The 72,089-nt window shown below is 44.3% G+C and overlaps 1 protein-coding gene across 12 annotated transcripts; it reads left to right on the top strand.

Annotated features, from left to right (window-relative positions):
- Positions 1 to 46,189: 46,189 nt before the first annotated feature.
- Positions 46,190 to 67,172, top strand: YPEL5 (yippee like 5). Of its 12 annotated transcripts, none has more exons than XM_065400470.1 (7): positions 46,190 to 46,274; positions 53,250 to 53,357; positions 53,487 to 53,645; positions 53,724 to 53,801; positions 61,152 to 61,336; positions 63,117 to 63,288; positions 65,108 to 67,172. In XM_065400470.1, the coding sequence occupies exons 6-7, from the start codon at positions 63,148 to 63,150 to the stop codon at positions 65,330 to 65,332; spliced, it is 366 nt and encodes a 121-aa protein (XP_065256542.1). In that variant the 5' UTR covers positions 46,190 to 46,274; positions 53,250 to 53,357; positions 53,487 to 53,645; positions 53,724 to 53,801; positions 61,152 to 61,336; positions 63,117 to 63,147; the 3' UTR covers positions 65,333 to 67,172. The 12 variants fall into 12 exon arrangements, with proteins under 12 accessions (XP_065256542.1, XP_065256536.1, XP_065256540.1 ...); XM_065400464.1 differs by having other exon boundaries at positions 53,480 to 53,645; XM_065400468.1 differs by lacking the exon at positions 61,152 to 61,336 and having other exon boundaries at positions 53,480 to 53,645; positions 53,724 to 53,796.
- Positions 67,173 to 72,089: the final 4,917 nt, after the last annotated feature.

The following is a 72,089-nucleotide window of genomic DNA, read 5'->3' as shown; positions in this document are numbered from 1 at the left end:
CCCCTTCGACTGCCAGTGCTGTTAGAAGCAGCAGTGGCTCAACTGTCTTCAATGTAAAAGGTAACTTCTGAAGATGTGAAAAAGGGAGAAAGTCCCATAAAAGCTCAAGTCGATACACTTCAACCATTACTCTTTAACCGTGGACAGTCAATAAAGACAAAGCGTGAAGCCACGGTTACCAATCATACTGTGGATTATTTAAAAGAATTTTAGGAGCCCAGATTTTCAAACTGGCCCAACTTTGCACCCCTGGTGAATGGTGTTTGTAATTTTATACCTGAAAAAAATTCATTAATAAACTTGGGCAGGCAACACTGTGCCCTCAAAGCTGGAGGTCTGGTTTGAAAATCAGGCCTTACAAATTTAATTTGCTTTTTCGCCATTTATCCCATTGGTTTACTTTGCCGGTAAATCCCTCATCATGGACAGGGAAACTGGGTGAGTTAGTTTTATCATCTATTTATGGTCAGTTTTAGTTTCTAGTTAGTTTCCCTTTGGGTGAAATTCATTCCTGTGCAGATGGCAGAACAAGGCCTGTGCACCAATTAAGATGTATTTACGCCTTATTTTGATGAGTTCAGTGGCACAGGCTGCCTACTGGCCATCGAGGGTGAATTTCACTCTAGAGATATAATCTAGAAAGAATAAAAAAGCTTCATAAAGCAAAATTGCCTTTTTCCTTAGCATATATGTGATGGGTTTATTTTTCCCTTGTCATCTATGATCTTGAACTATTTGCTTATAAGCTGTATAACTATTTGTATATAAGGTTTTCCAATAAACACATAAATGAACACCCAACAATCATCAAGCCATGAAATCTGTTTCTGTCAATTGGCAGAAGGGGTACACAGAGAGGGCTGACCTCCAAGAGTTGATGATCACATTATCCCTGGCTAAGAAAAACAATGAACCAACTTTATCTCTGTAACACCTCCCACCCCCCAAACAAATGGCATCACTATTCAAATGTGGGTAAATGTTTGTAGAACAATGTAGGAAAGCTGTCACTCCCTCCAAATATCCACAAGGTGGTGCTATGTAATAAAATTTAGGAGCAGAGGCTCTTACACAGCTTGAGGATAGTCAGCAAACCAGATCCAACCTTGCTTTTCAGTATCTATTGTATCCCTATGCCAAATAACTTAGTCGTACAAAAACTAATCCATCTTCTTTTTTTCTTCTGGGAGTCACTCCTCCAGCAGCCTGTAGCAATTCTGTCCACAGAATCTTAGGACTCAGAGTTGAAAAAGACTGTATTCCAGTCTCCTAGCCAATGAAAGATTGTTCCTTATTGAATGTCCCAAGCAATGGGGCTTCTACTACTTTCCTTAGGATAGGATCCCACAGTTTAATAGATCTCAGTCTCAGCCTGGAGTCATCCAACATCAGGATATTGCTAAATTATATTTGTCAGAGACAACTTTTATCTCTGGGACTTATAAAATACTTCCAAAAAGTGACTTTGTTTACTTTGGAATGGACTAGATTGCATCAAGTGGCAGGGATTTAATAAAATGTTTTTCTGTCAAGAATACCACTCCTGCCTGCCCTCCCACCCCACCCCAACTTCATATGCAGGATGAACACTGGGCTGTTATCAAAAGACTCAGGAATTAAGTCCATTTACACATTTCCAGCAAATGCACTTAATAAAGATTTATTTGCCGGGGATGCGGCCTTTTTCCTTGGTTAAACAGATGAATCAGTTCTCTGGCAGAGGTGTAGTGATGCTGGGGAGATCTGGAGTATCGCTCTGGCACCTGAAATCCAGGACAGTGGGTACTCCAGCACTTCAGAATTTCCCCCTCCCTGAGTTCCTCTCCAAAGCGTCTGTTGCTCAGTTGCCCTAGGAGATCCTGTGGGTCGGTGGGATCTGAGGAGCATCGGTGGTGGGCAACTAGGGCTAGAGGGGCTCAGCCCCTTCCCCAAATCTGAACCACCCCGCCACCCACACGCACAGCCCAGCTCGGATGGCAAAGCCCGCCTCTGGCCATGAAAGGCCAAGCTTCACACTGTGACTTTCCTGCTGCTGGGCAGTCAAGCGGCTATCTCTGAAAGCACATGTATACAGAGCAAAGAGGAGAGGGGAATTTTTGTGGGAGCCCCTACTTCAAATATTGGCTGGACATCACAGGTAACATTCCATTTTAATTTTCCCACTAGAACAGAGGCTATCAACTCACTTCACAATATAACACTCCACTGGCCCAGTCGTGAACTCCTTGTGTCACTGCACTCCACATTCTTCTCAGTAATATTATTATGATATGATTATGGCATAATTATGATGTATTTTATGCAAGATAAGTCATATGAGGTGTCATTGGAAAAGTTATGATGTACTGGATATGATTATCCTATTTGTCTGCATGTATCATTTTTGTATTTGAAGTTAAGAATACAGACTATACATCTATATTACAGATGTGTTTACACCTGGGGAACGCCCACTAGGCAAAAGGCTCTCAGTCTAGATTTATGTTGAAGGGCCATTAGAGAAAACAATAGGCCTTAGAAGAAGCTTATCTCCCACCTGGGGACCTTCCTGAGGACACTGCAGACAGCTGACTGCTGTAACACTACAGGGACATGTGACCAGGTCACCTGGTGCTGGGCTCCATCTTGGGATATCAGTGTTTTCCACTGACTGGCGTGGGAACCAAGCTTTGAAACAAATGGTTCCCATCATATGCAAAAGCTATTTAAGGCAGGGGAGTGACATCATCGATAGTCTTCACTGACTCCCCACCCAAAGAGACTCCTGGAAACCCTGAGGAACAAAGGCTGAACTGAGGGAAGTGCTGGACCTGAGGGATATTTAGCCTGTGAATGGAACACTTGGGGATTCCAAGCTGTAAACCAGTGCAGCTTGCCCTTTAAGAATCTGCAGCCTGCTTGTATTGTCAGTTACGGTGAAGATTTGCTATTCATAGCCGATCTATCTAGTATATTAAGCTTACTTTGCCTGTTTTGTTTATTTGCTAGGTAATCTGCTTTGATCTGTTTGCTCTCACTTATAATCACTTAAAATCTATCTTTTTGTAGTTAATACAATTATTTTATGTTTTAATCCAAACCAGTGTGCATTTGATTAAGAGGTCTGGGGGAAATCTCAGCTTGGTTACCACAAGTGTGCATGGTCCTTTTCACATTGAGGGAGAAGCGGACCGGGTGTTAAACCCATATACTGGCCAGATTTGACCAGGTAGGACGGTACTGCTCTGGGGTCCCAGGCTGGGAAGCTGGTGGTTAGAGAGCCTGCATGTAACTGCAGCTGGGTGTGTCCCTCCCTGTGTGAATGCTGGTGAAAGTGCAAGGTTGGAGGGCTTTGCAACTTGTCACAGCAGTACAGTGTGAGAGGAAGCCCATGCTGGTGGGTCAGAGGGCTCAGTGGTACCCCACTTCCAGGTGGGAACCTGTCACACTCCTTACTCTGGCAAATCCCTCACTGATATCAGTGAGAGTTTTGCTAGAATTTGGTTGCGGTGATGGTTGTGACCAGTCTCCAGAATCCTCCAATTCTCTTTAGGTTCTGTGCTCTATGGATCATGCTGCAGAATGTCTACTAAATGCCAGATCATCTGTGGGACCAGTGACTCCTAAATCATGCAAATATCTTGTGTCAACAAGACATTAACAACATTAGGTAAGGATGCATGCTGTACTCATAAAAGAAAATGCTGCTCAGCAGAGCAAGGAGTCAAAGCCATCAGATAGAATTAAAGCTCTTTTATTAGTTTAAGTTGTTCTTCTCAGGCAATGCAATCTGGGACACTATTCATAATTCTAATGACATTCATAGAATAATCCAATTGGAACACTTGATAGCACCTGAGCCATTGGCAGTTCCTGACCTTGTGGCCTGGAGAAACGCAGAAAAAAATTGTGTTAACCTATCCTTTGGATACAATGGGGTCAATTTGCAAATGTCGGTGTCTAAATTGTATCTGTTAATCAGAAACTTGCCAACAGGCAATTGCATGCACAAAACAGCTAAATAAGCATGCAAATGGATACTTATAGCCCCATTTATTACTAATTACTATCTGTTGATGGAGTGCCAGCAGTGTAGTAGGCAAGACAAACAGGAAGAAGAAAGTTCACTGCCTCAAGACTACAGCCTGCAGGCCTCATCCTGCAGGCTGTTCTGTGGAGGCAGAGCCCTGTGTCCATGCACAGCTCCAAGTGGCCTCCTGCAGGCTGTACACAGGTTTGGGGGTCCATTTCTGCAGAACAGCTTGCAGGATCAGGGCCTAGCTGGTCAACATTCTGATGAAGCATGGGGATCGGGTACAGCAGAGCGACAGAATGGTGGAGTCAGCCCTGGACTTTTTGCTTCCACCTTTTTGTTGGGATTTTGTTTCGCATTCTTCGTCATCTCTTTTTATGAAGTCGTGTCTGAGAGAAATATACGGGGTTATCAACCCAGTGGGAAAAGCCTCTTTAAGGAGGGACTCAAAGGAGGAGAGCAAGTGGAGGCATGTCAAATGAGGGGAGTTCAGGCATAGCAGGGCCAGGCAGAAAGAGCCAAGACCGGAGTGTTGACAAGGACAAAAGGGGGATCCATTTTCCTGGCTCAGCACTTTGATCTCCTTCCTTGCATCCCTCTACTGGCTCCCCTTTTCCACAGCATCACTTTTAAGTCCCTTTCTGGCCTACCTTTACGCAACCTCTCCTATGCTATCAAGACATTATTATCAGCATACGTGCAATGAGCCCAGCCATTTGATGGTGTTGTCATCAGCCAGGTGGTGAGCCAGTAGTCCGCCATCAAAATAAGTCAGTGGGCACTGGTCAAGGATGTGCAACACTCTGAAATTGACTGCAGCTGCACCGTGGGTCATTAGAAAAACCCCATTTAAAGAGACTGGCTGCACAGCTGCCCTGTCCTGTTTGATACCGGTTCAGAGGTGACCATAGGTGCCTTGGTAGATCAAAACTTGGTGGACAGATGGTTGGTCAGTGACGAGCGAGTGATTAACGACTGTCATCGCTGAGCACTCATTGTGCCAAGCAGATTCCACCATCATGTCCTGTGGTGGCATAAATGACCATAAAGAGCATCTAAAAGGCAGGCAAGCTGCCGAGGGGGGGGGGGAGGGTATGAAGAGGTCTGCATACTAAGACAGGTCACTATTCTCATGGATCTTAGGCAATAGCATATGTTACCAAGTATTGGTAGACATGGCAATGGAGTAGCCGATAAAGTCCCAGTAACAATAGGCATTGCTTTGTTAAGCTCTACATCGACCAGCCTTGTGTGAGAGGACATGAATTCTTGTCTTTGCTCTGCAAATGATGCCAGGCTTCATTGCTCATTATTTACATTTACCAACCAGCAGCTTCATTTTTTCTCATGCTGCCCCTTACGCATGTAAGTAGCATCTCATAAACATCCGCAAAGTCATCTCATTGGCTGCCTTCAAATCCCTCTGCCACCATGCCTACAAACTTCAGTTAGGCCGCTGGTGTGCTGAGACCACTGCCTATCACGCTGACCAATATTCTCTTACTGTTTCCTAGTACACCCCGTCAGTCAGTCGGTATCCCTCTGTTGTCTCTTGTTTTATACTTAGACTGTAAACTCTTTGGGTCAAAGACCATCTTTCTGTGTTTGTACAGTGCCTAGCATAATGGGGACCTGGTCTATGACTGGGGCTTCCGGTCCACAATAGGGCTCCCAGCCACTACAGTAATACAAATAATAATGAAGGAGGGCAGTGAGACATGTGGCTTGGGTAGAGTGGAGAGGGGAAATGAGTTAAAAAGCTCTTGAATATTTGTTAGTATAATTTCAGTATTATTCTGTATGGAACAATTCTGCTTTGACCAAGGTGACCTACTAGATTCCCCTCCCCCCCCCCCATCTCTAATTGTATTATGATTTTATAATATGGATCTATTTGGTGTGGAAACATCAACCAGAAAGGTTAAAGGGCTCAGTGCCTCAGATTTAAAGCATCCATTTGTTGGATATATAAATGAATGGGCTAAGCACTGGAGCATTTGTTGGGGGGCTATTATAGCTGAATTTTCTTCTGAGCTGCTTATGAGCTGTTGGCTAATAGGGTGGAATTTGATTTTTTACAGAAGTCTGTGCAGATGATTTTCTTGGAAGAGATTCTGAAGCGTCTGCCTGTCCAGCATATGGGACGTGATGTCCCTGCAGTGTCTGATTAATCCCTTGCCAGGCAGCAGCGTTGGGACTGAAAGTGGAAGCCTGTGGCTCTTCGATTAATGTTTTCAGTGCTAGCATGAAAGAGTCAGAATAAGAAGCAATGGCACATTCATATTAGAGACAGACTCAAACCAAAGCCCCCAAATGTGAATGTCATTGAGCTTTGGGGTATTTGAAATCTAAACTTGGATCCAGATCTGAAATTCAACAATGGTCGCTGTCATTAGGGTCAAATAAAAACTTCATAGCCAGAAACTATCAAGCTGAGTTGTTCAAATTTCAGGCCCAGACTTTCTGACCAAGGCACATCTGTATTAACAGCTGGGAATAATGTGATGAAACTGAGCAAAGGAAAACTTCCTCCCAGTGTGATCTGTGAGAACATGGAATAATCTCAAAAAGGAAATGATGGAAGCCAAACCACTTTAATTATATAAAACTTGACTGGTCAAAGCACTGTGCGATAAACCCTAGGTAACAATCCGGCTTTTGTAGGGGCAGAAATGGGGATGGACTAGAAGATTAAGAAATATTCTCCATATCAAGTTTCTATAAATCTATGAATAGCTCATTCTGAAGCAAGATGCTTACCCTTCCCATCTATTAACACTTCCTTTGCCCTCTCTCCATTCTCAGGCTATGAGAAAGGTCTATGGGGAGACTGCTGGGAAGTTGAAGGGATACAGTCTTTCATCTCTAGGTCACCACTGTTTGAAGTTGGCTCAGTTTACCAGTGAAAAGCAACAGTTCCCACTTCCCATCTTGACAGATGGCCTATGTGAAAATAATCTGTGGTCTCTCTCCAGTCATTAGTGGACAAGGGTCCACATTTAAAAAAAAAAAAAAAAAAAGGACACTGCCACCAGAATCAATATATATTGGCATGAATTAGCACCAGCAGTGAGGACAAGGACAGAACAGGCCATAAAAATGTATGGGCATTGAAGGGGCAGGAGCAATGGGCCAACCTCCCATCCAATCAGAGTCCAGGGCCTGAAAGAGTTTGCTCTCATTATGAAAAAAAAGAATGGGGCAGTAGGGGGCACCTCAGTATCAGGGAACTCAACTAGTCTGTTAACACTGTGCAGGCAGGGGCTGGGGTGGCAGAGGTTCAGGACAGCCTATTCACTCTGTCCCAGTGGGGTCTGAGACAGTGGGAGCCCCACTTTGACATCAGGGGTTCATTTTAAAGGCATCTGTTGTTCTGTGCCAGTCCCTGTTCTGCTGGAACAGTGTGCCTGGATCATTCCTGTTCAAATGCTGAGTAGAGAGCAGTGTCACCCTCGTGTCAATGAAACGCTTCATTTAATGAGATGCATTAAAAATAGCCAGTCTCTCTGGAAACTGTGTCTGCACAGACACAGGTGGCCGTGAAAGGAGCAGCCATCCCCTTGCTACCATGTAGCACCGGCTGGCTTTGTTTGGGCTGGGGTTCTGAGAATGGCCACAGAACCTTTCAGGCAATGGGAAAAGCACATTTTGTTTTTCAAACCAAAACCATACAATGGCACTTATGGTTCAGACAAACCAAATACTGTGCTGTATCTACAATGTTGCTTGGGCTCCAGAACCTGCTAAGAGGACAATAACTGATTTGCTAAGGCCATCCCAATCCCAATGATATAACAAAGCAACAACGGCTAGCATTTGTGGCGGGTGTTCCCATCTAATGGCTGTTTGGAGATTTATGTGAAGTGAGTTGATGGTTCTCAGTCCAGTTGCTAGGGGACAATGTCCACATTACACCTTTACATTGGCACCATCACTGGTTGTTTTAGTAAAAAGGACAAGGACTGAATAGGGATGGAGAATAACACTTTCTGTACCAGCCAACCTGCTATGTTCATGCAACAGCTCAGTGACACAACCAGGAACAAAATCCTTTTCTTTTGATCCTGCCCACTATGACACACTGCTTTCTGTTGCCAAATAACATGTAACAAGTTACCATCACCTGGAAGCAAAAATAATTGAACCACTGGACAGTGACATATTCAAACACATTGAGGAAGTCAGACATATTATCTGGCAGAGGTCAGTAGTGCACATACATACTAGCCAGCACATTACATTCACTGAGCCCTACTCATTGCTGCTCTAGAACTAATCAGACCAAATCCAGAAAGTATTCCGGATTTACTTCAGAATATCTGAGAGCAGAATTTGTCCCATAACTCTTAAAAAGAGGAATATATTCGAGTAAAACTTCCTGTGTCATCATCAGGTCAATTAAAAAATGAACTGGATCTTTTTCAGGGTATCTTAATAGCTTATGACATCTAAAGTCAAAGCATTTTTATCAGTCAGTTGCAAGGATTTGGGATCAGCCATTGGAATATAAGATGACTTCAGTAAAGTGTGGACTCACATACATTTTGCAGACACATATCTACCTGGGGCAAACCACTACAGAAGCAGCCTTCTCAATCATTTATAACTCAGTAGCACAGGCAAGCTGCATGCTGTCCCTGTCAGGACAGTCACTCCCTTTCAGGCTCACATATTAGCTAGCAGTGACTTCCAGAATGCTAATGTGCATTTGCCAAAAGATCATTTTCTGCAGCACATCGCTGTTGATTGGTGTATAGCAGCCCCACAGCCATTTGTCTATCAGGCCTGTTTATTAGATGATGTGATGCCAAATCCAAGAAGCGATAAGGATGTTTGTTTGGCAATCACAATTTTTTTGTTTGTTAAAATAATTCTTTTAAAGCAATTCTTTAAAATGGTTTGGGGCCAAAATATAAGTTTTGAGAAAAACAAGGATTTAAATAAATCTCATTATGGAAACAGTGATGGTGACCCAAGACAAAATAGCTGTCTCTTCAGATAGAAGATTCCTTCGAGTACTAAAGATAATCAGATCTCACTTTTGAGGATGCAAACTGATTTCCTTCCTGACCACTGCAGCAATTTTCCTTTTTATGTGCAAATAGTACATTTGGGCAGTGGTCTGATCTAGTATGTAAATCTTGTGTTCTTGCAGTATGAAGTACACGATTTTTGGAAAAGATTAATGCTCAGAATATTGCTGTATCCTTCGCTGTGCTGATGAAATGGGTCATAGATTTTAAGGCCAGAGGGACTAGTATGATCCTATAGTCTGTCTTCCTACATAATACAAGCCATAGACTCTCACCCAGTACTTTCTGCATCAAGCCCATCACTTCTGTTTGAGCCACAGCATCTCTTAGGGTATATCTACACTGCAATTAAAAACCCAGGGTTGGCCATGCCAGCTGGCTCAGGCTTGCAGGGCTCAGGCTAAGGGGCTATTTAACTGCAGTGTAGACGTTTGGGCTCAGGCTGAACCTGGGCTCTAGGACCCTGTGAGAGGGGAGGGTCCCAGATCCCAGGCTCCAGCCAGAGTCTGAATGTCTACACTGCAACTGAACAGCCCCTTATCCTGAGCCCTGCAAGCCCAAGTCAGCTGGCATGGCCAGCTGCAGGTGTCTAACTGAGATGTAGACACACACCCTTAAATATCAAGTGTCACTGTTTTGGGACAAAAGCTATGAAAAATACTTGATTGCCTCTTTAAAAGGAGACGACCTGGATCCCTCCTGATAAAAACAATCCTGTTCTAATGTCTTTCATTTTTAATACATTTCTCTGTGTTGTGAGAGTAGCAACTACGGACTCAAGTGTAACAGCAATGGCTCTCTACAGCCTATTGTCTCTATTTTGGTCTCAAAATGTGTGAAGGCTCTGAGTAAAGCTCTGGGCCCTAAGAAATCATTGCAGTAACTGTGCCCAGTGCCAGCAGTGGTTACTGAGCTGCCCACCTCCATGAATAGCCAGCCACTCCACTCTGCTTCAGAGTCACACTAAGCAAATAAATGCTGGGAGAACATACATCAACTGTACCAGGGCCACAACTGTGAATTATGTGATGGCTGCTGCTATATACGTGCCAAGCGCCAGAGCTGTTATAGTGATGCACATTAACCCTGCAAAACTACAGTTGATAGAAAGACAAATCTAAATGAATGGCTCACTCACTCACTCACTGCTCTTACTCTACAGTGCACAATATGGGGGATGGTCCCAAGCTTCTACATTCAAATCCAGACCAGGATTTTGAACAACCCCAAATTTGTCTGGCTTTGGTTTACCTAATACAGAGAGAGATCCATATCCTGGTTTGCATTCTGAAGCCCCCTCCAAAGATCAGGGTGTTTGTATCTGGGATTTTGGCTTGGGCCCATCTCAGACTCTAGCACAAATTGAGGAGAATTTGGTTAGCCCTCCTCTGCAGATTAAAGCAGGATTCTTGTATCAATAGGATCCTGGCCCTATGAGTAGTCCATCCATACTGATCAGTGACTCAGAGGCAGCATAGCAGATAAGGGCAATTGCTTCTGGTCAGCTACCAGCTGAGTGGTTTCACTTAGGCAGCAAGATCAAGTACTCGGGAATGGGAGAAAGACAGGTTTACTGATGGGGTAGAAAGGCTAGGAAAAGAGGCTGTCAAGGAACAAGAACATTGTTTTGGGCTGGGGGGGGGGTTGGTTGGTAGACTGGCTTACATTCTGGTGGATCTGGGCCCAAATTTAAGCTTAATCTATTCATAGTTCCTTTGCTGTAACCAAACAAAAACCATTGCAAAAGTGTTATGCCATGAAACCTTCTCTTTCTGAATAGCCCTTAAGAATAACTGCTTTCCTGTCTCTATACAATGTGCACTCTGCTCACCTAAAGTTTCCTAGCTGAGCTCTGGATGGATTATTAACTGACTGTACTCGGACTAGTCACTACAATTCATCTCTGACATTTCCAGAACAGACATACTAGTAGTAACACTGGTACCTTCAAACTGAAGACACCTCAACTGCATGGTGGTCACATTTAGCTTCAGGTAGAGTGAGTCTAAATGGAGGCAATGAATGTATGGATAATACTGGCAAGGTCCTCCTCTAAAATGAAAGGGAGGAGTCTCCTGACCAGCTGAAGATAGAAGAAGTCATTATTCACTGGAGTTTCACTCTTTGTATCTTGAAGCAATGCAAAGTCCATCATAACCCTGAGGAATGGACTGCTTCACTGATCAGGAAGTCCTCACCTGATAGTGGGCTTAGTGTATCAGCCAGCTCCTCAAAGTGTTTCCCTCTTCCATTCTGCCTTCCTTTAATATCCAACATCAGTTCAGACTGGAGTCTTTGGAGGTCCCCTGCATAGCTTTTGAGAGCTAAATAACTCATACAAAGGGTGTAACTAGTGGCTGGAGACTAATCTGGTTGCACAATTGTTTGAGAACCAGACTCCTGTACAACCATGAAACGTGTTTATTATCTGTTCTATAAGGCAGGGTAGCATCAAAAAACAAAACTACCTGGAGTTTTCTGGGACTGGAGGTCCCCACCCCCTTTGTTTAAATGACATTCACTCCCAATTTGTGCTGTTCTCTCTATCAGACCTTAGTCAGGCTTCTCTTTTTTCCCTAGCTTACAGAATATTATGGTTTAATTTTTACTAGTCGTCCAACATGCTGGGCAGATGTGATGGAGGGTGTCAATCTGTGTGTCAGCAAACAAGGCACTTTTACAACAGGTAGCCAGCTAAGGAGATCCGCCAGTGTGTTTATTTTTCGTGAGCCCCTGCTGAGCAATTTGTGCAGGCAACAACAGCCTGCTCTCCAGTTACCAAGAGCAGCATGGACATTAATTACATACCTGTCTGCTGCAGCAATGTCACAAGCAAGATGGGAGGGAGGGCTTCTGGCATTATACTGTGCTTGAAGCTTCTATACTCCACCCCCAGCTCTTAACTGTAACCCACAGATTATCATATGCATCCATTGTGAAGTATTATCAGCAGGGGCACTCTATCCTGACTGGATACATTTTCGGTTAGGTCCAGACCCACCAAAGGGACTTAGCGGTTGTGATGCTCAGCATTACAGCACCTAACTTTTAGGTGCCTAGAAAAAAAAAATCACAGGAACAACACTGCTTGCCACAAAGCCTGCATTAGGCATCTAGGCTCCCTATACAAAGAACGGGGAGAGATGGAGCCTTAGAATTCGATCCACAAATCCAGCATCGGAGCTGCCTAAATTAGCCAATGGGAGATGCTGGCAACAGGGGTGTGCTATGTCCCACCCCTAAATCCAGGCTGCAGGGAGACGCCTATCTGCTTGTGAGTCACAAGCCAAAGGAAGATAAGTGTTTGGCCTCCTAGGCTGCATGCAGGGGCCCAATCAGTAACTGCCAATGCCACACAAAATAGCTAGGAGGGGGAAAGAGGAGGAGGCCCACTTCCAAGGGCACTTGAGCCTTCCCAAAAGTGGGGGGAGGGCAGGGGCTCCCTCCCCCAGGCCCCTTCCCTGTGTCCCACCAAAGGCCCTGACCCCGGCCAAGCTGGAAGCCAGAGCTGCCTGTGTCCCGTCCCCCCCGGGCCTCCCGCCCAGGGCAGGTGGAGGGACCCAGGCTCCCCCACAGCTGCCCGCACGGCTCTCCCTGACCCGGCTTCAGCTGGGGGTGGGGCTTGGAGCTGCAGCCCGGCCATGGTAAGAGCTGCGCAGGCAGCTGTGGGGAGCCATGGTGGACCCACCACTTGCCCACAGTGCGGGGGGCCCAAGCAGCCCCCGGCCCAAGTCCCCGCCCCCTGGTCCCCTGCCCGTGTGGTTCTTACCATTGCCGGACAGCGGGTCAGAGGCCCCCACCCCCGGCCAGAGCTGGGTCAGGGAGAGCTGCGCGGGCAACTGTGGGGAGCCAGTGCGGAGTCACGAACCTTCCACCTCCATCTCCCCCTAGGCAGAGAGCCCGGGGGCAGGGACGTGGGCCAGGGGCTACTCTCAGCCCCCCAGCACTCCCTAGCCAGGCTCCAGTGCCATGCTGGCCTGGCTGGGGCATGGGGCCTCGCAGGGGAAGAGGAGGGGAAGGGGGCAGGTCTGCCCGGGAAAAGTGGATGGGCCAGGCCCATCCACTTCCAAAAAGTGGGAGGGCAATGGCCCCTTGGTCCCCCCTGGTTCCGGCACCACTGCCCACTTCCCTCATAACCTTTAGTCTACTGGCTAGGGCACTCACCCAGGATGTGGAAGACCCCTCAGTTCTTCAGGAGAACTAGGATCTACCATCTCTTAGGTAAGTGCCCTAATCATTAAGCTATAGCATATTCTAAGGTAGGGCCTCCCTGGTCTCTCCAGTCAAAGTTGTTTCACTTTAAATAATTAAATATTAGTTGACCAGAGAGAGCTGAACTCACTTTAGATACCTGTGTGAACCCCTTCTCCTCATCAAGCAGAGGGGGGCTTGAACCAGCAGTTTCCCACATCCTGGGTGAGCCTCCTAACCGCTGCATCTTAAACAGTCATTTACCCCATGCAAAATGAGTGTGAAATGCTACTAGATCAGAGAGGTAGCATTTTACACTCATTTCACACCGTGATTGCACAAAGTGCAAAGCACTGGAGAATCAGGATATATAGTGAGGGTTCATCTTGCATAAAAATTCCCACACCTTGTTTGAGGTAGGGTGACCAGACAGCAAATGTGAAAAATCGGGACAGGGGTGGGGGGTAATAGGAGCCTATATAAGAAAAAGCCCCAAATATCGGGACTGTCCCTATAAAATCAGGACAGCTGGTCACCCTAGTTTGAGGGAACAAAGCCAATGGGCTATGATGCTATTTTATAGTGAAATCTGCACAAGAGATCTTTCTTATTAGGCAACCTCCTATCTTAGAAAAGTGTCCCAACTTACCTTCAAATGGACTAAGTACAGTCCTGCTTCATCTTTAGTAGGAGGCCACCTTCATTAAGCAACCAATTATTGTCAATCCCTTGAGCAGTTGTGTAAGAAAAGTTTCTCTATATTTTATTGGCATACATATTTCCAAGGTGCATCCCTGCAGTACCTGGACCTGCTCTGTTAACAAACTATCTGAAGCTTGGAACACAAGACTGCTTGCATCCAAAGGTAGAATCATACATTAGGCCAAAGAACCGAGAAACAGATAGTACTAAGAAGTTGTGTAGGATTAGCCCAGGGCCACAAAATAGGGGGCTAGGGATGATTTATTCAAAAGTGTGATAATCAAGATGGAAAGAGTTATGCTACCCCAAAGAAAAATAGGAATAAGGGACCATAATTAAGGAAGCCCTATAACCTGAATTGATCTAGCAACACATACAGGCCATAACACAACTGTGTTTGCTGAATGTTTGCTCATGGGCATGTACAGTGAGTCACTGCACACAACCCCCTGCTGAGATCCACCCTAATAACTCGGCAGAGAGGCTGATGACAACTATTAGTAACAGGGATCTGTGTATGTGGGTTGCTTGTGGAGGATTGTATGGCAAGTTTCCATGACTTATGTATGCATCACTGTCCTAAAAGTTAGGTATGTAGGAAGTAATGTGATGCCTCATGTGTTATCAATAGGCTTTAATGGCACCCTCAAGTAACTGGGAGCTAATTAAGGACTCTGTGGAATTCACCTGCTTAATATATGGCCAGTCTCTACTTTCATTAACAGATGTGGTGCTGGACGGTGCACACTAGCACAGATTTTTGACATGGTTTCAGATAGGTTTGGGTTTGGAGGCATTTTTAAATCCATGCCATCTGTTGGTTCCAACACATCAGGGTCTGTTCTGTTTGTTCCTTACTCTCCTGTTCTGCTGTGCACATCTGGATTTAACCTGCTTACTTGCTCTTTTAGGGGGACAAGGGATTTGAATGAGATCAGTCAAACAAAATTCATTTGTTAGACAACTCAGATATGAATCCAGGTTTCCTACAGCTGAAAGGCCAATGCATTTGCTCCCCTCACAGAACTCCCATTAAAATGAAATTAAATGACTATTGAGGAATCTCAATTTAAAGGCATATTCAATTCTTTGAGTACTTCACTGGGAAACATTCAATACAAGCTCATCTACCTGTTAGTATAGTGATGCTATTTTAATTACATTGCTTAAAGTTGGATTCAATCCTGGGCATTAGCTTTGGCATTAACTTCTATACAAGTAGGCTCTGACCTTATTTTGCTCTAAGTCCCCGCTGTTGGTAAACCAACCACTATCATTCAGTCAAGTTTCCAATGAATTAGGCTCCATTGCTCATCCCCTGTGAAGTACTGTGCAATTCTCCTTGCAGACCCAATTACTTCAGCGTGTTTTTTGTCATGTCAGGCTGATGTTCCAGAAGAGAGGCCTCCACAGAAATAGCTCTGGGTAGCACCCAACACAAGTGCCAGATATTCCCACGTCATTTCACTTCATGCTTGCCCATATCTGGTTATTTCCTCTGACCTTGGGAAATGGTTCCAATGGGTGAGTCAGTTCTTCATTTTACGGCTAGGTTTGAGTGAGATTTGTTTCTTATCGGTTGTTGACTAAGATTTCTTTAGAGCCTTTCCAGGTACAGGTGGGATCTATCCTCATGGTGTTTGCTTTGAATTGCTGCTTGGTTAGTTGGTCAAAGTTTGAATGGCACTTTGAACATGTGCACCACAGATGTGCTAAGTATTAGCACGATCTCTTCATGTGATGTGCAATGGCAGCTAATATCAACAGGTGGCTTGATCATTCTGATATACTGTGCCCCTATTGGCGCATGCAGGGCACAGTTCAAGCACCAGAGCTGTGCACTCAGGTTCCTCCAGTGCCATGCACTGGTAAATTATTCAGGGGCTGGCAGCAAGGATAGTGAAGTGGCTTGAGTAGCTTCTGCCAAGCCTGCGTACCCTATGCTGCTTCAGGAGGAGAGAATATGTGCAGTGGTGAATCCACTAGCTCTGCCCTGCCACCAAAGATACACTGTGCAGTGGTGCCAGGGGGTCCACTCAGCACTGAGCTCTGTGATCTGCAGGGAGTGCATACCCCACCTAGGCAGGATCCCCACATCTGATCCCTCCACCTTGTGCAGTGAAGTCATTCTGGTCCTGCTGCAGGTAGCCCCATCATGTGCAGGGTTAGCAGCTTCCTAATGATGCCTGTGTGCAATGCCTCTGAAATGGAGAGTCTAATGATTAATGTTGTTAACAAAATAACCTTTTCTTTGCATGTCGTTCATACCACATGTACTTCACAGTACATTGCTAATCTAACAATGCAGCTAGGTAGTTATAGTAAAAGAAGATCAAAAACTTATTTCTCCTCTAGAAAGGAATCTCTAATAAAGCAGACTACCAAATAGCCTTATCCAGTCCAGCATCTAGCCACAAGCCGGCAACCACAGAAAAATATAACCCACTCTCTGCATGGGAAACCCCACTGCTAATCATATAGGTGCTTCCCCACCAATCCCAGAAGGCATTGCTAGAGGTAAACTTTTCAAACAGGTGTTGTGCCTGCTTAATATGGGTCTGATCCTGAGAGATGCAGAGCACCTGCATCTCTCATTGACTTGCTCCAGCCATTACAGTCAAGAATGGCTATCATGCTAATAAAGAATTAGAACTTTCGCCAATCCCCTCAGTCAGAAGTGTATTCAAGGTACTCAGACTACGGAGTTATACTTTTCCATTAGATCAAATGCCTATAGACCTGTATTGGTATTTTCTTTTCTTGCAGCAATACACAATTAATGTTGAAACGGGGAGCATGGGGGGCACAGCATAACTTTGCCAGTATATTACTGTTTGTCTGTATAGATTGTAAACCCTTTGGTGTAGAGATCAGCTCATATTCTGTGTGGCTTTGTCCAGACAAGGATTTAAGGTGAAGTCTTAGATCCAGCTCACTCTAATTAACTCTCTTCAGACCACCCCAGATTTTAAGTGGACCAGTTTAGTACGGGCTAAAGTACAATTGCTTTGTTCCGACTAGAGGTTTGGAAGGTGTTAAATAGATCTAGCTAGGTAAACTCCATCTAACATCACGTTTACATCCTAGTCTGGACAAGATCTGTGTGTAGAGTGCCTAGGCACAACAGGGCTCTGATTGTGACTTGGACCTATAGGCACTAACATAACACTATACTACTAATAAATAACTAGCAATTTTTTACATGTGTCATAACAACAGATGTCCAGGAAAGTGACTAACACTGAGGTAATATCAGTAGTGACGGATTAGCTGAAGGGAAATATTGATCAAAGGAATTCTTTTGCTGATTTTTTTTTTTTTAATATTTATGTCCTCCTTCCTATCCCTACACCTCAGAGATAAAAAAAATTTATCCCACTCCGGGATGAGGTAAATGGTGGCAGTGTAAATGCCAGTTATATAAGTTTCATTTATTACTATATATTATATTTGTTAATTGATTTTATTCAATTGCCCCTGGGGATTTAAATTAGCAGTGACATTTAATCTGTTTATTATACCCTGTTTCTTTAAATTGTTAAGTAAAGGAGTGTTAGCTCTAATTTAAGTATCTTGGATGAATATTATTTATAATTGGGATGTCTGAGTTAGACACATGCCACACATTATTATTATTAGAATAGGTTTACTCCTGGAGGTTCCTAAGGCATGCTATTGAGTATGTACAGGGGCCAGCCAGGTGGAGGCACTGCCAATTTCAACTTCCTTTAGGAGTAAAGGGACTGCAGCAGAGGGGTGGATCGAAGATTCCCACTTATCCAACATCACCACTGGGATACTCAGGATCTCCTTTAATGTCAACAACATCAGGCGCCCAGGCACACAGGTGAGAGTTGCCTGCTCCCGAGTAACCCAGGGAAGAAAGGGGGGGTTACATGAGCATCCTCGGCACAGAGCCACTGTGAAATAAGAGAAGTGAGTCAGCCCTAACATGAGCTCATGCTGTGCAAGCTCCTCACCAGTACACCTCAATTTAAACCTGTAACGCTCCCTGCTATTCCGGTTCCAAGCTATCATGTGACTCAAACCTGGACTGCCACATCCCTGCTAATCCAGCTATGGGCCTGTCCTGAACATAGCATCATTCAGCATGTGTGAGTGGCTATGTCCTATTCTTTGTGATACAGACACCTGAATACACTGGAGGTTAAACTGAACCCACCACACACATTTCCCTTGGCACATCTGCCAAATTTGAGCCTGGCGATCTCCATAAATGAAAGGCCCAGTACCTGACCCAGACATGTGATCCTAACTCTTCCACTGGCTCAGTAGTCGACTCATAAGCATAGGAGAGGCACCGTGACTTGCCTAGTTTCCTCATGAAAGTGAGGATAATGCTAACCCTGCTTTGTAAAGTGCTTTGAGATCTTCAAATGAAAAGTGCTATGTAAGTGCAAAGTACTATTATTATAACTAATTTCAGTTGGAGGAAGTTTGTCTGGTTTCAGCTTATCATACCTGGAAAAAATTCCTTCCAGATCCCTTGTGGTGATCAGCATTTTGCAGTTTATTATCACTATTACTTTGTCACGTAGGCTGACAAATATTAGTGCTGCTCATACAGTCATACAGCCAGCCTCTGGCCTGCAAAAAGGTTTAAAATCACAGCAACCAAGTGCATGTTAAACATTTTCTATCACTAGCTGAAGACTTCTCACTGGATTCTGCAGCCTCCATTTTGAAATTAATTACTATTTAAAGAAGATGGTCCCACTGGGATTTGATTGTGGCCGGTTAGAGAACAGAAGGGGGCGATGGGGGCTCGGACTGTCAAGCTTTTTCATTCTATTGGTTGATTCTGATTATGGACACTAGCATTCCCGTGCCTTCCCTGCCATGACTATAATGCTTGAAAAAGCGCTGTGTGGACATTATTAATCAGACAAAGGTAAATTCACCTTAATGCAATGGTTCACTGTTCCCCAGCCTGCATGCATGCCATTTTGTCTGCCAGGTGCAGGACTTCATACAGAGTACTACTGAATCTCCCCTTGTTGCCTTTATACTCTGTGTCCCTCACAGCAGGTAGCTCCACTCAGACCTTTCCATCTGGCTAGCATGGCATAGCTCCTTCCCCTGTTCTAACCTTTGCTCTCCTGCAGGAGTCCACTCTGTGCACATCTATCCCTTGACTGAGCTCAGGCCGCCCTTATATTCCCCTGCAGGCTTGGTTCCTAGTCACATGTTTCCACTACATGACCTCTGGACTGAAAGGTAAACTAGTCACTGGTGAGGCTGAAAACCCAGGACTCCCTTAAAGGGCCAGCTGACCCTGCACCTAGCTACAGAATGAACCAAGCAATCCTGTCCTTGCTGGGTAGGGTCACCTCTGACAAGCTTTAACTCAACACCCCTGGGGCCTGATTTTCAGTGGTACTAACTACCTAGCAATTAGCAACCAATTTAATCTGGAGATGTAGGCACTTAGCACCTCTGAAAATTGGGCCCAGAGTGTGTCAGTTGGAACCCCACAAATTGGAGGCACCCAGAATTAGGTGAGACTTTTGAAAATGTTAGTCAGTGCTGCTCTCTGCCTCAGCTTCCCCCATCTGTAAAATGGGGATATACTTGCCTTTCTTTATAAAATACATTGAGATTGGCAGATAAGATCTATAGACATGTTAAGTATTATTAAGGAAATAATCATAATCAATATTTAATAAAACAAAATACTTTCCTTTCATTGTATTCCTCCCCTGAATGACAGTATTTCTAGCATAGACACCATAAACACTGTTCAGTGGAAAACACTATATCTCCTCTATTTTCTGTCTTCCTCCCATCCTTATCAGAATTGTTATCCAGACAGTATCATACAAAAATTTGTCCATCCCTTTTTATCCAGCACTTCAGATATCTCCTGATTCAAAACAATTTCTGAACAGTATATCTCTGTCACTATTGCTTTGAAATTCCTTCCCTCCTCCTTCTCTTGTCTTGGTTATAATGAAATCCATGAATAAGGGACTTTTTTGTCCCTACAACTTTTTGTATTTAAATGTTGATCCAATAGGAGATCACATAATCTTTCTTTACTTCTATCATAACTTACTTCACTTTTTCACCTCATCTAAAATACTTTTTGGGTCAAAAGAAACAGCTGAGGCCTGACCAGTTTAGTTTGATCTGAAATTAAAATTTTGAGTTTTTCAACGTAATGAAAAATTTGAAAAAAAAAATAGTTTGGATCAATCCAAAATATGTTTTTTCCCCCTGATTTTTCAGTCCAATTGAAAAAATCAGTTATTCACACAGCTCTAACTGTAAACTGTGTCTGGGTCCATACCAGTTTTCAATTACAGCTAGAGCATTCAGAGTTACAGAGGTGAGAAAGCGCCTGAGTTCTGATATTGAATCAGTGGGCCAAATCCAGGTCTGGCTTAATTCTATGGAAGTTTGCCAATTATTTCAATTGGATCAATTTTTGGCCCCCCCTGTCTCCTTGAGCAAGTCACTTCATCTGCCTCAGTGTGTATTTAACCTTTCAGCTTCCCCATCAGTGAAATACTTTGCGTACTGTCTGTCACAGTACACAAGGAGACTGTAGTGAACAATAACACATATCGAAGGAATTCTTTACTGAGGCTGCTGGCAATAGATCTTGTGCCTCTCTGTTTCACAAGCTCCCAGGGTCTGGCTACATGGCAAGTGAATGTGTGAATGTAGTACAGGTAGGCATACCACTGCTATTTTAATCTAGCTAGCTTGGATAACAATAGTAGTGTAGATGTGGTGGCACTGGCTTCAGCACAAGCTAGCAACCAGAATACAAGCCCACCATGCACCCTGGGTATTCACGGGAACATATCGAACCCCACGCCACCACATCTACTTTACAGCTCTTGTAGCCCATGCTGGCTAGATTAAAGCTACAATCACACCTTCAACAGTATAAACATATCCCAGACTTCACTTGCAGTGTAAATGTATCCCAGATGCCACCACATCCAGCTAACTCAGTGGCCATATAATACCACATGGCACTTAAATCCTCAGAACACTTTCCAACCATTAATTAATCCTCCCTCTGATGTAGGGAAGTAATACAGTGTAGTCAGCAGTCCATTCCAAGACTTCAGAGTCAGGCAAAGACTCAGGAAGATCGGGGGGGGGGGGGTCCTCAGCTGGTGTTAGTCCACATAGTTCTAGTCCCCTATGCATGAGATTAGGCAGCACAGAAGGGACCCCCTTCCAGCCAAAGCCCTGAATCCAAATGAAGCAAATGACATTTGAAAAAACCACTCTTCTGCAATTTCTTTCTAAAGAAAATGGAGCATGTTTTCCACTGCATGCCAGAAGGTGAAGACTGGACATGCAGAAGTTACCTAATTAAAAGCACTAAATTTGGGAATAAAAAATGTTAGTCACGGGTTTTTTGATATACCCTGAAGTTTGTCAGAGATTTATTTGCAAAAACTTTGTAGTAAGGGCAAGTCAGCTGCCCTGATGAATACAACATTAAATATTATGGAATACATGATGCAGCTCTTCTCTGTTTTACATTTTCTTAAAACAGAAAAACTTCAAAAACAGACTAGAAGGAGAGACTGCTGAGCTGGAATTGATATGCAAACTAGACACAATCAACTCAGGGCTAAATAGGGATTGGGAATGGCTGAGCCATTACAAACATTGAATCTATCTCCCCTTGTAAGTATTCTCACACTTGCTTCTTATCAAACTGTCTGTACTGGGCTATCTTGATTATCACTTCAAAAGTTTCTTTTCCTCTTACTTAATTGGCCTCTCAGACTTGGTAAGACAACTCCCACCTGTTCATGCTCTCTGTATGTGTGTATATATATCTCCTCAATATATGTTTCACTCTATATGCATCCGAAGAAGTGGGTTGTAGCCCACGAAAGCTTATGCTCTAATAAATTTGTTAGTCTCTAAGGTGCCACAAGTACTCCTGTTATTTTTGCGGATACAGACTAACACGGCTGCTACTCTGAAACCTGTCATTTTCTTAATCAGTATTTCTAAGATGAGTTTATATTTTAAATGTACTCTTAAGTCTTCATAAAGTAATCATTCCAGATTACTACATATTTAACTCACTGAAACAAAGACATTATTTTAAATTAATCAGTCACAGAGGTTTAGTGTGTTCATAAAAATGTTCATTGCTTTTAGAAAAAGGGAACACTAATTTACTTTGTGTGATCTCATAACAATAGACATGTTTATGAAATGTCACCAACTTTAAAAAAATATGTTTCCAAAGATTTTAGGCATAACAAAGGATTTTATATCTTACTAAGGTACTGATTTTGCTAGATGGTTCTCTTAAAACTAGTTCATCAAATAGTCAGAAGTAAAGAAAGGGAAACTTGTTTGTCCAGCTATTTCAGGGGTTCTCAAACTGGGGGCCAGGACCCCTCAGGGGGTCACAAGATTATTACATGGGGCGGTGCGAGCTGTCAGTGTCCACCCCAAACCCCGCTTTGCCTCCAGCATTTATAATGGTGTTAAATATATTTAAAAGTATTTTAATTTATAAGGGGCGTCACACTCAGATGCTTCCTATGTAAAAGGGGTCACCAGTGCAAAAGTTTGAGAACTACTGAGCTATCCGGCAGGAAAGGGGTGTTGTCCCTTTAAGGGCTCTCTTCAACGGGGTGAAGGGAGAAAGGGCTGGACAGAAAGGACAGGAAGACTTGGGAAGCAAGTTTTTGTACTATAGTAATTAAAATTAAAATGTGTATTTTAGATAAGGGTGGTCTTTTGAAGGATTTCTTTAAAAAACTATATGTCTGAAGATCCAAGCATTTAAGGCTAAATATGAATACTCAGATTGTGCATCTAAAAATCTACACAAGGATTTTTTTAGAGATGTGATTTTATCATCTTCAGCAACACACTAATGAAATATTTTTAAAGCAAATTTTAAACAAAGGTCCTGTAGACTAATATATTCTGAGTAAATATTACAGTAATGCACAACTGTTTTTGTCAGTAAATTCAGAAACTGACAGTATGTAAGTGGGGGTTGGCAAATGCCTGTTAAATGGCTTCATTACTACTTGAATGGCTCTTTAATAGATTCAATGTTGTGCTAATAGTCTGGCAGGCTTTTTCACTTTTAAGCACTAGATCCCCTACAGAGGAAGACACACCAGGCTGCAGCAGCTAGCTGTGGGAGCCTGCAGGAAGGGTCAGAAGAGGGATAGGAAGAGGCAGGCGGGTGGACACTAAGACCCAGGAGTGCCCCAAATCCGCGTATGCTGCATATGCCTATGAATGGCCCTGGAGGTGAGGGCGTGGGGGAAGGAGTGGAGTGGGGGTGGGGCAGGGGTGGAACGGGGGGGGGGGCAGGAAGAGGTGGGGGTGGGGGCTTGGGGGAAGGGGTGGAGTGGGGGCGGGAAGAGGCGGGTGGAGGCTTGGGGGAAGGGGTGGAGTGGGGACGGGGACAGGGCCTGGGGCAGAGGGTGGTCGAGCACCGTTTGGGAACCATCAAAGTCGGCACCTCTGCACTGCAGTGCACAGCTTCATTCTAATAAATGCTCCCTTCTTCCACCCTTCTTTCTAAGCTCCTTTCCAAGGCAATGTAAAAACCCCAGCCCCTGATGCCATCTGTCAAGCTACGCTAATCTGTCCTCTGCTCGTCTCATGGTCAATTTGGCTCATCTCTGATTGATGCAGCTATCCTTTATGTTACTGGACACAAGGAATTTACTTGCAGTACCATTCGTGGGTTGATACTTTGATTTTCATAAAATAATGTAATAATTATAAATATTACATTGTTCTCAGAGATGCTTTTCATCTGCAGGTGTCAAAGAATTTTACTGAGCATTAATTAATTAAACCCTATAACAGAACTGTGAGGCAGGCTAGCTTTAGTAACCCCATTTTACAGATGGGTAAATGAGGCACAGCAGTATCCAATGACTTGCCCAAGGACATACAGTGAGTCAGTAGCAGAGCTGAGAATAGCATCCAGGAGTCTTGGAATGAAAACTTAGTCATCAGCGCTAAAACACTAGATCACACAGCCTCTCACTTTGCCATGCCAGCTCTTCTTTTGTCTTTGTTTACATTGATTTCCATGGCAGCTTTCCAAGTCTGTGCAGCATCAGCTAGGGCTTTTTTTTGTCAGAGAAAGGAGAGACTTTTTTTAGGATTAAGTCAAGCTCCAGTCTCCATCCCTGTGAGAATCTGGAACAAAACCCCAGATACAAAGCTCACATCCATGTTGTTAATTAACAAGGGAGCTTAGACCAGTTATTTTCTCCAGCTGCAGGAGGTAAAGGGAGAAAATGTTAGAAGGGAGCAACTGTATCAGCATTTTTGTTGTCCGCATGCCACTAGCTGGCCGATTTTGACAGCTTGATCCGCTCCCTTGCCCTGCTTATATAATCTAAATAGTGCAAAGAACAGACAGGTAAACAGAGATGCATGTGCTCAACACCCTTCAGCATCAGGGTGAAGTTGTCCAGATTCTAAAGGTTTGAATAAACACAGGGGTGAAAGTAAGGTGGTACAGGCCAGTACGGCGTACTGGTAAAAAGTGGCCGCTGGTACCGGCCTGTACCCAGCTGACTTTAAAGCGCTGCCGCAGGAGCACTTTAAGGACCCTGCTTAAAGCGTTGCAGTGGCAGCTCTTTAACGTCGCTGCCCCTTTTGCGCCCCCCATCAGTGGCCTTGCTGGGTCCCTACCAGCAGGGCCACCGACGGGGGGGGAGGGAGGGGAGGTGTGTGCAAAAGGGGCAGCGATGTTAAAGCGCTGCCGCGGTAAAGGACCCTGCTTAAAGAGCTGCCACGGCAGTGCTTTAACGTCATTGCCCGCAGCCGGGGGTGGGGGGGTGCAAAAGGAGCAGTGCCCCAGAGCCGGCGAGTTAAAAGGGCCCGGGGCTCTGGCCACCGCTGCCGCTACTGCAGCCCTGGGCCCTTTAAACAGCTGCTGGAGCCCCAGGCAGCATGGGCCAGGCAGCATGGATGGGCTGGCTGGGGGATGCTGACCCCCAGCCCTGCCCCTTCTGTCCGAGGCGCCGGCCCCCGTACCGGTAAGTCCTGTGTTTTACTTTCACCCCTGAATAAACATATGCATTTATGACTGGCTGTCCAAATCAAACTGTAACCTGAACGTGCTGATGTTCTCTCTTCACTGGTTGTTTACCCTTCCATCTACAAACATATCCAGTGTGTATACTCACTACAGAGTCATTTCTAGCGGTAAAAGATAAAGATCATGCAAGAAGAGGCAATCTGAAAATCAGCTGTTCCCATAATTCCACACTGCACACTGTACAGTCACAATTATTTAAACCCCTTTTATATGAAATGAAGGAAGAATCCTGCGGAGTCATTCCTTCTTTCCACTGCTCCAGCTATCCCTGAGAGCTGATGACACAACATGGGCAGACCTAATAAGTTACATGCACAGAAGCTATGTTTAATGCCTACTCTTCTTGAGCCAAATATAATCAAAATACACAGCAGAGCACAGTGCAAAACCAATGAATGTAAATCACAAGATTTAAAATTATCTTTCCCCCTTGAGTATCTTAGGAATGTTGGAGACCTAGGCCTTATCTACACAAAAAGTTGGACTGCTTTATTTATACCAGTATAGTTAAAGTGATACAACTGCCCTAATATGGAAGCAGTTATACCATATAAGAGTGCTTGTATTGCTAAAACTTCTTCCCATGTGGGAAGAGGAATAAGCTATACCTGTATAAGGCACCTTTATAACAGTGTCCACAGTAGAGACTGTTCTAGTATAACGATCTCAGTTAAAAAAAAAATCACACCCCTACCAAAATAGTTATACCTGCACAAAATCTTTGAGTAGATAAGGCCTTAGAACTGGCAGAGAAATAATGGATGCTGCAATAGTTTGGCTAAATTCATAGCAGAGCTGGGGAGGGAAAGGACTTGGAACTACTTCTGTATGATGTCTGTGATAAATACAATGTTGTAACTGAGGCAGCATGGTCTAGTGCAGTGGTTTTCAAACTTTTTTTCTGGGGACCCAGTGGAAGAAAATTGTTGATGTCTGTGACCCAACGGAGCGGGGGATAAGGGGTTTGGGAGGGGGTTGGGGTGCAGGGGTGAGGGCTGCAGCATGGGGCTGGGAAGGAGGGGTTCAGGGTGTTGGAGGGGGCTCTGGGCTGGGGCATGGGGTTGGGATGCAGGAGGGGGTCAGGGCTCTGGGCTGGGGGTGCAGACTCTAGGGTGGGGCTGGGGATGAGAGGGTTGGGGTGCAGGAGGGGCTCCGGGTTTGGGGGGGCTCAGGGCTGGGGCAGGGAGTTGGGATGCAGGAGGGGGTCAGGGCTCTGGGCTGAGGGTGCAAACTCTGGGTCGGGGCTGAGGATGAGGGGTTTTGGGTGCAGCAAAGGGTTCTGGGTTTGGGGGGGACTCAGGGCTGGGGCAGGGGGTGCAGAGTTGGGGCGCAGACTTACCTCCAGCAGCTCCCAGTCAGCGGCGCAGCCGGGATGCAGAGGCAGGCTTCCTGCCTGTCCTGGCACCGCGGACCACGCTGCTCCCCAGAAGCGGCCAGCAGCAGGTCCGGCTCCTAGGCGAAGGTGCACAAGCGTCTCCGTGCGGCTCTCCCCCCCAGCTCCCATTGGCCAGTTCGAGTGCGGAGCCAGTGCTTGGGGCGGGGGCAGCACGCGGAGCCCCGTGGCCTCCCTGCCTAGAAGCCAGACACACTGCCGGCCGCTTCCCGGGCACAGCGCGGTGTCAGAACAGGTAGGCACTAGCCTGCTTAGTTGGGCAGCACCGCCGACGGGACTTTTAACGTTCTGGTCGGCGGTGCTGACCAGAGCTGCTGGGGTCTCTGCGTGCCGCGCTTTGAAAAACAGTTGTCTAGTGGTTAAAGCACTGCAGTCAGGACTCTTGTGTTCTGTTCCCAGTCTGTACAACAAGCTTTCGCTGTGCACTCGGAAAATTCACCTATTGTATTGGGTTAGCTTAACATTATTCAGATACACCTCTACCCCGATAGAACGCGACCCGATATAACATGAATTGGATATAACGCGGTAAAGCAGTACTCCGGGGGGGCAGGGCTGCGCACTCCGATGGATCAAAGCAAGTTCGATATAACGCGGTTTCACCTATAACGCGGTAAGATTTTTTAGCTCTCGAGGACAGCGTTATATCGAGGTAGAGGTGTACTATCTAATGGTCATTAAGGTACAGGCTAGCACATCTGAAGCACTGTTGGCTGGCCATGTTTTAGTTCAGGAGGGGAGCCTAAGGTTAAAGGTCTTGTCTATGGGGTAAAAAAGGGTTATTTTTCAGACAAGTTAGCTCTGTTGAGTTAGCTTAACTTCTTTGAGAACCCTCCTCACTACTAGCCTTAATGTGGATGTATTTTATTTATGTTTTAAACTTTTAAAAATGCAATTTTTAAAAGACACCCACCCATCCAGTGCTCACACAGTTTAACACCTTTAGAAATGCTTGAGCTGATCAAATAGTAGCCTAGGCTCCCATCTTAACTAGTGTTAAGAGGGCTTTTCATTTGGGCTAAGCTAACTTGATTGAGCAAATAAGATTGAAACAAAACACTGTAGACAGGTGCAACCACAGGGCACTCCCTCACGGGCTGAGATGGCCCTGTAGGCACTCTGCCTCAAGTCCCCAAATAATTCACATACACCTGGAATCTTTAAAAGAATATTCCTCCTTTTGGAGGAGAGTGATGGTAGAAGGGGTGTGTCTAATTTGTTCAGATTGTTCAGATCCCCTTTTAGTGTCAGAGGTTGCACAGTCCTCCCTCTTGGGCCTTTTTTTGCCTCGTCCAGGCCTCCCTGGCCTATAGAATCTCCCCTGTGGTTTCACAGCCATCCCTCCCGGGGTCTGTTTGTTCCAGGTTCAGTCTTAGCCTCCCCAGCCTATAGCTCACCCCTCAAATCGAAGGTGTCACAGTCCTCCTTGCTAGGACTGTGGCTTTAAGGTCTGGCCTCCCTGGCCCATAACTCACCCCTCAAACTTACTGGTTGCACAGCCCTTCTTCCTAGAGCTATGTACTGATTCCATTCTTTTCTCTTCTTTTCCTTTCCCAGCAGCCACTGGCTTCAGAAGCTCCCCTTCTAACTGGCTTGGAGCCTCCCTTTAACATCCCTGTCCAGTTATCTCTAATCAGTCTCTTAATCTTTCCCCAATGCCTGGCTGTGCTTGGCCGGGGGAGAGGGGAGCCTTATCCCTCCCTCCCGTAACTCTACAAGGTTCCTGGTCCTGGGCCCCTTACTTAAAGTTACAGTGGTCAAGGTTTTTCCTACTGCTTCCCTTTCCCAGTCACTGACTGTCTCTGGTATCAACTTCCTTTCTCTAAATGACTACTTCAAAGCCTTCATCCGCTTTCCCTGGACACTTGGTGTAGGTAAGCAGCAACAGAGGGTCCTGTGGCACCTTTGAGACTAACAGAAGTATTGGAGCGTAAGCTTTCGTGGGTGAATGCCCACTTCATCAGACGACGTCTGATGAAGTGGGCATTCACCCACGAAAGCTTACGCTCCAATACTTCTGTTAGTCTCAAAGGTGCCACAGGACCCTCTGTTGCTTTTTAGATTCAGACTAACACGGCTACCCCTCTGATACTTGGTGTAGGTAATTACCTACTGTGGCCTTACACACACACCCGTTTTGCCTGACAAGCCTCAGTGCCTTGGCTTTTCCATCTCTAAAATGGGGTTAATGTTTCTCACTCACTTTTCAGCCTCCAATGAAAAGATGCTATAAAAACATAAAGTGTTATTCTTTTATCTACCAACAAAGTGGCAGTTTGTTTTCAAACCCTGTTGGTTCTCAAGGCCCTTAATGGTGGGGGACCAGGGTATAAAGATTACCTCCTTCCACTACATCAACTGTGCCTTGATACCACCTGGCCTTTATGGTGCCATCATCACCTTTGGAGGCGCTTCCCCAGAGGTGAAAGTAAGCCGGTACGCCCCGGTACAGTACGCCCCGGTACAGCGTACCGGCAAGAGCCGGTTTGCCGTACCGGGGCAGCCTGGCTTCCCCAGGGGGCAATTTAAAGGGCCTGGGGCTCCCAGCAGGGGCTGGAGCCCCAGGCCCTTTAAATTGCCACCAGAGCCCTACTGCTGGAGCCTTGGGGTAGGGCTGCGGGGCTCTGGGGGCTATTTAAAAAGTCCAGGGCTCCCGCTGCTTCTACCGCCCCGGCCCTTTAAATAGCCGCCGGAGCCCCACCACCACTACTCCAGGGCTCCGGCGGCTATTTAAAGGGCCGGGGCGGTAGAAGCAGGGGAGCCCCAGGCCCTTTAAATAGCCCCGGAGCCCCACCACCACTACTCCAGGGCTCCAGGGGCTATTTAAAGGGCCCGGGGCTCCAGCTGTCTCTGCCTCCCCGGTCCTTTAAATAGCCGCGGGAGCCCCGCTGCTTCCCCAGGGCTCCCGCGGCTATTTACAGGGCCGGGGCAGTAGAAGCAGGGGAGCCCCAGGCCCTTTAAATAGCCCCCGGAGCCCCAGGCTGCTGCTGCTACCCCGGTGGGGGGGGGAGGGCACTTACCTTACAGGGTGGGCTGGGGCTGGCGCTGAGTCCCTCAGCCCCGCCCCTTCCGGGGGCCAGAGCTGGCCCCAGTGTACCAGTAAGTCACTGGACTTACTTTCACCCCTGCACTTCCCATAAATATTCACAAAGCTACCTCATAATCTACCTTCAAACCCCTCTGCAAAACTCACCTGTGCTGTGAGGCCTAGAAAAAAATTGACAATAGTTAGGCTGCTGGTGTGCTATGGCCTCTGCCTATCACCAATATTGTTTCATTGATTCCTTGTACTGTACTTCCCATCTGTCTGTATCCATCAATTGTCTCGTCTTTTATTTAGATTGTAAGCCTTGGAGCTACAATCTAAAGGTGTTAAACTGTATTTATTTTGTGTTTGTACAGGTCTTTTAGGTGCTATGGTAATACAAATAATCAATCATCATCATGCCACTGATGCATAGCCAAGGCTTTGCACTGGTGGTCTGGCACTTGTGCCCAGTGGATGTCCACCCCTGTCTTTTGCCATTGCTTTGAATTATGGGACACTATTTGACTTTTACATATTTTTAGCTATATTCTGAATGTTATGTTTTATGCTCATGCAGCAGTCAGCTGTGGAGAGAGGAGAACTGGTGGCTTCATTTTGGCATTTTTCTTGTCAAGTAAAAATTGTCCAATTTTGAAAAGAACTGCAAGATCTAATAAAAAAGGGGTTTGGACTTCACAGGAGGGGTATGTTGACTACTGTGAGAATTGTGAAGTTGGCGAGTACTATGGTTTTTGTGCAAAAAGGATGCACAGTATGGTGACGCACTCTAAACACAGTTTCTGAAAAGTGTGATTTTTAATGGTTTGGATCTTTTTCCAAGAACAGGTGAATACTTTCAAAAAGTCAGACTCCTCCAGTGGTACTTTCCACTTTTCATTATTTTAAGCATACTATTTCGGCTGCAGAGAGGTTTTAAGAACATGTCAAAGGCAAAAGCCTGAGGCAATGTTAACTATGGATCTGCTATTAGTGCCTTGATAGTAGAGTAAAAATCCATGGCCACCTAGAACTTCACAGGTGCTGCTATGCTGCATACCAGGGCTCCTTAGGAGTTTTAAGTCCTTCTTCTCCAAAAGTGCAGATCCCTACCATGTGTGGTAAAGGAAAAGCTCTGATAGCTATAAACAGCATAGGATCTATGCCATATTCTGATTCTATCCAGATTTAGTCCAATGATTATAAAATAGTGCCCCTGCTCAGGGCCAGTGCAAGGATATTTTGCGCCGTAGGCGAAACTTCCACCTTGCGCTCCCCCCTCCCTCTCCCCTCCCACCGGAGCATCGCTTATTATAAACTTTCAAAAATGAATACTGCATAATGTGGCATTGTTCATTAGAATTAATACAAGGGGGTCAGAGGAGATGATCACAATGGTCTCTTCTGGTCCGGGGGAACCTATGAGCAAGTAGGAGGCTAAGAATGCCCTCAGCTCGCAGGGTCTCTAAACGTTCCCAGGCTCTGAGTACTTCGCCCTCCAGGAAGGGAAGAGCCGGGCTCTCCCAGGGAGCAGGTGAGGATCTCCCTGGGGATCAGGGCCAGCTCCCCACATTGGCACAGTGCCACCCGGGGGGGGGTCGGTGTTTGGAAGCAGCACCTGCGCCAGCCCTTTCCCCTCTGTCGTGCTGCGGGATTTAGTTTCACTTTCCCTCACCCCAGGAGGTGGCTGCGCCTGGCCCCAGGCACGGTGCATTGGAGGGCGAAGCTCACCTGAGCTCAGGACCGCGTCCTGCCTCCCCCAACGGCTCCGTACCTCGGCTGTCCTGGTCGCCGTGCCCGGCTGGCTGTCTCCTCCTTGCTCCGCCACAGGCTCCCACTGACCGTCCTGCATGGCGCCCCTTGCTGCAGGGGCGGGTTTGTTATGGAGGCCTCACTCCCCGTCCTGCCCCGCTCAGCTGACTCCCGTGACACCGGACACCGCTTTTTGGCTCCCCCAAATCTTGGTACCCTAGGCGGCCGCCTAGTTCACCTACCTGCCCTGCCCCCGCTCTAGGGTGACCAGATGTCCTGGTTTTATAGGGACAGTCCCGATTTTTGGGTCTTTTTCTTATATAGGCTCCTATTACCCCATACCCCCGTCCCGATTTTTCACACTTGTTGTCTGGTCACCCTACCCCGCTCTAGCTCCTGTAGCCCACTCTAGCCCCTGCTGTATTATACAGACCTCCCTTCTGTACCATGGGCAGATCCAGGGATGGGAGTGGGTGATCCTGTAGAATGGAACACTATGGGAGATTCTGTTCCCTAAATCTGGAAAAGCCCATAAGCAGCTCTCTGGAGGCTGCCCTAATTTATTCCAGAAGCCACATCATCCCTCAGAGTAGCCTAGGATGCTGAGAGTGGGAAGATGGCTACCTGGCTAAAAACCATCTTTGCCCCACTCCTCACATGGATTAGACCTCAATCTGTATTTTCTAAAACATTATTACAAAGATCTGTCATTGTTTTAGTCTCTCCATATGCAGTGAATGAGGCTGGTGTCCCCATCTCTCTGCCATTGATCTGCAAGTCCCTACACAGCCAGGAGTGCAGGTTTATAGTGCTCCAGCAGAATTATGAGCAGAGGCTATGCCAGGTCATAAGTACATCACTAAGCTCTCTCCTCCACAGGAAACTGTAGTAAATCTCAAGCCTCTCGCTCACCCACTCCATATTTGAAAGCGTGCCAGGTAAAATGGGGCAGGGACAGGTGTCTGGAGAGAATGAGAGTAGACATGGACTTAAGCATCATCTTTGTCTATATGTAAGCGGGGGAATGGTCCCGCTATTGTGGGGAACTTTCCTGGCTTCTGCACTACCCCGGTGAAGTGGGCTAACGAAAGGATCTGAGTCCTCGCTCCCACTTCCTTTACCCAGAGGCCTCCCTGCCCTTGAGGACTCCCCTTCCACTCTCCTGTCTGGCAGAGTCCTCGTAAACCCCGACAAGGCTGGGCCCAGGATTCCTGGGGGGCTTGACCCCCAACCCTGCTGTGGTCACCTAGGACAGGGGCTAGGGTGTCCCCACTCCGGGGTACTCTCTTTGCACTGGGCACCTCCCTGACCCACTGATCATTTTATACAATTTAAAGCAAATACAAGTTATTTAATTAACAATTACTTTTAAAAAAGAATAAGGAAAAATGGAAAAGGTTAAAGGAAACACATCACCCTGCTTTGAGGCAGGGAATATCACAAGCAGTGTCTTTGGAACGTCAGGGCAGTTCACAGTCTGTTCCTTGTAGGTCCCGGGCCTCCTTCTCAGGCCCTGGCTGTGCTGCAGGGACGCTGTGGGTTGGACACTTGCTCTGGTGGTGGCCACACGCTCTCAGGCTCTAGGTGGCAGGACCCTTCTTCCCAGCGTCGCCCCCGCCCTGTCAGGGTTACGATCCCCCTCCAAGTCTGGCCTGCAAGGCCTCTTGGCTGAGGTATCTCCCTGCGCTGGGCCCACTGCCAGGGTCCCCCTCACTCTCCCCAGCTGCTCACCGCACCCAGCTCCGGACTGCTCCAGCCCCAGCTCCAGCTCCACTCTGCCTCAGCACGGCTGCTGCTGCTGCTCTGCCTCCAGCTCCCTGGGCTGCTTCTCTGGCCCCTCTGGCTCTGGTTGCTGCAGCTCTGCCCCCAGGACAGTACTGCTCTGCAGGCTGCTTCTGTAACTCTGCTTTGGGGCTGCAGCTCTGCTCCCAGCAACTTAGCTCAGGCCCCTCTCTGTCCTGGCTGTGCTCTGGCTTTGGGGCTGCAGCTCTGCTCCCAGCAACTTAGCTCAGGCCCCTCTCTGTCCTGGCTGTGCTCTGGCTTTGGGGCTGCAGCTCTGCTCCCAGCAACTTAGCTCAGGCCCCTCTCTGTCCTGGCTGTGCTCTGGCTTTGGGGCTGCAGCTCTGCTCCCAGCTCAGGATCTGCTCTCCCTGGGCTTTGTCTCTGGCTCTGTGGCTGCGCCTCTGGCCCCTCTGGATCTGGCACAGTTCTGCTCTCCAGCTCAGCTTGGGCCCCTGCTTTCTCCTTAGCTCGGCCCTACTCAGTCTGACCCAGGCAATTCCAGCTCACACGGAGGACGGGATCTCCCTGGCCTCCTGACCCTCTGATTAGCCTGGCCGCCCTGTCAATCAGGCTGATCTGGAGCATTGGCCTCTCCCCTTTTAGTACTGGGAGCAAGCCAATCAAAACACCCCCACTGAATGTTAGTAAGGGGGCAACAGTCCCCTTACATATACTGAGGCACTGGATAGGCTGTCCTCATAGGCCTCATTTCTGCTACTCAGCAGGAGTAACCTAGTGATCAACGCTCTCATTAATGTGGACTGGATTGCAATGCATGCCTTGTGTTGCATAGACGCTGAATTTATGTGCAACACTCTTCATCTGTGCCTGGCAGGATGACGTGCTCTGAGGATCAGCCATTTAGCAGACAGGATATCCTGTTGGGAAGCACACAGGAAATGCATCTCACAATACAATGCATATCCCTTATAATAAGATGGGAAAATTAGAGTGCCTCTAATTAAATGAGGATATTGATATAATAGGCATCACAGAAATGTGGTGGAATGAGGATAATCAATGGGACACAGTAATACCAGGGTACAAAATATATCACAAGGACAGAACAGGTCAGGCTGATGGGGGAGTGGCACTATATGTGAAAGAAAGTGTAGAATCAAATGAAATAAAAATCTTAAATGAACCAAACTGTACCATGGAATCTCTATGGATAGTAATTCCATGCTCTAGAAATAAGAATATAGCAGTAGGGATATATTACCGACCACCTGACCAGGATGGTGATAGTGACTGTGAAATTCTCAGGGAGATTAGAGAGGCTATTAAAATAAAATAACAGGAGTACTTGTGGCACCTTAGAGACTAACAAATTTATTAGAGCATAAGCTTTCGTGGGCTACAACCCACTTCTTCGGATGCATAAAGAGTGAACCATATATTGAGGAGATATATATATACACACACATACAGAGAGCATGAACAGGTGGGAGTTGTCTTACCAACTCTGAGAGGCCAATTAAGTAAGAGAAAAAAAAAAACTTTTGAAGTGATAATCAAGATGGTTCAGTACAGACAGTTTGATAAGAAGCAAGTGTGAAAATACTTACAAGGGGAGATAGATTCAATGTTTGTAATGGCTCAGCCATTCCCAATCCCTATTTAGCCCTGAGTTGATTGTGTCTAGTTTGCATATCAATTCCAGCTCAGCAGTCTCTCAGTTTTTCTGTTTTAAGATAGCCACCCGCAGGTCTGTCAAAGAATGGCCAGACAGGTTAAAGTGTTCTCCCACTGGTTTTTGAGTATTATGATTCCTGATGTCAGATTTGTGTCCATTAATTCTTTTGCGTAGAGACTGTCCGGTTTGGCCAATGTACATGGCAGAGGGGCATTGCTGGCACATGATGGCATATATCACATTGGTAGATGTGCAGGTGAACGAGCCACTGATGGTATAGCTGACGTGGCTATAATAGGGCCTAATCACATCAGCTATACCATCAGTGGCTCGTTCACCTGCACATCTACCAATGTGATATATGCCATCATGTGCCAGCAATGCCCCTCTGCCATGTACATTGGCCAAACCGGACAGTCTCTACGCAAAAGAATTAATGGACACAAATCTGACATCAGGAATCATAATACTCAAAAACCAGTGGGAGAACACTTTAACCTGTCTGGCCATTCTTTGACAGACCTGCGGGTGGCTATCTTAAAACAGAAAAACTTCAAAAACAGACTCCAAGGAGAGACTGCTGAGCTGGAATTGATATGCAAACTAGACACAATCAACTCAGGGCTAAATAGGGATTGGGAATGGCTGAGCCATTACAAACATTGAATCTATCTCCCCTTGTAAGTATTTTCACACTTGCTTCTTATCAAACTGTCTGTACTGAACCATCTTGATTATCACTTCAAAAGTTTTTTTTTTTCTCTTACTTAATTGGCCTCTCAGAGTTGGTAAGACAACTCCCACCTGTTCATGCTCTCTGTATGTGTGTGTATATATATCTCCTCAATATATGGTTCACTCTTTATGCATCCGAAGAAGTGGGTTGTAGCCCACGAAAGCTTATGCTCTAATAAATTTGTTAGTCTCTAAGGTGCCACAAGTACTCCTGTTATTTTTGCGGATACAGACTAACACGGCTGCTACTCTGAAACCTGTTATTAAAATAAAAAACTCAGTAATAATGGGGGATTTCAACTATCCCCATATTGACTGGGTACATGTCACCTCAGGATGGGATGCAGAGATAAAGTTTCTTGACACCTTAAATGACTGCTTCTTGGAGCAGCTAGTCCTGGAACCTAAAAGAGGAGAGGAATTGATTTAATCCTAAATGGAGCACAGGATCTGGTCCAAGAGGTGAATATAGTTGGACTGCTTGGTAATATTGACCATAATATAATTAAATTTAACATCCCTGTGGTGGGGAAAACACCACAGCTGCCCAACACTGTAGCATTTAATTTCAGAAAGGGGACTACACAAAAATAAGGAAGTTAGTTAAACAGAAATTAAAAGGTACAAAAGTGAATCCCTGCAAGCTGCATGGAAACTTTTTAAAGACATCATATTAGAGGCTCAACTTAAATGTATACCCCAAATTAAAAAACATAGTAAGAGAACCAAAAAAGCGCCACTGTGGCTAAACAACAAATTAAAAGAAGCAGTGAGAGGCAAAAGGGCATCTTTTAAAAAGTGGAAGTTAAATCCTAGTGAGGAAAATAGACAGGAGAATAAACTCTGGCAAATGAAGTGTAAAAATATAATTAGGAAGGCCAAAAAAAGAATTTGAAGAACAGCAAGCCAAAGAGTCAAAAAGTAATAGCAAAAATAATTTTAAGTACATCAGAAGCAGAAAGCCTGCTAAACAACCAGTGGGACCACTGGACAATCGAGATGCTATAGGAGCACTCAAGGACAATAAGGTCATTGCAGAGAAACTAAATGAATTCTTTGCATCGGTCTTCACGGCTGAGGATGTGAGGGAGATTCCCAAACCTGAGCCATTCTTTTTAGGTGACAAATCTGAGAAACTGTCCCAGATTGAGGTGTCATTAGAGGAGGTTTTGGAACAAATTGATAAACTAAACAGTAATAAGTTATCAGGACCAGATGGTGTTCTCCCAAGAGTTCTGAAAGAACTCAAATGTGAAATTGCAGAACTACTAACTGTAGTCTATAACCTAGCATTTAAATCAGCTTCTGTATCAAATGACTGGAGGATAGCTAATGTGATGTCAATTTTTAAAAAGGGCTCCAGAGGTGACCCCAGCAATTACAGGCCGGTAAGCCTGACTTCAGTACCGGGCAACTGGTTGAAACGATAGTAAAAAACAAAATTGTCAAACACATAGCTCAGGGGTCGGCAACGTTTGGCACGTGGCTCGCCAGGGTAAGCACCCTGGCGGGCCGGGCCAGTTTATTTACCTGCTGACACGGCAGATTCAGCCGATCACAGCCCCCACTGGCCGCGGTTCGCCGTCCCGGGCCAATGGGGGCGGCGGGAAGCCGCAGCCAGCACATTGCTCGCCCGCGCCGCTTCTCGCCGCCCCCATTGGCCCAGGACAGTGAACCGCGGTGAGTGGGGGCCGCGATCGGCCGAACCTGCCGCGTCAGCAGGTAAATAAACTGGCCCGGCCCGCCAGGGTGCTTACCCTGGCGAGCCGCGTGCCAAACGTTGCCGACCCCTGACATAGATGAACATAATTTGTTGGGGAAGAGTCAACATGGTTTTTGTAAAGGGAGATCATGCCTCACCAATCTACTAGAATTCTTTGAGGGGATCAACAAGCATGTGGACATGGGGGATCCAGTAGATATAGTGTGTGACGGGTTGGATCACAGAAACCCCCTTGGGAGCTGCCACCCGATGTGCAAAGACTACCCCTGCTTCTGTTTTCCCTGCCAGCTCAGGACTCCAGCACCCTGTCTTGCTGAGCCAGACACTCCAGTCTGCTCTAACAAAGACTCAGGGTCTGAATCACTTGTCCCAAAGCTGCAAGTTTACCTGAAAACAGCACACAGTAGTGTGCTTGTCTTTAGCACTCAGATGCCCAACTCCCAATGGGGTCTAAACCCAGATAAATCCGTTTTACCCTGCATAAAGCTTATGCAGGGCAAACTCATAAATTGTTCGCCCTCTATAACACTGATAGAGAGATATGCACAGTTGTTTGCTCCCCCAGGTATTAATACATACTCTGAGTAAATTACTAAATAAAAAGTGATTTTATTAAATACAGACAGTAGGATTTAAGTGGTTCCAAGTAGTAACAGACAGAACAAAGTAAGTCACCAAGCAAAATAAAATAAAATGCGCAAATCTATGTCTAATCAAACTAAATACAGATAATTTCCTCACCAGTTCCAGAGCACTCCCTTTTACAGGCTAATCTCCTTTTAGCCTGGGTCCAGCAATCACTCACACCCCCTGTAGTTACTGTCCTTTGTTTCAGTCTCCTTCAAGTATCCTGGGGGGGGTGGAGAGGCTCCTTCTTTAGCCAGCTGAAGACAAAAATGGAGGGGTCTCCCACAGGTTTAAATAGACTCTCTCTTGTGGGTGGAGACCCCCCTCCTCCCTCCTATGCAAAGTCCAGCTCCAAGATGGAGTTTTGGAGTCACCTGGGCAAGTCACATGCCCCTGCATGACTCAGTCTTTACAGGCCGACGCCATTGTCCACATGGTATCTTGCATGTCTCCAGGAAGACTTCTTATGTGGATTGGAGCATTCCAAGATGCATTGTTCTCCAAGTGTTTCCTGATCAGGTACTTAACCTGGCAAATTCCTTCCTAAAGAAGCTGACCAAATGCCTCCCAAAGCTTACTTAGAAACCAAGCAAGCATACAGCCCATATTCTTAACCTCAAGTAGAAAATGATATATATATGTACAAATAGGATGAATAGATATAGTAGACCATAACCTTTACGGAGATATGTTACCTGGCACAGGCAGCACAAAACATATTCCAGTTATGTCATACATACATTTATAAGCACCCCCTCCCCATAAAGCCTTATGGGGTACACTGTCACATAGTGTACTTAGACTTTCAGAAAGCCTTTGACAAGGTCCCTCACCAAAGGCTCTTAAGCAAAGTAAGCTGTAATGGGATAACAGGGAAGGTCCTCTCATGGATTGGTACCTAGTTAAAAGATAGGAAACAAAGGGTAGGTATAAATAGTCAGTTTTCAGAATGGAGGGAAGTGTAAATAGTGGTGTCCCCCAGGGGTCTGTACTGGGACCAGTCCTATTCAACATATTCATAAATGATCTGGAAAAAGGGGTAAACAGTGAGGTGGCAAAATTTGCAGATGATACAAAACTACTCAAGATAGTTAAGTCCCAAGCAGACTGCGAAGAGCTACAAAAGGATCTCTCAAAACTGGGTGACTGGGCAACAAAATGGCAGATGAAATTCAATGTTGATAAATGCAAAGTAATGCACATTGGAAAACGTAATCCCAACTATACATATAAAATGATGGGGTTTAAATTAGCTGTTACCACTCAAGAAAGAGATCTTGGAGTCATTGTGGATAGTTCTCTGAAAACATCCACTCAATGTGCAGCGGCAGTGAACAAAGCTAACACAATGTTGGGAATCATTAAGAAAATGATAGATAATAAGACAGAAAATATCATATTGCCACTATATAAATCCATGGTATGCCCACATCTTGAATACTGCGTGCAGATGTGGTCGCCCCATCTCAAAAGATATATTGGAATTGGAAAAGGTTCAGAAAAGGCAACAAAAATGATTAGAGGTATGGAACGGCTTCCATATGAAGAGAAATTAATAAGACTGGGACTTTTCAGCTTGGAAAAGAGATGACTAAGGGGGGATATGATAAAGGTCTATAAAATCATGACTGGTGTGGAGAAAGTAAATAAGGAAGTGTTATTTACTCCTTCTCATAACACAAGAACTAGGAGTCACCCAATGAAATGAACAGGCAGCAGGTTTAAAACAAACAAAGGAAGTATTTTTTCACGCAACGCACAGTTAGTCTGTGGAACTCTTTGCCAAAGGATGTTGTGAAGGCCAAGACGATAACAGGATTCAAAAAAGAACTAGATAAATTCATGGAGGATAGGTCCATCAATGGCTATTAGCCAGGATGGGCAGAGATTGTATCCCTAGCCTCTGTTTGCCAGAAACTGGGAATGGGCAACAGGGGATGGATCACTTGATTGTTGACTGGATTTAGAATGGCCGGAGACCAGTCGAGAGATTTGTCTCCCTACCCGCCTCTATCATCGGGGTTTAAGATTGCCCAAAATAAAAACTAACAAGGAAGTGCAAGAGTAAATCTCAGGTATGTTTATTAAACTAACAACAGTTCAACAAAGTAAGTAAACTGAGTATACTATAAAGAACTCCCAACACAGGCAAGTAAAGCAAACAGGTAAAGGTGACATTATAACTATACTGACTGTGACCAAAAGGGTTTTACTCCCTCCCCAAGACGGGTCCCAGGTAAGGGGTATGGAGGACTTAAAAGGTCGCTACCATTTCTTGCAGCTTGTCTGGAGCCTCATGACCTCATGGCACGAATCAGGTCCGGAACCGACCAGGTGACTCGGCAGGGTGAGAAGTGGACCTCAGGCGACAGGTAGGTGGTAACTCTGTGGTTTTTCTTCCTTCTTCCCTGCGATGTCATGGGTGCAAGTAAGATCCAGATGAGAGGGTGGCAGCTAACAGCTCACCCTTGCATGCAAGTGTGTTAAACCTTCCCACAACCCTAAAGCGTGGTGCTCTGGCATACACACCTGAGTACAGCACTCTGCCACTCAGATTGGCAGCCCTCTCCCTCAGACGTGCTAGCCCTTATATGCCCTGCTGTTACTGGGCAGATCATAGGTCACATGGATATTCAGTTTCCCGCCTTTTGGCAAAAAGGGTGGGAAACTGTCCCTAAGGAGGGGGAAGAAAGGCAGCCAAGATGAATTCCCAGTTGTTGTTAGGAATTCAGGATGACGTGTGGGTATTAACAACCAGAACAGAAATTCAGAAATTCTCCCCCTACATGATGAGTACCTGTTCTGTTTATTCCCTCTGGGGCACCTGGCATTGGCCACTGTCGGAAGACAGGATACTGGGCTAGATGGACCTTTGGTCTGACCCAGTATGGCCACTTATGTTCTTATCCCTTGGGAAACTAAACTAAATTTCATTATTTTTAATTCAGTAATTCAACTACTGCTAAATTTACCATTTTAAAAAAAATTACATCATATTTGAAAATAATTGACACTTCACACCTAAACTGTACAGCCTTCCTGATCAGTACATAACTCACTGAAACACTAGTCTTCAGCCAAATCTCTGCACTTACTTAATTCTGGGAGCTGTCTTTCCCACACAAATATACAGTAGGTTATTTGTAGTTCTTTCATGTTTCGATAGTTATTTGGAAGATTAATACATTTATATCAATGTCTCCACCCTAGTTAGAACTCTGTTAGTTTGGTTTAAAAGTAATATGTGGTTTTATAACAGTGATATGAGCCATGTTCGTGCCAAATGAATGGATGTACCTTTCACTCGGCAACGTTACCAACTTTGATGCCTTTATTTAAAATGCTGTTCTCAACATATTTTCTCCTTGACTACTTTGCAGAAATAAGAAGCTCTTGTACGGATGATGTAACTGCTGATTTGTGTCAGCAAGTTCCAGCATTATAGCTAAATAAATGCAAAACGATTTTAATAATTTTTCATTTGTCTTTCTACGTTGCTTTCCATTGGAGGATTTCAAAGTGCTTTGGAAACATTAATGAATTAATTAAGAGTCAACCCCTCCCCCATCCCACAATGAGCTAGAAAAGTATTATCCTCACTTTACAGATAGGGGTCTGAGATACAGATAGTTTAAGTTGCTTCCTGAAGGTCGCATGAGAAATCAAAGCTGGAAGTTGAACCCAGATTGCCTGACTCCTAGTTCTAGATCCTCCAAAATATGTAGGCACCTAAATATCTCGGAGGATCTGGGCCCAAGCACTTTAACTGCTGCCAGGGGACCATGCTGCCCTCACAACCCCAATCAAGACAAATTATTTCTATTTGTTCCAAAGATTAGATCCAAAATGTTTTAATTTTAAAAACAAGAGTTTGACCCTAAAAAACTCTGAAATAGCGTTTGTATTATAGTAGAGACCCATATATCTAAAGAGAATGAATTGGGTGGGGGAGGTATGCAATTTATTTGGGCGATCAAAGGATTTTTAGGGTGACTGATACCATTGGAGAAAGAGGGGACCACCCCTATTTTCAGATGTCCAGGGTTTTCAGATAAAAGTAATTTGGATGATGGGAGATTTCAGATATCAAGGCTTAGATGATGGGGGATATTGGCCAATGAGGGATTGCAGCCAAGAGGGGATTTTGGATCAGAGGATTTCAGGTGGTGCAGGGGGATTTAGGGTAAGAGGGGTGTGGGTGATGAAGACTGGGGATGAGAGTGGTCTGGGCTGTATTGGGGGATTTGGGGGTAAAAGGGATGTGGGTGACAAAGAAGGGTTCATGTGGTGACGGGGTTGGGGGTGAGAGGGGTGTGGGTGACAGGGAGGGGTTTGGGTGGTGACAGAGGGTTCGGGGTGAAAGAGGTGTGGGTGACGGGGAGGAGTTTGGACGGTGATGGGGATAAGAGGGATCTGGGTGATGAGGAAGGATTCAGACAAGGTTGGGGGCAAGAGGGGTGTGGGTGATGAGAAGGGTGAAAGGGGATTGGGGTAACAGAGGTGTGGGTGACAGGGAAGGGTTCAGGCCGTGATGGGTATTGGGGGGTAAGAGAGGTGTGGGTGATGAGGAGGCATTCGGGTGGTGTTGAAAGTGTTAGGGGGCTTAATCCTTCACCCTCTCACTTCCCTGGTCCTTCTCGCATGAACAGAGAGCAACAATACTCGAAGTCCAAAGGTGCAAACAATTTGATGTTTATTGGGATGAACTTCCAGCAAGCAGGATTCCAGTTTCCTTCCTTAGTGTCCCCCTTCCCAGCTCTGACACCACCGAGCCTTGCCTGTGTCTCTGTCCCTGTTCCCATCCCCCCCCTTAGCAAAACATGATCCCAATTCCCCCAGTCCCTGTTCCCATTGCCCCCCTTACTTCCTGATTGACTGCAGACTATATAGTAAAACTTGAGTTCTGCTTAGCTACACCTTAACCAATCATTTTACTGAAATTTTACTAACCAATCCTAACATGGTTATTTAACCAATTATTTCTCACCTCCTTAATTGGTTTACACCCAACAAAATTAATTATACAGCAGACAGAAACAATCACAGAACCAGACAGAGATTATACAGACAAACAATAGGGAAGTGGAGACTACAGTGATAGAACAATACAGAAATGAGGATTTCACATCCCAGCTATTGATAAGTGAGGTCTTGCCAGACAGGATGCTATCAAACTAAGTTTCCTTTTACATCTTGTCATAGAAATTTCTGTCCGTTCCAGCTGAGGAATAAGGAGAGACGGACACAGCTAGCCAAGCAAGGAGTCCCGGGAGGGGCGATCCATTTATTTCAATTGCAATTGGGTTCGAGCTCATAAGTCAGCAAGAACAAAGAAAACACTTACACCAAAGCATTATATGCAGTTGCTTATGATAATCTATCGCTCTATGATTGGCCAAAATTTGCCATTATTACCATACATAATTAGCAAGCTACATGTATCCGCCCCTCTTATGACCCCTTATTGTTCATCTACTTGCCCCCTCCTCCTTGCTTATTTTGCAAACCAAGCAGTTAGCTATCTGCAGGACACAGGCACAGAAAGTTCCATTGTCTGCAGGTTTGGAGTTTGGCTAAATTTCCTCTCGAAGGACCTTCCTGAGTTAAGACAACCCATAGCTGATGTTTTCCCTTCTTCTTTCTCCCATGTGTACGTGACAAATTTGCCCCCTAGCAGTTAAGAAGAATAATTTTATATCAATCTTCTAGGCTCTTCCCTTTCTCTGGAGGTGATAGGAATATCAGGACAGGATTGTATTCCTAACAGCCCAATAGCACCTTATTTCAATGTGACTAGTTTGGAATGTGAGGATGTGACCATACACTTCCCAGTTTATGGCTGGCCTCTGCTGCTTAGCTGAAGGCCTTAGCCTAAGAACCAGGCCTCAGACTGTCACAGTAAGAGAAAATAACAGGAGTACTTGTGGCACCTTAGAGACTAACAAATTTATTAGAGCATAAGCTTTCGTGGGCTACAACCCACTTCTTCGGATGCATATATAAAAAGAAGTGGGTTGTAGCCCACGAAAGCTTATGCTCTAATAAATTTGTTAGTCTCTAAGGTGCCACAAGTACTCCTGTTATTTTTGCGGATACAGACTAACACGGCTGCTACTCTGAAACCTGACAGTAAGAGAAGGCCCTTACACAAACAGACAGTGATTTTGATTCTTTCTTTTATACCTCTTTAACTAGCTAAGTGATAAGAATACACCTAAATTCTTGAAGTATAGGCCTTTACAGATAGGCCTGAATATCTATATCCTAACAGGAAGTAAGAGGGGTGTGGGTGATGGGGAGGGGTTCACATGGTGATGGGAGGTTGGGGGTAAGAGGGGTGTGGGTGACAGGGAGGGATTCAGGCGGGGCTGAGGGTTGGGTGTAAGAGGGGTGCGGGTGACGGGGAGGTGTTCACGTGCTGATGGGGGGTTGGGTGTAAAAAGGATGTGGGTGACAAGGGGGTATTCGGGCGATGTTGGGGGTAAGAGGGTTGCGGGTGACGGGGAGGGATTCAGGCTGGTGTTCCCAACTCTGACTGAAGCTATTCTGAGAGATTTCCCCCCCCCAAACATGACATAATGTAATTTTCTTAAAATATCCTATTAAAATTTCCTGGATTGCTTTCAATAGTCACCAGGAGATCAATGCTGATTCTGGGAGACTCCAGGCCAATACTGAAGGGTTGGCAACCCTAGTTCAGGCAGTCATAGGAGGTTGGGAGTAAGAGAGGTGTGGGTGTCGGGGAGGAGTTTGGAGAGATAGGGGATTGGGGGTACGAGGGGTGTGGGTGACAGGGAGGGATTCAGGCAGGGTGTTGGGGTTGGGTGTAAGAGGGGTGGGTTGACAGGGGGTGTTCGGGCAGTGATGGGGGTCGGGTGTAAGCGGGATCTGGGTGACGGGGGTGTTCGGGTGGTGACAGGTGTAAGAGGGGTATGGGTGACAAGGGGGTGTTCGGGCAGTGACGGGTGTAAGAAGAGTGTGGGTGATGGGGGTGTTCGGGCAGTGACGGGTGTAAGAGGGGTGTGGGTGACAAGGGGGTGTTCGGGCGGTGACAAGGGGGTGTTCGGGCAGTGACGGGGGTAAGAGGGGTGTGGGTGACAAGGGGGTGACGGGGTAAGAGGAGTGTGGGTGACAAGGGAGTGTTCGGGCAGTGACAAGGGGGTGTTCGGACAGTGACGGGTGTAAGAGGGGTATGGGTGACAAGGGAGGGTTCGGGCGGTGACGGGAGCAAGAGGGGTATGGGTGACAAGGGGGTGTTTGAGTAGTGACAAGGGGGTGACGGGGTAAGAGGGGTGTGGGTGACAAGGGGGTGCTCAGGCGGTGACAAGGGGGTGTTCGGGCAGTGACAGGGGTAAGAGGGGTGTGGGTGACAAGGGGGTGTTTGGGCGGTGACGGGGGTAACGGGTGTGGGTGACAAGGGGGTGTTCGGACGGTGACAAGGGGGTGTTCGGGCAGTGACGGGGGTAAGAGGGGTGTGGGTGACAAGGGGGTGTTTGGGCGGTGACAAGGGGTGTTCAGGCAGTGACGGGGGTAAGAGGGGTGTGGGTGACAGGGGTGTTCGGGAGGTGACAAGGGGGTGTTTGGGCAGTGACGGGTGTAAGAGGGGTATGGGTGACCAGGGGGTGTTTGGGCAGTGATGGGGTGTTCAGGCAGTGACGGGGTAAGAGGGGTGTGGGTGACAAGGGGGTGTTCAGGCCAGGGCCGCCCAAAGGGGGGGTCAAGTGGGGCAATTTGCCCCGGGCCCCGCAGGGGCCCCGAGAGTTTTTCGGGGCCCCTGGAGCGGGGTCCTTCACTCGCTCCAGGGGCCCCGGAAAACTCTCGCGGGGCCTGGGACCCCGGAGCATCTTCCGCTCTGGTTCTTCAGCGGCAGTTCGGCGGCGGGGGGTCCTTCTGCTCCGGGACCCGCGGCCGAAGTGCCGGGTCTTTGGCGGCAATTCAGCGGCGGGGGCCCCCTGCTGCCGAAAACCCCAGGCCCCCTGAATCCTCTGGGCGGCCGTGGTTCAGGCGGTGACAAGGGATGTTCAGGCGGTGACGGGGGTAAGAGGGGTGTGGGTGACAAGGGGTGTTCGGACGGTGACGGGGTAAGAGGGGTATAGGTGACAAGGGTATTTGGACGGTGATGGGTGTAAGAAGGGTGTGGGTGACAAGGGGTTGTTGGGCTGCGGGTGACAGTTCGGGTGACGCAATGACTTATACCCCAGTTTTTCAAGCGGATTTTTATACATTATACGAGGAGTGAAAACCCTGAGCGCATCCCTGTGACCGCACCGGCTTTACCCCACCCTGCCCCCCGGGCAGCAGCAAGAGCCGCACACAGTGGGCACCCCGCCGCCCACTGGCCTCCGCTCAACGCGGCCTCACTCAGCGTTGCGAGAGGCCCGGGCCAGCAGGGGGCGTGGCCCTAGGCAAAGGGGAACGGTCACAGCGGCAGTGGGCGGTCCCTGGTGCTGACTGACAGGACAGGGGCGGGGCCTCTGGGGGGCGGAGTCAGACGGCCCGAGACCGAGCTGTGGAGCTCAGCTGAGGGGAGACTCCAGACGCCGACCCGTTCCGGCCGCCGCCTGCCAGGTAACGGCCCCACGGGAGGGGGACGAGGCTGGAGACCGGGGGGCGACTGCGGGGCCCGTCCAGCCCGCCTGACCCTCGAGAGCGCTGTGGGCTCCGGGGTGAGGCGGCCCCGGGCCCTGACTCCCTCGGTCCGGCTGCGGGGCCCCGCTTCCCTCCTCGCAACGGCGCTCTCCGTCAGGCGGCGCAGGGCCCCCAACACAGCCACAGCGACCCCCCGCCCTTCCCTAGCAACCTCCGTATCCCCGGCGGCGGCACCGTCACAACAACAGCAACCCCCCCGTACCTCCGCCCTGCACCGCCAGAGCCAACCCCGCCCTCCCGTACCCCCGCCCCAGCCGCAAGAACCCCCCCCCCCGTAGCGCCGCAGCAACTCCCTCGTCCTCCTGTACCCCCGCCGAGCACCACAGCAACCCGCCGCCCAGCAGTCCCCGACCCCTGTACATCCCCTCCTCCCCCGCACAACAATCACCCCGGCACCACAAAGCGCAACACAACTTCCTCCCCTGCCCCAACCGGCGCCACAGCAACCCTCCTCGGCACCAACACCCCACCCGACAACAGTCCCCTTCGCCTGCACCATCCATAACAGCTAAATAATTATTCCCCCATTCCCGGCAGAGCAGTACGGTGTCCTACAGCACAATACACCCCGCACAAACACAGGCTGGCTGTGGCTATTAAGGGAAGCTGGCTTGCGCCACGGGGGTAGTTTCATTTCCTGTTGTGAATGTGGTTTAACTTTATTACTATTCTGCCCCCACACAGGCACATATATACAAACAGACAAACTACCCGGCCACCAAGAATCACTCCTAACCTCCCCGTCCCCCGCAAGATAAATAGTACCTGGAGAATCATTTCTTGGATTAATCATTCCCTAGCCCCAAATTTAAGAGGTACAGAGATAACTCTTTTGGACCAGTTACCCCTTTGTTTCTCCAGCTCAGCAGTAACACATTTCCTCCTCCAACGAAATCCTCTAATATACCTTTCAATTAAAAAAAAAAAAAAAGTGGTACAGAGTGAACTCTGTTTGGATCAACACATCCTCCCCAGTGTAAATAATTTTAGCTACATAGTCTCTTGGGTTAATAATCTTTCCATCCAGCAGCAATTGCCTCTGTTCCTGACTAGTCCTCCCATAAGGTAAATATAGGGAGCACCAGACCTGGGATCTGTACAAACACAACAATACTGCTGAGTGTCTAAATGATGGGTGGGGAGAAGAACGAGAGTGCCTGTGGGGTTGCTACTGAGGGGGTTGTTCCTGCTAGCTTCCCCCTTGGTAGTATGGTACCTGTGACTCAGGCCCACAGGACTTTTGTGTTTCATGTCAGCTGTTTCCTCTTATTTGTTGTCAAATTGTCTGTGCTTCTGGTAGAGCCTCATTCTCAAACCAGACATAGGCTGAGCCTTTACTGATTGGCTCCCAGCAGCCCACATGACCAGTATCAGCTGTTGGACTGCTTTCTTCCCACCCCCCTTTTGGTTTTCTTTGTGTACAGTTTAGGTTTAAATAATAGAGGCTGCAGTGCATGTTCTGGGGCTTGTGGCTATGAGCAAAGGCAGTAGCGCGTGCTCTTGCAATCTGCAGTGGGTGCTCGGTGAGAAGGATTCTAGTGCTGCAGTAGTGATGCTGTTGCTCTAGCCAGAGCATAGCTCACTGCCAAATATAGCAGCAGCCTGAGTGACTAAAAACATTTATCAGAGGGGAGCAGGCTCTGTGCCCTTTTTTTTTTTTTTTTGGTCTTCTAGAGTTTGGTTGTCTAATAAACATCACTCGAACAGTCCACGTTCAGTAAACTGTATAGGATGAAACAGGAAGAACTGAAACATAATAATCTTAACTTGCTTTTGAAAATTATTGTGGCAACTGCAAGCCTTGTGCATATAACATGCCTTATTTCAAAATTCCCTTCCAAGTGTGTATTTTTTACCATTGGGAGAAATTCTGAGGTAGTTTACATCCACAGTTTAGGTTTCCCTTTTTTAAAAAAAGGTTAATAGAAATAATGTGATTTAAAAAATTGTAAAACTTTATTGTGGTTCTGTGTGCAAATACAGTTTTCAGAAACGAAGTGACAGTTTAAATTCTTTAAGGAAAAATACGTGTGTGGGGGGGGGTTTAAACAATATCTACAGTCTTTGCAAGCCAAAGGTGGGACCCTGACAGTAGCACTGACTAAAAACAATACTGAAATTGTTCTGTTTTTCACTGTCCAAAATGAGTGAAGTGAAAATACCAAAAGGCAGAAAAGTTGAAGAATAAATTCCTTCTAACATTCTTTGATCTGATGAGTTATGTATTGGTATCACAATTAAGGAAACTTAGTTAAGAAGATTGTCAAACAATAATCCCTTTTATGTAGACACTAAATATGGCAAACGGGGAAGGAAAAAAAAAAGGATTTTTATAGCATCCAGGAGGGCTTATCACGCCGGTTATCACTTCTGTAACTTCAGGTAATACTCCCAACTGTTTAACCATTAACATAGTCGTTTTCTTTGGTTAGTGACCCCTTGTATTGTCTAATGTGGATATAAACTTGCTGATTTCCTTTCTCCTCTTCTCTCCTCCCATGTCCCTTGCCCTCAAACCATGTGACCCTGTGTAGCCTACTTATGATATGACATTCAGCATGCAGGAAGTAATGGAAGGCTTTTATGAACAACAATCGTGTTGAAGTGAAGTGCTGTCTTGCAAGCAAACCAATTTCCTGACCTTTCAAACTTCAGATATGTGGCTATGTGAGACCTCATACAATCCAAAAAGACCCCAATTCTGCAAATGGCTCTGCATGGGTAGACCCAGTTATCTGCACAGAGAGCCCTGTTGAAATCAAAACAGCTCTGTGTGGGTCTAGCATTTACCTACACAGAGCCATTTTCAGGATTAGGGCCCTAATCATGTGCGGCTTTGTTTCAGCTCCTGTTCCCCACCCCTCCACTTTATAAAAACCATTATTTGTTTAAAAGCATCTTTTCTATTTATGCCTTTCTGAAGCCTCATTCCATCTGTCATGCGAGTTGTTGAATCAGCCTTAAGTAAACCCCGTGTCCTTATTTGACAGCTGACTCTTTTATATGAAGTATTCGGTTTCTTCAGTGCTAGAATGATTTTGGTCGTCTGATTATTAAGAATTTCACTGCAGTCATATTAAAAGCCAGTCTTGTCTTAACAGATTTTGGATTTGGATCTCTTTCGTCTGACATGGATTTTCAAGAAACTAAAATATTTATTCCAGGTGTTTTAATTCTGGAAGAGATTTTAATTGAGGCAAAGAGGGAATCAAAAGTAATGTCTGTATATAAACACAAAATTTATGATGCCTAAATTAGTATGAGAAAACCAATATAGTTTTCAGTAATATATGGCATGCTTGTTTCTTTTTTTAAAAAGGATCTGTTTTAAAACAGTGCTAGAATTTGAAAAATGTTTTTGTTGCATCTTCCATACACAAAGCAAAATGCAATATCAAGATTAGGTTAAGGAAACAACAAAGAAATAAAAACATGCAAAGTGTGAATGACATAGACATGTACAAGATATTGCCCTGTAGTTTGTCTTCTAGTAGTAATTATTAGAAATTAAAATGTCACTTTTAAGCATTAGTCATCTTTTCTAATGTTGTGTGTCTACAGAAATATCCTTTGTAAACTTCTGTCATCCATTAATTCCCCTTTTTTAGTTTTCAAAGTATTTAAACATATTATAAACTACCAATTTAATTCCCCATAGATTAACTTTTTCATAAATGGGCTTCAGCCATTGTGTGGGATGAGATGTAGGGTGTGCCTGAAAGCTCCATCAAGCAGGTAGGATAGCAAGACCAGAAATGTTACTAGTAGTCTCAGAGAAACTTGCCAAATAGTGTACTACCCTTTTCAGTCTTTATTGGGAGCCACCACAATTTTCACAGCAATATTTTTAAAGTTAGACAAGTTTCCCCTCTAAAATAATCAATTTGTGTGATTTGGGGGGGTGAGGGGGTGGTGGTTGTTTTTTTTCTTGCATTGGGGACCTAGTTAGCATGGTATTATTTAAAAATGACTTATTAGGTATATAGATGAAATATTACATGATGAAGTTTTGATGACATGACTCCCTTAAATTTTAGCGCTTTTATCTACCCTAAAATCTTCCAGTGTATAAGTGAATTTTTAGTGGAGCTACACTGGAGAAATATTTAAGCCCTTCCTGCCAGTGGATCATTTCTGCATGTTTATATGTGAATACAGTTGTTCATCTTTTTACCGTTTTAACTGCAGGCTTATTTTAAACATGTCTAATAAAACATTGGTGTTTTCAGAGTGAAGATTAGTATTGTTTGGACACTGAAGTTGATTAAATATCATTCAGATGTCTATTTTTATTTAAAATGTGTAATACTTTGTGAAAGTTGCTGAGGGGATGATTCTGGAGACTGACGTTCACTATTCTTTTCCCTTAAAATATTTTCGAACTGAATACAAAATAATAATGTATGTGCACTTAATTTTTGCTCATCAAAGGCACTTGAAAAATCAGGGTGAAAAGGTGCTCTTGTGGTTAAGTGTGTTGAGACTTAGGTAATTTCTGGCTATGGACTTCCTGTGTCACATTGGGAAAGTCACTTCATCTCTGTGTCTCCTTTACACATCTGTAAAATAGAAGAAATATCTCTACCTTGCCAGGATATTGTGAGGACACATACGTTAATGTCTGTGATGCTGTGCTGATGTGGGGGGCGATTGAGAACATGGTAATACAAATAATAAAACAAGTCAGCTGAACTATCTTCCAAGTTCTTTGATACAGGCTGTCTTGTTTGCTTGCAACATCAAACACTATATTGACTCACTAGGGCCATGTCTAAACATACTAGTAGATCGGCACTGCTGCAATCGATGCAGCGGGTGTCGATTTAGCACAGGGATTGGCAGCCTTTGGCACGCAACCAGGGCCGATGCAACCTCTAGGCGAACTAGACGGTCGCCTAGGGCGCCAAGTGGTTGGGGGCACCAAAAAGCGGTGCCCTGGCTCGGCAGGGAGGAGCCGCCTTCCGGAGGCACCGGAGAGCCAGAGGCTCTGGACATGGGGTGGGGGCCGCCGGGGAGGGGAGGGCTTGCAGGGGGGCTGTGTGCACCCTCCAGGGGAGGCCCCTGGGGTCTATAAAGGCTCGTTGGGATTTGCCCCCAATGAACCGATGTTCCGGGGTGATGGCGCAAGGTGGAAGTTTCGCCTAGGGCACAAAATATCCTTGCACCGGCCCTGCACGCAGCCCGCCAGTGGGCCACGTGCCAAAGGTTGCCGATCCCTGATTTAGTGGGTCTGGTCATGGCATCTACCTTAAAATTCCTGGCTCAGCTTTCTAGAGCACGTGCATAATATCTAATAAGTGTGTTATAATGTATTATACCTGTTCACTTTTGTTCCATTGCCTGCTTCAGCTTGCTCTGTCCGGCATAAGGATGCATGCATCATGAGGAGCAGGGTTTATATCCTGCTAGCTGTAGCCAATGATTTTAATTTATTATCCATTTATTGTGTGATATGATTAATCAATATGTCATAAGAATATAAGAACAGCCATACTGGGTCAGACCAAAGGTCCATCTAGCCCAGTATCCTGTCTTCTGACAGTGGCCAATGCCAGGTGCCCCAGAGGGAATAAATAGAACAGGTAATCATCAAGTGATCCATCCCCTGTTGCCCATTCCCAGCTTCTGGCAAACAGAAGCTAGGGACACCATCCTTGCCCATCCTGGTTAATAGCCATTGCTAGACCTATCCTCCATGAACTTGCCTAGTTTTTTTTAACCCTGTTATAGTCTTGGCCTTCAGAACATCCTCTGGCAAAGAGTTCTACATGTTACTGCCTTGTGTGGAAAAAATACTTGTTTGTTTGTTTTAAACCTGCTGCCTATTAATTTCATTTGGTGACCCCTAGTTGTTGTGTTATGAGAAGGAGTAAATTACACTTCCTTATTTACTTTTTCCACACCAGTCATGATTTTATAGACCTCTATCATATCCCCCCTTAGTCGTCTCTTTTCCAGTATATTCATTGTATGTTAAATAGAGTTAATTGGTAGGATTATAGAAGTATAAGATTGATCAGTATTTAGAGGGAATCATGTATTAGATATAAGTAAGAAAAGCTGAAACGCAAGAACCTATAGGCTGAGGTCTGCAAGATTTTAGCTTCGCTATTTTAGGCCTTGGAGATAATAGAAATGTTGACATAAATAAATGACTGAAAAACAACCTGATGCCCTAAGATTATGTGAAAAGATGTACCAAGTGGTGATAATGCGAAAATCTAGCTGGAAGATTAATTCTAAATTATAAAAATTCTGTAAAAGTACATCTTGTCTCCAACTTTTGTCTTAACCACAGAATACAGGTGGTGCATCAATGTTAATGAGAATAAAGAGAACCTACACAGCCTATAGAATTCAGGCTCCCTTATGTTTCTAGGGGACACACACCAATAAGAAAAGAGAGGGTTGACACTTCCATGTACATGCACAGAATGTAGGTATAGACAGAATCACATTATAAGGAAGGGTGCCTAGAGCGGGGAAAATTGAGCTTGCGATTGGAAAACTCCAGCAGGGACCCACCCCTGTATTGATGATCAATCCATGAGAGAGCCATCACACTCTTACACCATCTAGGAGGATGTGAGTATGTCTGTAGTTATAATGGGTGCATGGATATATTTAGGAATTGTATATGCTGTGACACTCATAACTTTGTTGGCAACTTTAATGAAACTGCTAAAATATAGTGGACCTTGTTCTTATGATTGTATGTGTTACTTGCCTATGGTTTCATGTGTTCCTGTGAGCTCTAGATCTAGAACAAGCAGAGATAACTCTGTTGAACTTGAAACTGTAGCCGCCAGAGCCGAACCCACTGTAGTATAATATAACCAATGCTAAAATTAACATTAAATAAAATAAAAGATTACATAGCTCATTCACTCTCAGATGTCATGATGGAGGATTACCAGCTCTCACTATACTTGCTGTTAGCCTGACGAGGCCTGGAGTGTATTTTGATGAGCATAGGCACCTTTGAGTGACAGTGTTAAGAAGGTAAGGAATTGACTTTATTTTCTTTCATTTATCCAATAATTCTTGTTTGTTTCTCTGTACTTTTTTGTGTTGCTTTGTTTTGTAGCTTTACTAGATTCCTTCTCATGTGTGTTTCTCTCTAGGATACAGAGGTGAAATGATCTGGGCTTGATTCCAGAGTGAATACATCTTTTGAGCCTCTCCATGTGGCTCAGTGAGTTTCTCCCCCACCTAAGGGAATGTGGCTCCTGTGCTATGCACCACTTCTCCTCAAGGGAATGACAGTGAGTGCTGGAGGACCATGGGAAGGTAAATGAATTTACTTGGGAATATGAAGACAGAAGGTCTGGTACTGCTGCATCTCCTTTAATTAGCGATCTTTTTCAGTTTTCTCTCTTAGATTTCAGGAGTGGTTGGAAATGGTGCTGAGACAGTATCCAGATTGCTGAAACAATCCCTGGTAAAGTGAGTTTCTATGTTCAGGTGTCTACTGTCAAAACAAACATCAGCAGTTGGTGTATTTTTAGGTGATTCTCTGTGCGACTAAAAATCTCTCAATTGTTACCATGCTTTTAAAAGGTTAATAAAGTTTTATTTTGCATTATCTCTTTCTGTCATCTGTTGCTTGTGTGGGTGGAACGGGTAGAGCAAACATCAGTGAAGTATCCCCTTAGGTACTCTCGAGTCAGTATGCGTCCAGTAGGTGAATAGCTTGATGAATGACAGCTATTTGCTGTGAGCTGACACTTGCAATTCAGTTCATAACAGTTGCTGTCAACTGTTACTTTGACCAAGAGATTAAAAGTTTCATATTCTATTACTGACTCTGAATCACTTGATTCAGAATATTGATATTCACTTGAATATTGGCCAGCTAATTTAATGTTTGTTCTGTTCGCATCTGTAATTTCCATAAGGACGTTGCATATCTTGCACACGTTTATTAGAGGGTGAGGAACAACTGGAGGCTGCATAGCTGCTTTGAGGAAGGGCTGGGGGACAAGAAGTGTCTACTTATTCCTCAGCCTCTGCATTTTGAGTCCTTCCCTGTAAATGTCTCTGATACCTGTCTCTGGTGCTATTTATAGCTTCCTCAAGAACAGCATGGAACTGGCATGATTCTTGATAGCTCTGCTGCTGCCTACAGGGTTATGAATATCAGCAGAGAACTTGAACTACTATGAGAAGTCCATTGCAGCTATTTGTATGTAGATGCAGGGAGACAACGCTGGACTGGTTTACACTCTTCTTTCATTGGAACCTTGTCTTTTGTAACTGGAGGTCTAAACTTTTTTCAACCAAAACATTAGTTTCTACAGAATTAAGGCCTTAGTCTCTCATATTCACTGGAGAGAGACTTCACAGTCCCACTGGTGAGTGGATTTTTCAGACCCTGTGTGAGCATGAGACCATGAATAAATATACACCCATACCTCTTACATGGGATGTGAAATCTGAAAAAAATAAAATTAGACCAATTATGTTGGGTGATAATTGTACCTTCCATTTAGGGACACTGGACGTTAGTCAGGAAGGCCCAAAGGCAGCTTTTTGCCTCTGCTGTATGGTTTCAAGACATACTTGACTATACTCCTAACAAATTCCTTTGCAGGGCTCAGCATCAGTATGTATGAAAGGGCAGCCAGCCTTTGTCCACAGCAAAATAGCCCCTCAACTTGTGTGTTCTGCAGGTAAGTTAGTGCTAAACTGGTGCTTACCTGAAAAATTTCAGGGAAGCGTCTCAAGTCCAAATTCAGTGTTTTCCTAGGGTTTTCCTGCTCCTTGTTAGCAATACAGCTTGTCCAGGATACTCAAGATCAAATCAGCTTTTTAAGGCCTTTCTTTTAGCATTCATTTTGTAATTACTTCTGTATTTCACCTTAATGTCTAGATTTATATATAATAACCTAAAGAACTGTGCATGAGGTAAACTTCAGAGCAGTTCAACTAGGCCCTCATTTACTTACTAAAATAGTTGGATTTTTATCGAGTAGTTATAAAATCCAGAGCCCAAATAAGTATTCCAGATCTTTATCCTTGCAATAAGGCTAAAATTTGTAATGGGGAAGATAGGTGTGTGGATTTTTAAAATGTTAGTCAGAAACTTTAGTAAGGAATACATTAATTGCTAGTCATAGATTTTTAGGGATCCTTATGGTTATCTATCTAGTCTGACCTCTTGCATAACAGGCCATAAAACCTCACCCAGTAATTTTTAGCATGAAGTCCAAAACTTTTGTTTGAGTTCTAGCATATCTTCAAGAAAGACATCCTGTCTTGACTGAAACTTAGTGATGGAGAATCACATCTCTAGTAAATTGTTCTTTTGGTTTAATTACCCTTGCTGTTAAAACTGGGTGCCTTATTTCTAGTCTGAATTTACCTAACTTTAGCTTCCAACTATTGTATATCAATATGCCTTTTTTCTGTTAGATTAAAAAGTAGTTTGTCAGAAATCTCTTCCCCATGTAGGTACTTGTACAACATGAATAAGTCATTTCTGAACCTTCTTTTGGATAAACTTAAATAGGTTGAGTTTCTAACTATAAGGCATATTTTCTAGAGCTCAAATCATTCTTGTAATTCTTTTGAGCCCTTTCCAATTATTCAACATCTTTAGATACTAGAACATGGTGTCTATCTCACTAATGCGGTGTGTAGAGAGGTAATATCAACTCCCTACACTAGCTGATATTTTCTGCTTGTATTTCCAGGGATTACATTCGCCCTATTAGCTAAGCATTGCACTGGAGTTTCCTGTTCAGTTGGTTGTCTCCGCCAAGTCCTTTTCAGTATCTGTTTTCAGGAAGCAATCCCCCATTTCTTTTTGTTGCTAGAGGTATGATCTTGCATTGTGCTGTGTTAAAACAGATGTTCAAATGAGCCCACCTTTCCAAGTGATCCAGCTTAGTCTGTATAACTGACCTATCCCAATTGTTATTTAAAACTCTACTAATTTTGCCATCTGCAAATTTTACCAGCAATGATTTTATATTTTTTCAGATCATTGATAAAGATCCTGAATAGAATAGAACTGAGATACATGTGGTGCCCCAGTAGAACCACCATTCAATGACGATTCCCCAGTTAATTTTTTTGTGATCTATCAGTTAACCAATTTTTAATCCATTTAATGTGTGACATTGATGTTGTATAGAGCTTTTTTTTTTTTACTACAGTGTCATGAGGGACTAAGTCTAATACCTTACCGAAGTCTAAGTTGGTTATGCCAACAGTTTATCATCATCCATACTTGTGATCTCATCAAAGATATCCGTTTTTTGTTTGTTTGTTTTACAAGACTTGTTTTCCATAAACCCATGTTGATTGGTTTTTGTTATGCTACCATCCTTGAATTCTTTTCTGATTGCATCCCGTATCCACCTTTCCATGCTTTTGACCAGGATCAATGTCAGGTTAACTGGCCTGTAGCTTCCCAGGATATCCCATTTGCCCTTTTAAAAATATTGGCACAGCATTAGCTTTTTTTCAAGACTTCTGGAACTTCCTTAGTATTGCAGGATATGTTAATGATCAACATTAATGGTTCAGAGCGCTCACTGCTTTTAATACTCTTGGATGCAAGTTATCCATTTTTGCAGACTTAAAAATGTTTAACATTAATAGTTGCTCTTTTACATGTTCTTTAGTTACCATTAGAATAGAGCATTTCATTATCATTGTAAATTATGAATACACCATCCAGCTTCTTTCCAAATACAGAAGAAAAATATTTATTGAATACTTCTGCCGTTTCATGATAATTTTATCATTTTTGTTCAGTGTCGGGCCTATACCATTGCTGGGATTTCATTTGTTCCTGGTTATATTTAAAGAATTCCTTCTTGTTGTCATTTTAAGCTTACTGGCTGTGGATTTTTTCACAGCTTCCTTTAGTTTGCTTTATCAATTGTTTTCATTTCCTGAGTACTGGCTTGTACTCTTTGCTATCAGCTTCACCATTTTTCCATTTGTTACAAAAATTTTAAACTTTTATTGCTGCTTTTACTTCCCTCCTTTTACCAAGTAAGATAAAACCATGCTAGAAAGGGATATCTTGCCACTTAAAATTCAACTGTAATGCTGAAATTGTTTTATTAAGTAGAGAGACCTGCTTTATTTACTGTTTAAAAGAAGCACAGTACATGCTGACTGAAAAGGAGTTGCAGAATCTAACACTGCTGCCTTGAAGTTATATATACTTAAACAGTGAATAAGGTTTTTGAGAAACATGTAATTCAAACAACATTTTAATACATAAAACCTGTGGTAAAATACTTCTGTTCAATAATAGGCTGCTTATTTCATTACCAAACAAACCACGTTACCATATAAAGTGGCAATACAAAGCAATAAGAAAATCACTGCCATCTACTTTAAAAGTATGTTTTAGGTGAGAATGGTTGTGAGATTTTTGTGTTAATTAGTTTTTCATGCCTGTGAAGCAACTTATTTCTGTTTAGGAGATAGAACCACTAGAAACGGAAATCTGAAGTGGGAAAATATTTATCTTAAGATTCACCATATCGGATCAGACCAAGTGTCCAAGTTGTGTGTCCTGTCTCTGGTTGTCCGATATCTGATCTTCACAAGAAAACCAAACACCCTTCCTCACACACATAATGCCCAAACTCATTGTGCGATGCAGTAGTAGGGGAAGAGAAGGAAGATATTCTCTTCTGATTCCTCTTGGTAACTGATTCTTGACCTGAAACATAAAGAAAGCAGTACTTTAACTGAGCTTTTATAAACAAAAGTTGTTTGGTTGTAAAGCTTCTTTAAGAGAGAGAAATGGAAATAAGATAAATGATTCAGTAAAACATTTAAAACATATTCCTCTGTTTGATACAGTGTTATCCTTCATTATCTCCTTTTGCTGTTTGGGTATCTTCTGTGCATACTTAATGGCTAATTTTCAATATCTTGGCAACTTCAACACAACTAACTTACTTTAGCTCCTTTTTGCAGGTTAGGAGAATTGCTCAGCTGCTTCGGTGATGGTGCCTAAAAATACCCAGGGTAGACATATAAACATTTTAAGCTATCCATTTTTTATAATAGAAAAGGTTTATATACAAGCTGTCTACTTCTAAAGCCTCTGGAAGGTGGGTTGTTTGTTATGTGAAATAGCATCTGAAGCTTAACTACACTATTATGTATGTGAAGCTATAGTGTTGCCAGGTTCTGCAACAGGCAGCTAAGTATTGTGGCCCAATCTGCTTTACTAGAGGAACTAAAGCATCCTGGATGATTTTTAGCATTGTGTAGAATAGTGAAGCATTACTACGTGGTTGTATGTGACAAGCTTGGGACATGACAAAATAAGTATTAAAGTGACTCAGAAAAATTAATCTGTAACCATCCTGCTGATTCACAGTATTACCACAGAGGTAATACTAAGTGACTTATCCAAGTGTTGACTAAGATGGATGAGTTTTATTGGAATGGCATGTCAGGGCTTCAGTAGAGAGAATAAATTCTTAGATGGAGAGGGAGCATAGGGTTTTGAATACAAGAGCCACAATCATTAAGCCTGAGGCTGTGGTTCGCAGATGTGAGTTACTGTTCTTTGCAGGCTCACTCACTTGGTACATCTGATTGTACTTCTGTTCCCTCCTTGTTCAGAACACTCCAATATGTCCTGCTGTGCTCATCTCCTGCCCTTGTCCTACTAACATATGGCAACAAAAGGAGGAAATGGCCACAGGCAATTGTGTGTAGAGGGGCTATGCTGTGGAGTAGCTGTTTTGCAGAAGACTGCAGCTGTGGAAATATCTATTACAGTATTGAGTACTTTTCCAGGACTATACTACAAGTGTTGGAGGGCATGTTATTATGACTCTTATTTGTATTACAGTAGGGCCCAGAGCCCTACTGTGATCAGATTGAGGCTTCACTGTATAAGGTGCTGTATAAACACCCAGTAAAAGGACAGTCTCTACCCTGAGGTAGTTCCTCTTTTCTCTTGCACTGTCTGAATGGTGCTTCACAGCTTTGTTTGGCCTTGGAGACTGCCCAGGACACTGATCCTGCAAATAGTTATGATGTAGCTAACCTTACAATTGTGAGTAGTACTGTTGAAATCAATAGAAAGAGAGACTAGTCCAGTGCTTAGTGCTTGATCTGCAACAGGCTTCCTTGGGCAAGTCACACATGTCTACACCGCAGTCAAACACCCACAGCTGGTCTGGGTCAGCTGACTCTGGCTGTGGAGCTAGAACATTGCAGTGTAGACGTTTGGGCTTGGGTAATCCCTCTAAGTAAAGTTTATTCAAGATGTGAGGAAAGTGACATGGAGTCTGTTAATGAAGAAAGCTCTATGCTGTTTCTTCACCCACTTGGTAGCTTAATAGCTTTGTTTACCTAATAAGTAAAAATGGACCTTCGTTTTTTTTGTTTGTGGTGTTTTTTGCATGAAGACCGGGCTAGTCAGAGAATCAAACACACGTTCCTTTGTCTAAGGCAGACCTGTTCACCAGCTCCCTGGTTTAAACACATTTTAAATATTCCTGGTTTAATCATACTTTAGTCATAATCCTAGCATATATCCATAACTCTTAATACACACTGTGTATATGCATCATGCAAGAATATTAATGATCATTGAGTTATTAGTTTTCAGATGATACCTACAAAGCATATTTTGTGCAAAGAGTATTATAGTAGTGTGTAGGGTGTGAATACAGGGGTTCTTAGAGTCACAGTAGGCATTCACTGTTTTGCTATAGAATTGATCATATACTCCCACATTTGATCTGACTTGTCTAGAGACTAGTCCATTTCAAAAGACAGTAGTTGCAGCAGTATTAGATATAGGATTCCTAAAAGCAAAACAACATTATTGTAAAATTAACTTTAGAGCTCCATCCAGCTCATATTGAAGACAATGGAGGTTTTGGTAGTGACTTTAGTGGAAGTTGGATTGGGCCCTTACAAACATTATTACCCAGAGTACTTTACCATCTCACAAATGCAGTATTGGCTGATCTGGAATTGGAGTCTGGAAACAAAGTTAAAAATCTATGAAAATGCACAGATCCCTTTTTCAAAAGCAGTTTCTTGACTTGCATGCAACAGACTTAAGCAGACATTTAAACAAACAGGGCTCACATGCTTTGCACTACACGGGCATTTTAGAGAAGAGGTTCTCAAACAGTGGCGTCTGAAGCACTGATAGGCTGCGCAGTGCTGTCATATGGTGCTAGTTCTTTACTTTTGCTGCTAAATTGCATTAAAACACAGCTAAAAATGCATTGCTTTGCTAATATTACTGTTCTATATAAATAATTGCTGTAGATGATCATAGAATATATCCATGGGCTGACCTCTTCCTTCCATATTAATGCCAATCATGTACTGAATGGGAGGTGACGTGTCTGAGACAATCTTATGTTACCTTCCATGCTATGAAAACGTTTGAAAACCCATGACTTTTTCCCGCAGTTTTGTTCGCTAACTGCACACACTATTTTCTTATTTTTAATATAATAAACATGTATGGTTGGATAGTCATGGAAATTTTCTATTTAATGCTACCTTTCCCTGTCAATTCCTTATTTTTAAGGAAGAAAGCCTATTTGCTTTTAAAACATAACTGCATCATTGATGAAAATGCAACAAAACCATGTCAGCAGTTGTATAATAAAGTTGTATAATAACAAATCAGTATACAAGTGCAGTGAAGGGCATTTTTTCTTTTTCAATAAACAGATTTGTTGCAGGCTTCCAAGGAGATTTATAAAAGCTAATGAGAAAATAACTTCAGTATTATGATAAATATCTTGACTTCTTATTATTTAATTGTATTCCCCCTAGCACCTAGGAGCTCTAGTCATGGACCAGGACCCCATTGTACTAGGTGCTGTACAAACACAGAACAAAAAACCAGTCCCTGCCTCAAATATGAGATGAGACAACAGATGGATACAGACAGACCTATGGGGGAGTACAGAGAAACAGTGAGACAATATTGGTCAGCATGATAGAGGTCTATATAAGAGGTCAATACCCTTTGATATGCTATTTACATTAAGATATCACATATTTATATAATGAATTTACATGTACCAGAAGAGAACCTTAAAATCAAATAAATGCTTTATCTATACTTGAAGTACTGATAATTTTTCTCCAGACTTGAAACATACATCCTTGTGACTGTCTAAGGTTCAGGTAAACATCTTTATTTTTTGATAGGTCATGGTACCTCAGTGAATAGAGTGAAAATCTTTACTTTAAGTTCTTACATCATATTATTGGAGTGCCTTACAAGTTGAAACATTTTCCCCAATTATCTTGGGTATCTGAAGTTGCACTGCCATGTAACATTTCCTTACTAAATGAATAAAATAAATACACCCTAAGTTAAATGAAGTTTAATTTCAAAATAACATGCAATGAGATTTGTGGTTCTTCTAATGAGCTCAAAGAGAGAGTTCCGCTATTGTAGGCCAGCTGCTGAGAAAAATGTGTCCTCCCATGCTCATGATCAAGGCCTTGAATTTGATTTTTTTCCCATGGGTAACAAATGTAAAGAGCTGAGTACGATATGCTGTCCGGTACTCTGTGTGTTGCTGAGTAGTTGCTGTGTTCTCAACTGACTGAAGCTGTTGACCCTAATAAAGCTCCACTCATAGGTATGATAAATTGCAGTAATCAGGAGATAACGAATGTATGTATCACTGTGGCCAAATCAGTCTGATAGACAAGGGTGCAGTCTTCAGGCTACCCATAGATGCAAGCTGGCACTCTTACTTCAAATAACCAAATTGCTATCAAGGAGTCCAGAAGGACCCCAAGTCTTAACTGTCTTAATGATTGGAGGGCTGATTCTTTTGCTGGAGGAGGATGGTATGGATGTGGCAAATCCTTTCGAGCATCCCTCTCCCTGCCAGCATGACCTCAATCTTGCCTGAATTCAGCTTCAGCCTATTATGTTAAACGCCTAGCCTACTATGTTAAACACTGTGTTATGTACACATTCTTGCATTGGCAACATCTTGGTCCTCCTTGAAGTGTTTCAGGCAACTGACTGGGTGGGATTTTCATACCCAGTGCATAGACAATTCAGTTATCGTATCAGTTGAATTGGCCATGTATCAAGTCTGATCAAACTCAGAGAAATGCTTTTTCATAATGAAAGTGTCAAATACCTGTACTAACTTGATGGTGTAACTATGACAACACAGGTGTCACTGTAATGACTGTGATGGTCACCTTTTTAAAAACAAACTCTTTATTTTTGTTCTACCAAAAATCTGAAGGAAATGAGATTTAAAAATCTGGTTTTAAAATTAAGGGTTAAGGATTCAGCTTGAGCCACATACAAGCAAGGAAATTAAGAGTTGAGGTTGCTCTGGGTTTCTGTGCTTCCCCCTTCAAATATTGTGTGGGGGTATAAGCTGCATGATGTTGATTTAAGTCAAAGGGAGAGATTTAGTTAAAAGCTGCCCACCACTTGGAAATTTTACAGAGTTCTGATCTGCCAGCTGTATATTTACTGATTTCTTCATAACGCATTCCTGAAAATTATAACGTTCTGATGGGACAAAAAAGAAAATTTAGGAGAGAGCCTCCTGATTTTGGTTAGGGTCTTAGTCTCTATTTCCATCAGGGTTAAGGAATAAAGGATCAACACAAACTGTAAGTTCAATACTTAATAGATCATAAAGAGTTTGTATATTCGTCGGCTGAATTACCCTGCAATGTTTTCTGGCCATATGTCAGAGGAAGTCTTATGTGAATTTGCTGTATGGATGAAATATCTCTGTTTGTTTTCAGGTCTTGAGTCTAAATTTAAGAACTTATAAAAATGGGCAGAATTTTCCTGGACCATATTGGTGGCACTCGTCTGTTCTCCTGTGCAAACTGTGATACAATCCTGACCAACCGCTCTGAGCTCATATCAACTCGCTTTACAGGGGCCACAGGGAGAGCCTTCCTTTTTAATAAGGTTGGTAAGAAATTAGATGACACGAGAGAGAGCTTCTTACTTTTGAAAATCAAGTTTGTGGGGGGCTAAGAATCCATCATCATGCTAACTGTTAAACCTTCTTGGATTCAGTTGACATCCTGCTGTTGTGATTTTTGTTTAAAGGGTGGTTTTTTTTCCTTCTTCCTAACTTGCTCTTTTTAGGTCATTGAAATTTCACCGTAAACTGCCTAAACTATTTGAGTTAATGCTTAAAAGGCTACAGGGAGGATTGTGAATTTAGTATCTTGCCAAAGTGCATGCAGTTAAACCGAAGTATTCTGAATTCTATAATGTAAAGTTCAGGTTCATTGTAATAATACTTTTTATGCAGGGTTCCAAAGAGATTTACATTCATTTTTTGTCTAATCTATTCCAGATTTTTATACCATGCCTATTGCTATGATATCTTTAAACTTCACAACACCATTGCAAGTGTGTAGATAAATACTGTCCCCATTTTACAGGCAGGTATAGTGATGTACAAGTTGGTATCTTGACTAAGATTGGCAGAGTTGGGAATGAGCATAGAATATGGCTCCCAGTAGTGTGGGTGGGTGATGTTGGTAAATATTTATGTAGAGACCAGGTTTTTTTAGGCTGACTCTGGCTTAATAACACAGATTTTCTGTGCTTTCTCAACAAATATGGCCAGGTAATCAGGGGTGTATTTTCTTGAAATTGACCATCAGCAACCAGACGTTGGTAACACTTTTTTGTTAGCATAGTCCTCCCAGGTACAGGCAAGAAGTGTCTTCAGTTAGTTGTGTGTGGTTTCAGAAAGCACAGCTGTGGTGTGTGCTGAGTTCTGTCAGTAGCACATATATGCAAGTCTTCTTCCGTATACTGCAAGTGTGTAAGGAAAGACAGCAGTAAATCTGTCTTCATACTAGTCCAAAAAGTATTGGATCTTTGGGTCCAAATTGTGTTTGTGAGAAACAGAGTTTTGGCTAAGGCTTTATGATTGTTGATCTCTGCAACCCCAACTTGCATCACTGTAAAGTATCAGATTATTATCTCCATTACAATTGTCATAGACATTGTTACTTTTCAGCAAGTTATTTACACTAGTTCCACATGTTTAGTTACCTAAACAAGTTACAGGTGGATTTTTTTAACTGCTAGGATAAAGGAAAGGAAGGCATGCATTTGTACCGTCCCTAAAAGGCATGCACTTGTCAGCTCACTCAGTTTATCTTTCTCAAGAGGTGGGATTTTCAAAAGTACCAAAGGGATTTAAGAGCACATGTCCCATTGACTTTTGTTGAAAGTCAATGGGACTTATGCTCCTAAATCTCATCTTAATTTTTTTCCTGAAAACAGTTTTTAACTCTAATATTCCAGTGACTAAATTGACTGATCCATTCCTGTGATCACACCCATTGCTAATAATGGGTTTGGTATCAAGAAATTACTTCTGACATCAAGGGGTTACTAACTAAACTGTCGCATTGTGAGTAGTTTTATCTAATTGCTATGCCTTAGTTGGGCAAACTAAATAATACTTTGCACTTATGCTTTCTGTAGCAGGATCTCGCTGTGCTTCACAAACAATGTAGGCTCCGAACACCCTTGTGAGGTAGATCTCTGAAAGCTCTGCCCTCACAGGCAGCAGAACTTTGGTAGTTTCACCTGTTCTGTTTCAGCGCCCAATATGCACAGTGCTACAGGCTCTTCACTTAGACATTTGTACTTTGACAGAGGTACCTTGGATTTCCTAGTAACTGGAAAATGGCTTTAAGAGTCTTGTCTTTGGTAGGCCTAACCTTTCTTCTCCTCATTCCCTTTATATTTTTCTCAGGTGGTAAATCTACAATATAGTGAAGTTCAAGATCGGGTCATGCTCACTGGCCGCCACATGGTTCGAGACGTGAGCTGCAAGAACTGCAACAGCAAACTGGGTTGGATCTATGAATTTGCCACTGAAGACAGCCAGCGCTACAAGGAAGGCCGTGTTATCCTGGAAAGAGCTTTGGTCCGAGAGAGTGAGGGATTTGAAGAGCATGTTCCGTCCGATAATTCCTGAAGAGATGTCAGCCTCTTTTCTGGTTTTCTTCAGTGAAACTCAAAAAATAAAAAATAAAATAAAAAAACAACAAAAAAATTCTACTTGTATACACTGTCACCTTAGCATCAGAGTTGGATTCATTGAACTATGGACTGGGAAAGATTGCGAGAGAATTTCAGATGGAAACTTCCTTTCTTTATTCATTTAATTTTTACTTTTCTCCCAACAGCTGTTTGTAGAGAATGTTGAACAGATGCTGTAATTTTTTTCTCCTTTGCATTTACATCTCTTAGATCTGAGATTGTATCTACAGCTAACAGTGGGCTGAAAGGAAAATAATCTGGATAGATCTTTTGTTAGAGAAATCATTGGTTTTTAGTTCATATAAACTGATACATCAATAGAAAATTATTTTAAGTCCAAAGGGGTTTTTTAATTTACTTTCCAATTTTTGATCTAAGTTTTTAACTTTTTTTACCCAGTCCTTTCACCAGATATACTAGTTTAAGAAAAGAGATCTGAATTTGTGACGAGTGCAAAAGGTTCAGTGTTGGAACGGCTTGTGCTGGCCATTGTGCCATATTCTTGTTGAGGTTGATCGGTAGCACAGAGCCCATTCTTTCTTGTCATTCTTGACCCAAAGATGTCACCAGTCTTCATTTATTTGTAAAGTCCCTTTCACCATATAATTGCGATTGGAAGCTATTTTTGAAATGGGGCAAAACTGCTTGGCTTTTTTTCTTTTAACTGATGTAACTTATTAGATTATTACTATGCTTATGTAATAATTGTCTGTTTAGTCTTGTGTTGCTTTAAAAATCAGAAGCTGTTTGTAATGATGGGGTTTACTGAGTAACTACTGTTGCAGTAGTGAATGTGTTTTTTTTTTCCTTTTCATCTCTTTACTAACCTCATTAAGTAGACAAAGCTATTGCAAATCTTAATTCTTGTTCAAATGGCTTTCTTTTTTAACCCACGATTTTGTGTTTAAAACACAGCTACAGGGGAGGAGGAGGAGAATGCTAGCATGTGCATTCGTGCATACAGCATACAACCTGCAACTTTTTTAAACAGCTTGTTTTCAAACACTGCTTCTGGTATTGAAACTCGTATCTATCTCTCAAAATGTTGTTGCATCTTTCTATTGTGATGTTACACCTTTTGTCTTTCTGACTAGCAGAACAGGCTTGCCTGGTTGTAATTACTGACTTGATTCCTGCTTCCGTCCTGTAGAAGTCAACTATTTTAAGATATTGAAATCTTACTTACCTCTTGGCAAAAGTGTTCTCCATTATCTTTCTTAAGGGTGCCCAAACATTGTGACTTGGAACCACATTGACAACTTGTTAAGAGCCCAATGGCTGCACCTAATTTGAATGTTAGTTATGTACTGTTCTTTATCAGAAATAAATATGCATAGATATAGTTTCTGCCTGAACTTAGATTTTTGTTAACCAGCAACTAATATTTGTTTAACTCCACTAACAAGCAATGTCAACAAAACAAGGCATCCATAGGCTCTATCTCTGTATCTGAAACAGCAGACAGGAGGGTGGGGGTGTAATATTCTAGAGGGTTCCTTTGGCCACTGGGCTGTGCTTTGGCCACCCCGTGGCTTAAATCTGTCACCTATTAACTTAAAAGTAGCTTTACTATAGAACTATGTCGTTTAGCGGGAACACAATGTAGATTCACATACCAGAACTATTTTGAATCAAGGTACATAAACAGTAGTGTAACTTGTGCCTCAAGTGAGTCAGCTCTTCATGAGCCTGAAAATCGCTGTTGGAGTGATTCTCTGCAGTACTCTTCGTGTCCTTTTGGTGTTACAGTACAATAAAATTTGTGTTGTCCTGAATTGTCTCCCACCAGTCTGTTTTTTTACCTTTTGATATTTGCAAAATTCAGTGCAGCATAGGATCAGTCAATTGAGCAAATGACTGCGGTTCCACAATACGAGATAACAAGAAATGGTTCAACATCTCATGTTGTCTGAGCAGGTGGCAATAAGAGCACAGCCAAGGACTACTCATGGTTTAGCACAGTGGTTCTCAATGTACAGGCTGCTTGCAGCCCAATCAGCACACGTGTGGCCCATGTGACATCCTCAGGGCTGTAACTAGGATGGAGTGGGAGGGGCACTGACCCAGGATGCGGAGCTGGGGGTGGGGGGCATGGGGCAGTACAGGATCAGGGTTAGCCTGTGGCATCAGGCCCAGCAGCAGCAGTGCCCCCCAGCAGGATTGGGCCCAGCAGCATCAGGAGGAGGGCAGGGTGCTCAGTGCCCCACTGTGCAGGATTGCGGGTCCAGTGACCCCAGCTGGAGCAGGCTCCCTGGCACTAGGACCGTGGTGGGCAGGGCATGCTGTATCGCCGAGCTTCCTGCAGCCGAGGTAGGAGACCAATGAGCACGGGAAGGCGCTGCAGGGTGCAGGCAGTGCATGGGGGACAGACTCTACGTGGGGGGACTGGTAGCTGGGGGCAGTCCTGGGAGGGGTTGAATCCTGTGGGGGCAGTCCTGGGTGAAGTTGCTGGGGGGCAGTACCTAGGTGGGGGACAGGGTGCATGGGGGGCAGTCCTGAGTTGGGAATGCATGCTGCACTGGGCAGGGCTGCCCATCTTGGCAGGCAGCCTCTGCAGCTATGCTCTCCGGGTACTCAGCCCAGCCGCAGCGCAGAAGTGAGGGTGGCAATTCACCATGCCGGGCCACCCTGACACATTATTTTTTACAATGTTTTGACTTATTTTGCTAGTTTAAAATGCTTTTGGTAGACATTTGCCCATGTTGAAGTGAAAAGTACTATATCGATTTGAATCATATTGCTGTCATATAACAATACTAAACCTTACTCTTTTTGTAGATATACAGGTAGTATATATGTATTGTGTGGATGCAGCCCACATAATACAGAGAGCTGCCTATGTGGTCCACAGTGGTAAATAGGTTGAGAGCCACAGGTTAGAAGGTATAGAGCACGGCTTCATAGTCTAAAAGTGGTCTTGAACCTGTTATTTGAGTTCAAAGGTGATATTTTTATTTAAAAAAATAAAAGTGGCAATAGAATAGGCAGGAAATAATTATTCTTTAATATGAAGGCTACCATATAATTAATTCCCCTTATGTCTTCCTGGAGACAGTCCAACAAGCTAAATACAATTACAAGTTTCCACAGGAACAGTTCAGGTCTCAATTCCTACCCTCTCCAGTATTGGCTTAAATGGTTTCATACCCGCGGCTGTATGCATTTGGAACTTCAGGAATATTTTTTGTTTGTATGTATGTGAGCTGTTTGTGCAGAGTGATGCACGCTTGTGATACTTGAGCATGATACTTGATTTATTTTAGCTGCTGAAAAACATGCAATGGGGTGGGCAGAAAGAACAACTATTGGGTACAGTATACAATCGGGGCCTAATCCCATTTACATTGAGGCCCATTTACATTGGCAGAGTATCAGGCCATGAGACTCTTGAAGTGCATTTCTTTGGGTGCTATGATATGAAAGCACGCTATTGGGTGAACTCATTAAGAACCCACTAGTCTCAAGCAAGACTGTTATAGTTTTAGATTAAAACTGAATCCCATGCATTTTGGTTTGCTCTGTCCCCCTTAATATAATCTCTGTGGCTGAGTGTTGAGTGGGAGGAATTGGCTCTCTCACTTTTGGTTTTTCCTCCTCTTTGGGATGGTGACACTTGGTGTGTGTAAGCACAGGTCTACTGCTAACCTAACTTGCCTGTAGGGGACAATATATGGTTAGCATTTTGTCCCTGTGCCAGTAGATTGAGTGGAAAAATCTCACTTCTACAACACATCAGTGATTAACAAAGAGAAGAATTTGCCACTTGATTTTAAATGTTAATGACCAACAAAATATTTTGTATTGTTATTTGAATCCCAAGCTAAAACTTTATTATGTATCTTAATTAGAATTGCTAAGATTCATCTTTAGAGTACCGAGGTGCGTGAGGTAATACCTTTTTTCTGGACCAACTTCTGTTGGTGAGAGAGACAAGCTTACACGGAGCTCTTCAGGTCTGGGACTACAACAACTAAGCTTCATCTTTGTCAAAACATGACTGTCTTGTCTGGGAGGGTTAGAAAACAGCATGCTATAGATCTATGGATTGAAAATCATGGCATTTTAATTCAATAAAGTTTTCAATGGGTGTTCAAAAAAGATAAGAAATTTACAGCTCACCAAGAATTACTTACAAGCCAATGTTTTTTTGTTCATCTATCTAAGCATTGAAAATTAACATAGGAGACAGAAAGGAAAGAGGTTCATATACACGTGACTCCTTGAAGGGCAAGAATTGGAGCAGGTGCTTTACACCGTATCCATAATCCCACATAACAGCCTTTCTGTCCTATGAGAGAACTCCCAGTAAGTTTAAGATAACTACCTCCAAATCTGGAACTGTAAGAGTAAGTCAGACTACAATGTGCCTTTAAAACAGGGCATGTACTGGGAATAGCTTTTGCTTCTCTCTTTGAATTGCAGGAGGGAAAAAAATTGAATTTTAACTGTTTAAACTTGCTGATTTAGGGGAAGCTATGAAAAGTAAGTTGCCCTGAGTGACATGGAAACAGGATTGGGCAGAGAAATAGTGGCTGTTAGTTCAGAAGCTTCTGCCTAGTCTATACCAGCCTTCACACTGTGGAGTGCAAAAATGAGTGTGCTCACTTTTTTCATGTAATTCATACTCAAAAGCTCTGTTAATGAAGCTTCCCTCAAATGGCTAAATTACAGTTCAAACTGGTTGGCTCTTAACTTTCTAGGCCAGTGGAATTTGGAATGTGTTTTAGAGAGTGGATGCATATTTGTTACCTCCAGGCATGGATGATTGCAATGTTCTATACAGTAGGTAGGGTTGACACCAAAGAGGTATTCACTACTAACAGGGAAACTTGAGACTGCCTCAACCTGATGGTTCCTATGCTGCACTGGCTCCCAGTCCAATGTAGGATCCATTTAAGGCCACTAATGTACTGGGTCTCTTTTCTGTTGGGTGATTTACCACAACTGCTGTGATTCTCAGGGATACCAGGAAATGAGTGTGTTTGCTACTCTGAAACTCTCAGCAGCTGGCCCATGCCTTTTGGCTCTCAAACAGAGTGCTGCTTCAGCCCTGAATGAGAAAGCAACTACAAAGAGGAAGTGATTAGCTCTTGTCTTCTTCAAGTAGGATCCCTAGGGGTGCTCCACTCTAGGTGTGCTTGAGCCACCTGTGCCTTTGATTGGAGATTTCTCCTAGCAGTGTCCATTTAGCCTGTGCATGCGTGTTACTCAGTCTTGTGCCCTGTGCCATTGTTATATAGCACTGCATGGGCAAACTGCCCTCAGTTCTTTTCAGGTGCCTCAGCCTGAGGTGGACCTCTGGCACTTGTCCATGTTGTTTTACCTCAACTGTGCCCTAGTCTTTATTCTAGTAGTTTTTATAGTCGTTCTTAGCATTAGCCAGTAATTAGTAAGTAATAGCAGTCTTTAGATTCCTACTTTTTGGGGAATAAAATTGTGTGTGATAGCTATAGATAACCTTCCAGTGAACTAGAAGCATCTTATGCTCGGTTCTCCTGGTTTCAAACACTGTCTGTTGTGCTGGGAGGCAATCCTGATGAGCAATGGATACTGCCGGTGCATCCATTGCTTCAGGGAGTCTCACGTTGCCCCGAAGTGTAACTTCTGTCTGGTGTTGAAATCTAGAGCCAAAAAACAGGGAGGTCAGACGTTGTCCATTCATGATAGAGCGTTCACTGCACCCAGCTTCTGACCCAGCCCAGGGACCCACCCCAGTACACTGGTCTCTGAGTAAGTCTGCTGCTTCCACTGTCTCCAAGATGCACTCCTCGAAGGCCCAAGAGGAAGAGCCAAGATTCCTTTCATAAAACTTCCAAAGATGGCCCCTCGAGCGCTCGAGATAGAGAATCTATCTAAAAAAAAATTGCAGTCTCAAGTAACCCCAGCGACTTCAGCACCTTTTGTTCTCCAATCCAGTACCCATGAGGGCACCACTAAACTGAAAGACTGCAAAGTCTGAGGCCTGGGGAATTGTTGATAACATTGGTGGACCGAGGCGACAAGAAGAGCTCTTCCTCTGTTCACTCGGTACTGAAGAAGCCCACTCAGGCTCCAACCGGACTTCCCTCAGAACGGCCGAGAATCACGATACTATCAGCTCCCTCAACCACTATCACTTTGGTGCATGGCATGGACTTGGTTCCGACAGCATGCTCAGTACTGCAAGAGGTTTGTTTTCCCTGAGACCTGACTGTATCTGAGATGTCCGGCTCACCACTGCTTGGCTCCAACGTATTTTCAGTACCGGAAACATTAAGATCTCTGGAAATTTGCCCGTGACTGACAACTTCACCTCCATTTTCTTCTGGTGCTCCACCATTTCACAGTGAATTGGAGGAAGAGGATTCTGATGAAAACCTTGCCTCGGTCTCCCAAATATTAGTACAGGGTTCTCCTCCTTATCCTATAGACTAGACGCCCTTTTCCAGGAGTCTCTGAAGGACAAAGCTGGAGTCATCATAATACTTCTGACCTGGCCCAGATAAACATGGTTTCCTTAGCTGATACAGCAGGCTGTTTACTCACTGATCACTCTCCAGGCCATTCCACATCTACTCTCCCAGGAAGGCAGGAAGATTCTTCACCCCAATCTCAGAGTTCTTTATCTCGAATGGTGGCTGGTCAATGGCTCATGGGATGAGAAACAACCTCCTCAAAAGAGTAAAAAGAATATTGTTACACAGCAGAAAATG

The sequence above is a fragment of the Emys orbicularis genome, chromosome 3 (genome assembly GCF_028017835.1).
Source record: "Emys orbicularis isolate rEmyOrb1 chromosome 3, rEmyOrb1.hap1, whole genome shotgun sequence".
Lineage (NCBI taxonomy): Eukaryota > Metazoa > Chordata > Testudines > Emydidae > Emys > Emys orbicularis.
This window is presented reverse-complemented; position numbering and strand designations above follow the sequence as displayed.

What these genes read in the sequence shown, in the direction of transcription:
- YPEL5 (XM_065400463.1), top strand. Translation starts at nt 63,148, where the DNA reads ATGGGCAGAATTTTCCTGGACCATATTGGTGGCACTCGTCTGTTCTCC. An exon ending in GAGCCTTCCTTTTTAATAAG is followed by an intron (nt 63,289 to 65,107) that starts GTTGGTAAGAAA and finishes TATTTTTCTCAG; the next exon opens with GTGGTAAATCTACAATATAG.